Raw genomic sequence first — 72,089 nt, forward strand, 5'->3', positions numbered from 1 at the left:
TAAGGCTATTGACTACCTCCTTGCCTGTGCTTAGATGTCACTTCATCAGAGTCCTTTTCTGATTACCATATACATATCATCCTCCTTCTTATCCCTGTTTTTTTTTTTTTTGAGATGGAGTCTCACTCTGTTGTCCAGGCTGGAGTGCAGTGGCATAATCTCCACTCACTGCAACCTCCACCTGCCTGGTTCAATCAATTTTCCTACCTCAGTCTCCCAAGTAGCTGGGATTAAAGGCGCACACCACCACACCTGCTGATTTTGTATTTTTAGTAGAGACGGAGTTTCCCCATGTTGGCCAGGCTGGTCTTGAACTCCTGTCCTCAGGTGATCTGCCCTCCTCAGCTTCCCAAAGTGCTGGGATTACAGGCATAAGCCACTGTGCCCAGCCCCTTGTTTTTTTTGTTGTTGTTGTTTGTTTGTTTTTGTTGTTCTTTATAGCACTTATCACCACCTCATGTATTATGTAGTTATTCATGATGTGTCTCTTCCCATCAGAATATACACAAGAGAACAGGGACCTTGCTTAGTTCGTTTCTATATCTCCACTGTCTTACTACTGCCTGGCATTTAGTAGGTGCTCAATAAAATCTTTGTTTTAGAAAATGATTTATAAATAATATGTGCATATTGAATATTGTTTCCTCTTTTAACAAATCTTTAATAATAATAAATTAAAAGCAGCAAGATTGCTTTGCACCAGGCACAATGATAAACGCTTTAAATAGAGCACATGATTCACTTTCATTTATAGAGCCCACATGCTGTCTGTCAGGCGCTGAGGGTGCCAGCCCTGCAGGAGCTTCGGGGGCGGAGCAGAAGCCTCTGCTAAGAGAGCATGCGTAGGCGGCGCGCTGGTAGAGCTGGGGACCTGCCAGCCTGGGAGGCGGAGGACGGGTCCCATCTCTTAGGACCGCCTACAGCGCATGCTCTGCAGGATCAACTGGCTAGCTGGCAAGCGGCCGCGCTGGGCTGGGGCGGAGTCTCCGCGGCACTTCCCGGTGGCTGGCTGCTCTGATTGGCTGAACAAATAGCCCGAGGGTGGTGGGCACCCGCCCGCCGAACACGGCCGACCAGGCCCCCTGCAGGTACCCTATCCGCACCCCGGCCCCTGAGAGCTGGCACTGCGACTCGAGACAGCGGCCCGGCTGGACAGCTCCAGGTGAGAGTGCCGGCCCCGCGGCGCTGCCAGGTGCGGGTGCGGCTTGGAAGCTGGTGCCTCCACCAAGGGGAGGGTCGCGCCCTGAGGCTCTGCCGGCCGGCAGGACCCTCTGCGTTTGAACCCGGCGAGTCTTGCCTGGGGTGTCTGCGGGTGCTTTTTCTGCGGGCGTTGGCTCAAGGCATCTGCCAATCAGAGAGCTGAAGTTGCCCACTCTTCCCTGGGCGCTGTTCACTTTCCTGGACAGGCGCGGTCGCCGGTCAGTGAAGTTGCCCAGTGCTCCTGGACCGTGAGGACAGCAGGGATGTCTGAGTCCTCTCTATCCTCGTGCTCTCCTCCCATTAGCTCCTCCAGGCATCCCATCCTACCTCTCTTGTTAGCCAACGGCGTGGTCGAAAGCAGACTTGGGTATCAATCCTGGTTAAAGTCCCAGCGATATTGCTTTTTAAACAGCTGACACTTTGCTTCCAGTACTTAAGCTGGGTGAACCTCAGATTCCTGAAAAATGGAATTAATGGTACTGCCATAGGGTCGTTGGAGGAGTAATTGACATAGTAGATCAGATGCGCTCCCTGCGGTGGCTGGCGCCTCGCTAGAGCTTAAATGTGAGTCGTAATAATTGTTGTTAGTAGAAAGCTAAATGGCATGCTGCGTTGGGGCCTTTTCTTCTGCCACTGAACTGTTGGGCGGCTCCTATCTTTTTTCAGAATTTGTACTATGCGTCCAATATATACATGGCACTTCGCTTGGTTCTGGGGGTGCAAAGCTGAGTCAGACTCAGGCTGTGCCTGTGGCCTTGGGCTGGGGTGAAATAAGGGCAGACAAGTATCTAATTGCATTGTTACGAAGTCTAGAGAACTGAGATAAAGGTGTTAATACAGCCCAGAAAAGCACACTGAATTCAGGCTGGAGGGGTTTTTTTTTCCCCCTCCTTGGAGATTTTCACAGTTATCTCCTTTGTAAGAATTGCTTGGCTTTGTATGTTGAGAAAAACATACTAAGTATTAGTGTTGTGTTGGAAGGAAAACTTAACTGGGTGAGATTTTCAGCTGAGTAGATTTAGCTGTTACTCTCATGGACCTTCCTCTAGGCAGCTGGTGCAGGTTCTGTAGGAAAACTGCTGAATGAAAGCAGCTACTGCAGATGCTACTGTTTTAAATTGTGGTAATTCCTTTGATTTTTTCCCTTTCAGTTTACTCCTTGTTCTCTGGTAATAATAGACTTTTGGGAGGTTGCGTTTATGATAAAAAAATAGCCTGTGGCTGTACAATCCTTCCTATCATAAAGAAGTACAAAGTTGTAAGTAGAAGCAGTAGCCTTGCTTTGCCAGTGCACACTGAAGGGGATAACGTTTGCTCCTGTTTAGAATTTCGGAGTTTACGGCCGGGCGCGGTGGCTCACGCCTGTAATCCTAGCACTTTTGGAGGCCGAGGCCAGCGGATCACGAGGCCAGGAGATCAAGACCATCCTGGCCTACACGGTGAAACCCCGTCTTTACTAAAAATACAAAAACAAAATTAGCCGGGCGTGGTGGAGGGCCCCTGTAGTTCCAGCTACTCGGGAGGCTGAGGCAGGAGAATGGCGTGAACCCACGAGGCGGAGCTTGCAGTGAGCCAAGATCTCGCTACTGCACTCCAGCCTGGGCGACAAAGCCAGACTCTGTCTGGAAAAAAAAAAAAAAAGAAAAGAAAAGAAAAAAAGAATTTCAGAGTTCACTACTTCTTGAAAAAAAAATAATCCCAGGAGGAATTCCATCAACAGAAGGGAGTCAGTTCACTTTTGCAATCTCCTGAGAATCAATTTCTTAAGACTTGTGGAATATTCAGTTTAAACACAAGACTAAAAACGAACAGCTGTATTGGAGTATTATTGACATACGATAGCATGGCATATTTCAATTGTACAATTGTATAAGTTTTTACATGTGTACACACGTGTGAAACCATTGGTACATTCAATATTATGAACCTGTACATCACCCCCAAAAGATTCTTTGTGCATACTCCTTTGTAATCCTTTCTTACTGCCCCTTCTCTCCCCAGGAAACCACTGATCTGCTTTCTATGAATATAGATTAGACAGCATTTTGTGGAGTTTTATATGAAGGGAATCAGACAGTACTTTTGTTTTTCTTTATTTTGATCTGGCTTCTTTCAGCATAATTAGTTTGAGATTCATCTATATCGTTTTGTGTTCATTCTCTTTTATAGCTGACTAGTAGGTATATACCATAATTTATCCAATCATCCATTTAAAGCATTTGGGTTTTTCCAGTTTTTGGCTATTACACCCAAAGCTGCTATAAACATTTATGTACAAGTCTTTGTATGGGCATACATGCCTGCATCTTTTTAAGTGATTCTATTTATTTTTTGAAAATGTAGAAGTTCTGGACTATAGTCATATGTTTTTCTCTAACCATTTGTGTTTTCTTAGGAGAGGCATTTAACTTTGCCTTCAGCATCCTCAAGGTCTTTGCTGTGATTTTGAGTCATCACTGCCAGAAACCAAGATGGTCTTTGTTGATTTGATGGTTAGAGAATTTCAGAAGGAGAGAAACGGGTCAAATTTTTCCTTTCTTTTTCTTTTGAAGGCTCTATTTTCTTTCGTTTCATTTTTTTCCCCCATGAATGACAAATTTAATTGCTGACATATAATTGGGGCAAGAACAGAAGTGGTTAAATAAGTAGGAGGAAAAGCTAATAGTGGCTGAACTTAAACATGTCTAAATCACAGGTGGAGGGCAAGAGGTAGGAAATAAGCAAGCTCAGAAATTTTGTAGCTCTTTCTTTTTCTCAAACTATCCCCTTCTAAGTTTTACCTTTTGTTATTTCTCCATGAACAATTTGTTTTTAACTTTGGGGTTAGGAGGTATGTGGGTATGCTGGACTCCAAAGGTCGTATATTAACTGGAGGTGGTGGGTGGGAGGTTTCTTAGTTAGAAATAATTCCTCTGGGAGGCGGAGGCGGGCAGATCACCAGGTCAGGAGTTTGAGACCAGCTTTGCCAATATAGTGAAACCCGTCTCTACTAAAAATACAAAAATTAGCTGGGCATGGTGGCCCGCTCCTGTAGTCCCAGCTGCTCTGGAGGCTGAGGCAGCAGAACCACTTGAACCCGGGAGGTGGAGGTTGTGGTGAGCGGAGATCACGCCACTGCACTCCAGCCTGGGTAACAGAGCGAGACTCAGTCTCAAAAAAAAAAAAAAAAAAAAAAAAAAAAAAAAAAAAAAAAATTCCTGGCCGGGCACGGTGGCTCATGCCTGTAATCCCAGCACTTTGAGAATCTGAGGTGGGTGAATCACGAAGTCAGGAGTTCGAGACCAGTTTGGCCAATGTGGTGAAACCCTGTCTCTACTAAAAATACAAGAATTAGCCTGGCGTGGTGGTGTGCACCTGTTGTCCCAGCTACTCGGGAGGCTGAAGCAGAAGAATTGCTTGAACCCAGGAGGTAGAGGTTGCAGTGAGCTGAGATGGCACCACTGCACTCCAGCCTGGGTGACAGAGTAAGACTCTGTCTCAAAAAAATAAAAATAAAAATAAAAATAAATAAAAAAAATAAATGAAATAAAAAATTCCTTATTTTCTCCTTTCAGATATGGCTGGAGTCATTTGTTTCATATTTTCCTGTCACCTTTTACTTGCCCTAAATCTGGTTCAGAACTTTTTGTGGGAGCATTAATTTACCAGAATATTTTTGTGTAGTAAAATAGGAGCAAATAATAATAGACTGTTTTATTATACAGAATGAAAATGCGGTTCTTGGGGTTGGTGGTCTGTTTGGTTCTCTGGACCCTGCATTCTGAGGCGTCCGGAGGGAAACTGACAGCTGTGAATCCTGAAACAAACATGAATGTGGTAAGTTTCTCAAAGTTATGTACTTTTAAAATGCATCTGTGACAAATGTTATTTTCTCAGATCCAGTTATGTGAGCTACATGAAGCCATACTCATACATTCATCTCTTTACAACTCCTTTGCTTTTCAATTTCTCTGAATCTTTTTTTTTTTTTTTGAGACGGAGTCTTACTCTGTCACCCGCCCACCCAGGCTGGAGTGCAGTGGTGCCATCTTGGCTCATTGCAATCTCCACCTCAGGGGCTCAAGCGATTCTCAAGCCTCAGCCTCCCGAGTAGCTGGAACTACAGGCATGTGCCACCACGCCTGGCTACCTTATTTTGTATTTTAGTAGAGACAGGGTTTCACCTGAGTTCAAGACCCAGGGTGGTCTTGAACTCCTAAGCTCAGGTGATCTGCCTGCCTCGGCCTTCCAAAGTGCTGGGATTACAGGCGTGAGCCACCACAATTTGCCCAATTTCTCTGAATCCTAGGTTCAGTTTGCTAGCTTTTTCTCATCAGGTAATCCGTAGTTAACAAACCTCAGTTTAATGTTATATATACTTCTTAATAAGCTAAATTATGATATTTATTAATTCATTTCATTTTTAAGTCTCAATAAGTTTGTTTAAACTATAAAAAAGTATTTAAACTTTGCAAGAACTTTACCGCTATTGAGTGATGGTTTTAGAATACATTGAACAAAGATTGTGATTAAGAACGTCCAGGGAACATATTTCTATACAGAAGTCAAAGTATCTGAGCAAAATTTTGTTAGAACAAATATGCAAAAATAACCTGTCGACTAATTAAAACATCTGAAAGTTATTAATCTTAAGTAAACAACAAATTCTGGAAATACTTCATTTAGGCACAAAATATCAGAAAAGTACAAATTATTAAAGAAAACAGCAACTTTAAAATAGACGTTGCAGTGACCCAGCCGAAGAATCTGGCAAGCTTAGGGACTCAGAGAGAAATTCACAGTGAGCCAGGAGAGTATGACCTGATAGCAGGGTCTTAGAGTTAAGTTTTACTTCTTAGCTCAAAGCTTTTCTTTTGCCTCCCAACTTTTCCAACTTTTAAAAGAATTTTTTTAATAAGAATGATAAAATTAAATTCTTTCAAGTACTTACATAAGAGAGGGTATGTGCACTTATTTACATTAAATCCTCTGGATACTTGAATTATCAATATCCCACTGAGCTCCTGATTAACAATTGTCCCATGAATCTTTTCCTATAGAGAAGTGAATGTGACCATAATTCCCTATTTTGTTCAACTTTTCTTCCATCCCACCTTGACATTCTATGTAATCTTTTTAGTCCATTGATAAAAACAGGTTAATATTTTTTATGCTTTATTGGCCAGCAGGGGATCTCTCAAAACAAAGAAAGTATTTTATACATTGACAGTTCTAGCTGGCATATTTAGAAAAGAAAGAAATGAGCATTTATTTGTGCCTGGTAGGCAGGATGGAAACAAAGAGGCCCAAGCTGTGGTAAAGTTAGACACATTTGGTATAAACATGCTAGAATGATGAAACTGAAGTTTAATCAAACATCTGTAGGTAGAACCCAAGCATGAAACAAGGGAGGATTTACTGTTGTGATGGGCCACTAGATTTAGCAGGCTAAAATTTCAATGACAAATGCTTTCTTAAAGCCTGGAGGACATAGTTTATCTGCTCCTTTGCTTGTTAATGTGGGAGACTGTTTCAGATTCTGTTCACCCAATTTCCATTGTCCTTTTTCTCTACAGAGTGAAATTATCTCTTACTGGGGATTCCCTAGTGAGGAATACCTGGTTGAGACAGAAGATGGATATATTCTGTGCCTTAACCGAATTCCTCATGGGAGGAAGAACCATTCTGACAAAGGTATGGGAACGCTTTTAAAAGTAAAAGCCAGAATTTGGCTGGGTTTTGTGTTAGTAACCAAGTTCAGATTTAACTTAAAAACATTGAAATGGGACTGTTTTTAGACCAGAGCACTAGCTGTGTTGCAGTTTTGCAAGGCACAGACAAATAATTTTCTTTTAAAGAAGTAAGGACAAGGGTCATCCAATTTTTTGTTCAAAGGTCAGATTCATTTGAGGATATGCTGAAATCTCTGTGGCTTTGTTTTTTGAAGGAAGCATCTCGTTTAATGAACTGTTTTGAGCATTAAGTCAATGACTTTTGCTATGTAAAAATTATTTAATTTTTTTGAATTCACATAATCTAAAAATCAGAGAATTAGAAGACATGCAGTAAAATGCCTCCATTCTCGCTCACTCCCTACTTCCTGCTTTTTTGTGTGTCTTTCTAAAATAACTTCATTTTAAAATCTTTTTATTTCCAAAAATCTCATTAGAAACAAGTACAAACACAGATTCTTATTTTTCTCTTGCCTCCATTTTAATGCAAAAGATGGCACTATTTTCTTCTTTGAATTTTTTACTTAGCACTTGGAGATCTTTCCATACAGCACATAAAGCACATCTTCCAGAGGTGCATGGTATTTCACTATATGGCTGTATCATGATTTATTTACCAAGTGTCCTATTAATGAGCATTTGTGCTATTTTCAGTCTTCTGTTAACAAATATTGCTGCTCTAAATAAGCCTTTGTGTATGCAAGTTTATGTATACAATACATGTCCAGAAATAGAATTTTTGGATCACAGGATATATGCATTTGTGATTTTGATATATATTGCCATGCTGATTTTCATGTGCACGTGTCCTGATGATAACTATCACTATGAATATATGAAAGTTCTTGTAGCTTTGGCTTAAAAAGTATATATGTACATGTATATGTATATCTTTTTTCTCTCATTTTATAACTCAAGCAAAACTGCAGTTTGCAGTGTGGATAAAGGAATTTCTAGACAGACTGATTGAAATTATTAAGCAGGTATCAGAAGACGGATCTAATCTTTATTCAATTAACTCTCCAGATGTAGCTTATTTATTTATTTTTTTTTTTGAGACGGATTTTCGCTCTTGTTGCCCAGGTTGGAATGCAATGGTGCAATCTTGGCTCACTGCAACCTCCACTTCCCGGGTTCAAGTAAGATGTAGCTTATTCTGTAACATTTTTTTTGTTTCTGGAGACTTTTCTTGGGGAAATTAAAGTTTAGATTAAGGTAGTTAGGTAGCTATTCTTTAACTTAAGTGTTATACGGGCAGCAGAGCCATCTTTGCCTCAATTCCTGCCCAAATTGTTATTCAAAGCAAATTTAAAAACCCTCTGTGTTAATGTGAGCATTGTATTATTATTTGCTTTGTTTTTTCTTAATTTATCCTAATTTAGCTTTTTTCTTCCATGTGTTCTAGCTATAATAACATTTTAATAATGTTTAGGTGGCCATGACAACCATTATTTTTGAAATTTGATTTCTAACTCTTGAGATTTTTATGGTTTACAGATATATGCCATTAAGCTTCCTTTTTATACATATGTTATAAAATGAGTGATAATTTATAGTGAGATCTTTTAGTTTTTCCTGTGCTCAAAACACTCAAAACATATTTTATGCTAGAGCAAGCATATAATCTTGGTTTCCTTCCTTTTTTCTGCCAAAGAATAACCTCTGTATACTGATTTCAGACACTATATAAAGAAAAATGTTTTGTATTATTTTTCTTAAAATTATAGTTGATTAATTAGTAATGAGTGAATCACTGTTAAACGATGGTAAGAATTTCAATAAAACATGCTGAGAGCTCTCCTCCTATATCCACCTTCAGACTTCTTTCTCCATACAGTGGTTAAAACACTCAGAGTCACATGCTCTACCTGTGTGTATCACACTGTTGGAGGGGAAGGTGCAGTGCCCTGGAATATGAAGAAAGTGAGCATGAGTCTTGATATGCTCCCAGGTAATAGAAAGGAGACTTATGGGACCTTGGTGCTAGACCTGGGTCTGCTCCTGACTTCTTGTGTGCTTTTGTTTTTCATTTTTTTAAACCTCTGTGGGATATATTATATATATTTTATTTTATTTTTGGCAGGAGGGTTGGGGATTGGGAGAGTGGAGAGTCTAGGTCTTTAGAATGGGGGAATATAGACCGAAAGTACTTACTCTAAGCTAAATCTGTTCATAGCATTTGATCCTTATGTTCTTTCTGTATTCTGAAGAGGCCCTCCCTGTAGGGGATCACTGATATGAATGTCATACCTGCTGTGAGCTAACCTCAATGGGGAGTTTTCAAGGAAGTCTACGGTGAACAACTCAGTTCTCTAAAGGAATTGTGATTTTCCTAAGAACTGCATGGGTACTTTTCTGATGGTTTGCATTTCCACAGTCTAAAACAGAGCATAGACAGAGGCTCTTTACTGTCCTCCACTCGTATTCAAGAGCGAGGTTGTTGCCACTGGTGTTATTTCGGCTGTTTAAAGACAAATAGATAAAAAGAATGGAAAAGGCCTTTCACACCCAAAGTGAAACACGTCCTCTTCTCATGCATCCCACTTCCCCTCCTGACTTCCTCCTCTATTATTAATAGCACCAGCATCCTAATGACCTAGCCTGGAATCTGCAGAATCATTCTTGACCACGGGTCCTTTCTAGGCCACCCACATTAAATTGCTTCAGTTCATATTTTTCTTCTGTTTCCCTGATCACCATGCTACATTAGGCTCTTGTTACCACTTAACTGGGTGCCTGAAATAAGTGCAGCAGCTGAGAGAGCCTTGAGCCATTTCCCTTTTCAAGGCTCCTCGTATGTTAACAAAAAGAATTTCCAAACAGGATTTTGAAAATTCAGTTTGCTTATATAGTTTAAGAAATTAATGCTTTTAATACACACAAAAATACTGCTATACATTCATACTATTTCCAAGTAATTAAAAAATATATTAAAACATTATTCATTTTTTGGTACCACATTCCTTGTGGAACCTGAGTCTACAGCTGAATGGTGAGCATCTTTCAGTCCTGTTGCCGTAGGCCTCTTTGACTCACTGTGTAGCCTCACTTGGAGATGGGATTTTTTTTTATTAACACAGGGCTTGGCCACATGGCTTCTCTGCCCATATTTGCTTAAAAGCTTTACCTAACTGCTCTTTTCTCTGCCAGCCTTCCTGTTCTCGTTCATCCTACATGGTTTTGCAGGATTAAGTTTCTTAAAACTCAGCTGTAATTATGTGAAATTGCCATTCAGAAAGCTTCAGGAGTCTCAGAAATGAAGATATACGCTGTTCCTTAAATATTCCGTCCTAGCTGGTATTTGTACTTTTTACCTCCATTCTGTATGGTAGTAGCCCTTGGCTACTTGTGCAGTATGTGCGTGTTGTTTCCCATCATTAAGCAACCTTCTTCGAAAGTGTTGAGCAACCCTTTGCTCCTGAAGGGAACTGAGATTCAGAAATTAATCCTTCACAGGGAAGTGGCTCTGTTTTCATCTGCTCAGCCTTATTTCAGAAAGTCATAGGGAGTTAGCACTAGAGGGATCTCAGATTCCTGCCTGGGCTAGGGATTTTTGTCTTTTTTAACACACTTCACTGGTGGGTTCCAAGGTAGAATTCTTGGTTTTGGCAACCTGTGTTCTAGACTAACACCCTCATTTTGTTGGATAAGATAGCCAGGTTCAAATAGGGAAAGGAATTTGCCGCAGGTCGGAGGGTCATAACTAGGCCTGTCTAACTACAGATTCAGTGATCTTTGAACTGGAGAATGTGGCCTTACATAATAAATATTAACCAATTGATCCCGTGATACGCACAATATATATTTTATTTGACTAAAATAAGGAAATACCCACTGGTCTTGCATTAAATACGTAAAACAGCAACAACAAGGCAGATTTACTTCTTGCCTGACTAGGATATTGGCCAATCATCAAAACACCAAGAGTGGCACATTTGTATCTGAAAGTTATGCATCAGATTGCCAAGTGCTCTAGACTGTGAAAGCCTGGAATGACTGCCTTCAGCATCCAGAAACAGGCTTTTCAACTGTGGCCTCAGCAAAGATTCCCCAGGGGTTGCCCATTGAGATATTAAGAGTCATACCTGAAAATTCACAGCATGGCTTGTGAGTTAAGTCTTTAGAAGGAGACTATCAACTTATATTTTGCTTTGATTGTTTATTTTAGAATTCTGATTGATTTCTAGATTTTTCTTTCTTTATAGAAAAATCCTTCACTTCTAAAGAAACTATTTTTTGAATCACTGCAGTGCTCTAACAGGCTACACATAGGCCTTGGTGATCGGGGATGTAATTCCTCACCCCTGATGGTGCCGAACAGATGCGGGTTCATTAATCAATGCCTGAGCCTGGTGACTTGGGCTGAACTCAGGCTCATGTAGCACTCTGATGGTGCGTTGAGTAGGGGATTGCATTCAGAAACTTTGCCTAATGGAGCAGCATAAGTGAGGTCAGCTGTACAGTTTGTCTCATAGGCCCAGGATGGGATCAGAGCAGAGAGCCGAGTGGAAAGGAAGACAGTACTCTGCCCTGTCCCCTTCCCTCCTCTTCCTCCTGGTTACCGCTGTGACCTGTCCTCTGTCTTCAACCTAATTTTCACATCTTCAGGGAGGATTTCCTCAGCCTTTCACAACAGATCAGGCACCTGGCTACATATTCTCATAGTTCTCTGTGTTTTTCTCCATTACAATTAAGACAATAAACAATATATTATTATGTAGATGATGATGTGTGTGACCTCTGTCATCCCCACCAGACTCTGGGGGGGTGAAGACTTTTCTGATTCTCTTTAAATGGTAAATTGCTTTAACTCCAGGCTGCAGTCTACCCAAGTATGCTCCTGCAACCCTCCTGTGACACTGCAATTTAATAGTGTCCCCTGCTCAAGGCCACACTGCATTAAGGATTTCCTACTCCTGGACTCCTAGGAGTCCACGAACACAACTTGAAAGCTTCCTGTGGTGGGTAAAACTTGAAGCTGTATTGCCTCGTGATTAAGGTGAACATGTGAAGAGCCACCAGTCATGGGTGTAAGTTCTGGCTCTACTATTTAACTAGCTGTGTGACTTGCCAATTTTCTTTACCTCTCGAAGTTTTGACTTATTCAGTTATTAAACAGGAAGAATAATACTGGCTCCTTCATAGACTGTTGTGAAAATTTGATAAGGCCTGTGAAATATATTATAATAAGTGCAGGTGATACAGTTTCTTTTAAGACATTTATTTATCTAAAATATTTAAATGAATAAATAAATATTTTAAAAGTCTCGTCCTGTCTCCCAGGCTAGAGTGCAGTGGTACGATCATAGCTTACTGCAGCCTCAAATGATCCTCCCTCAGCCTCCCAAAGGGCTGGGATAACAGACATGAACCATGGTGCCCAGCCTCTGTTTTTAATTTTGAAATATCAACGTGGATTTGATGGTGGTCTTTGATATTGACTTCTTCAGGATTAAGCCCTCCATGACAGGGATATATTCTAAATTGTATGGAAAGGAGGAAGATGCCTTTGTTTACAGTGGACAGAAGTAAGAAAAGTAAGAAATGTCATAGAACTATGTCTGGGGGGTCAGGTGACACGCACTGTGTCATCTCTAGCCCTGCGTCCCCTGAAAGTGCCTTCTTCTGTGGACCCTCTGCTCCTTCTGTTGAGGGAGCATTTTGGATGAGAGCTGGATAATTTCCCAAAATTCGGTCAACTCTGAAACTCTGGAACTCAAGTTGCTGTGCTGCAAAGCTGTCTGAGGACAGGCCGTGGTGACAGAGAGGGTCAGGGAAGACAGAAAGGCAATTTGGCATGGAGATGATGGGCACGTTTGTCACATGACCTGGGTTTGATTCCCAGCTCCATCATATACTAATTGTGTGTCCTGGGTCAAATGATTTATTCTCTCTAAGACTCAGAGGCGCCAAAGGAGGAAGAATGATGTAAATGGCCCAGCACCATCCTGGGTGTATGGAAAACTCTAATTATGACAATGTCCTGGAAAGTTCTGCAGTGAACAAGACAGACCATATTACTGCTTTCATGTTGCCTGGTGATCAGAGTGACTATTGCTAGTGGTGGGGAAAACAGCTTTCTGAGGCATGGAACGGTTTTCTTCCCTGCTCTGTGATGCAGGGCGCTCTTGTTGTGTTCACCCTTGCAGGCCACCTGCTCCCTAGCAGGGTGACAGTGAAGTGTGAGTGCCGTGGACTGCACAGTGAAAGGCCATGTGACTCTCTGAATGTGTCCTGTGGACTGGTCAAGCACTGTGCTCTGTGTGAATCATCAGGTGAACTTTCATACAATTCTAGGGTGTAAGAACTCCTATTACCTCCTGTTTTACAGATGAGGAAACCAAGGTTTATAGGGGTTAATTAACTTGCCCAAGATAAAGCAGCTGATGGGTAGTGAAGGTGGGAGTCACACAGCCCGTGACTGTTCCTGCCCACTTGGTCCTCTTCTCAGGCCTCAGAACAGCTATGATGTCCCTGATAAAGTCACACTATGGAAAGTATCTGACTTAGATGTCCTGTATCTTCTAGATGTCCTGCTTCTGCCTACTACACCAACTCAGAGAGCTGTTAGGTGACTTATCTGAGATAATGCATGTAAAGCGCTTAAGTGCTTAGCATGGTGCCTGACACATAGTCAACATTTAGTACACTCTTGCTGTTACTATGATTATATTAGCTGGACCAAAGAATACCACTTCACTTTATCCTTCTTCATAGCGGTTATGTTCTAATAATATTTTATTACTTACAGTTGACTCTTTAACAACATGGGGGTTAGGGGTGCTGGCCTCCAGAGCTATTGAAAACTGCATATAACTTTTGCATTCCTCAAAATTTAACTAATAACCTAGTTGACCAGAGGGCTTACCTATAATGTACATAGCCGATTAACATATATTTTATATATTATATGTATTATATACTATATTCTTACCATAAGTAAACTAGAGAAAGAAAATGTTATAAGGAAATCATAAAGAAAAGAAAATGTATTTACTATTCATTAAGTGGAAGTGGATCATCATAAAGGTCTTCATTCTCATGTTGGAACAGGCTAAGGAAGAGGAGGAAGAGGAAGAGTTGGTCTTGCTGTCCTATAGCAGAGGTGGAAGAGGGGGAGGAAGTGGAAGGGGAGACAGGAGAAGTAGGCACATTCAGGGTAACTTCATAAAAATACATTGTAATTTCTGACCTTTTTTCATTTCCCTAGAAATGTTTCTATAGAATAGCAATTCTTCCATCATTCGCTTTAGTTTCAGTGCCTGTGTCGTAGAAGCATCAGTGTTGTAAAGGAAGTCTTGAATAATTGCAGTTGCCACCCTTCTCCTGAATTGTCTAATATCAGTTTGTTTTCTGGTACTGTATCTCCCATGTCTTCTTTCCCATAGTCTGGTGCTGTTTTAGAAAGCACTCATCTCCATCAAGTTATCTTCTGTAAATTCCTCTGGTGTGCCTTTTAGCTCTTGACTTTATTTAAGATGCATATCTTGAAACTCTTTACCTGCTCCCACCCTCCACCTTTTTGTCATATCCACAATCTTTTTCTTGATTTCCTTGATTGGCTAAGTCATGGATATGGATTCTGTGAAGTCATGCACAACATCTGGACACAATTTCTCCAGCAAGAATTTATTGTTTCAGGCTTGATAACTTTAACAGCTTTTTCTGTAACAGCAGTGGCATCTTCAGTGGTGTAATTCTTCCAGACCTTCATGATGTTCTCTCTGTTGGGATTCTCTTCCATAACATTGTCCATCGTTTCCATAGTGTATGTGTGTAATGAGCCTTAAAGGACTTTATGACCTCCTGATTTAGAGACTGAATTAAAGATGTGTTTGGGGGCAAGTAGACCACTTCGATGCCTTTGGTATTGAATTCATGGGGTTCTGTGTGGCCGGAGGCATTGTCCAATATCAAAAGAACTTTGAAAGACATTCCCTTACTGGCAAGGTGCTTCCTGACTTCAGGAAAAAAAGCATCAATGGAACCAATCTGGAAAAATAGTTCTCATTGTCCAGACCTTCTTATTGTACAGCCAAAAGACTGACAGCTGATGTCTATATTTTCCCTTCAAGGCTCAGGGATTAGCAGATTTATAGATAAGGGCAGACCTGACCATCAACCCTACTGCATTTGCACAGAACAGTAGAGTTAGCCTATCCCTTCCTGTCTTAAATCCTGGTGCTTGCTTCTCTTCCTTACTAATAAATGTCCTTTGTGGGATTTGTTTTTTTTCAGAATGGGACACTTTCATCTGCATTAAAAACCTGTTCAGGCAGACACGTTTTCCTCCAGGAACTTATATGTGGCCTCTTGGCTGGCAGAAGCTGCTGCTTCTGTTATCTTAGCATATTTTTAAAGTTTTTAAAATTTTTAATTCTTAAAATTAATTAATTTTTGGCTTTTTAGAGATGACATCTTGCTCTGTCACCCAGCTGGAGTGCAGTGGCACCATTATAGCTCACTGTAACCTCAAACTCCTAGGCTCAAGCAGTCTTCTTACTTCAGCCTTCTAAGTAACTAGGACTACAAACACGTGCCAAACATACTCGGCTAATTTTTAAAGCAATTTTTGATAGAGATGGGATCTCACTGTGTTTTCCAGGCTGGTTTCGAACTCCTGGCCTCAAGAGATCCTCCCACTTTGGCCTCCCAAAGTGCTGGGATTACAAACATGAGCCACCGTGCCTGGTCTGTCTTGGCATTTTAAAAGCCAAACAAACCTCTTTGTAAAATTATCAAAACATCTTTTATTGGCATTAAATTCTCCAACTTTAGATTCTTCGCCTTCTTTTTTCTTTAAGTTGTCACATAATGACTTTGCTTTTTCTTGACTCTTAGAGTCTAGAATCTATTCTTGCTTTATCTTGAATATAAGAGTCTAGAATCATATTAGGGCAATTCCGCACCCACATCAAAGCTGCATTTTCAATATGAGATCAAAGGTATTTCAGAAAAAGTGCAAGGTTTTGGCACTTGCTGTCATAGCTACAATGACAAATGGCTTCACAAACTTTATTTCCCTTTTTTTTTTTTTTTAACAGTTGTCGTTATATGTCATTTATCTTGAAATGAAGATAATTGAAGCTGCAGACCTTAATCTATGACACATATCAAGCAATCCAACTTTTTCTTGTCTGGATTTTTCTCTGCTTTTTGGGAGCACTCCCAGATCACTATTAGTTCTTTGTATGGGTCCCATACAAAGAACTCAACGTTTATGATATTGCACTAAACATGATGAAAAACATATGAGAACTGCAAGAGATCACTGTTTACTGCAATATGCATTTACTGGAGAGACGAACTGCTCACGTGGAGATGATTAGTGTCACAGGAAATTTAAGCAGATATTTACAACACTCACCACAAGAGCAACAGGAGGTGGCTACAAAATTATTACAGTAGTACACAATATATTCTAGTTAATTTTATGCAGTTATGATTTAATACCGCATCTTTACATTTGTTTACATTTCTCTTAACTGTCAATGGCACCATGTATGGTCTGTAAGTGTGTGTCTAAGTTTTGAAAATGTTAACTTTGGCCGGGCGTGGTGGCTCAAGCCTGTAATCCTAGCACTTTGGGAGGCCAAGACGGGCGGATCACGAGGTCAGGAGATCGAGACCATCCTGGCTAACATGGTGAAACCCCGTCTCTACTAAAAAATACAAAAAACTAGCCGGGCGAGGTGGCGGGCGCTTGTAGTCCCAGCTACTCGGGAGGCTGAGACAGGAGAATGGCGTGAACCCGGGAGGCGGAGCTTGCAGTGAGCTGAGATCTGGCCACTGCACTCCAGCCTGGGCTACAGAGTGAGACTCCGTTTCAAAAAAAAAAAAAAAAAAAAAAAAGAAAATGTTAACTTTTTATACTTCGTGTATATTTATGGTAATAAATGAAAAATAGGCCAATATCTAAATATATTTTATACATTCATGACATACCTAAACTTTTAGTAACTTGTTATTTCTAGACTAGAGTTGGTCTGTTTTTCTCAAATTGTTGCAAATCTCCAACAAATTTTTCAATGTTTATTGAAAAAGAATTCATGTATGAGTGGACCTGTGCAGTTCAAACCTGTATTGTTTAAGGACCAACTGCATAAATTTATTATGTTACTATCAGGGACCATTATTTATTCAGCTCTACTATGTATTAACTACTTCATCATTCTCACTTTAGAAAAGAACACCTATACTTCAGAGAGAGTTGAGCAAATCGTACGAAATTTTGTAGCAGTAAGAACTGAGGTCTGCTTCATGCTAATGCCCCGGTGTCTGACCTCCTCCTTTGTTCTCTGTTTTGGTTCTGCCCTGGACCTCAGCTGGTTTCTCACATGTGTTTTGGAGTGTGACAGGGTCCTGTCCGGACTCAGCATCCTGGCAGAGAAGGCCAGTGCCTTGGGAGGCAGGAGGAACTTCCCCACTCACCCGGTCATCTTCCTCCTGCGGAACTGTGGGCTCAGCACATTCAGTTTCGGAGCCTGAGTAATCCCCTCCTGGCTTCCACCCACACTGGGAAGGCAGCGTCATGGTGGACTGGCACTGGGCTGCTTCTTTGTCAGTTTTGTCCTATAGGGCCATGATGAACTCACTTGCCATCTCCAGGCTGAGAAATGGTCCTTTAGTCTTTTCCCTTAATCCCCAGCCCTCCTAGAGCCACCCATAGGGCACAGTTGGGGAAGGCAGCCCTTGATCTGTCATGCTGGTTTGTCACTCAGACAAACAGGGCTTCAGGGTGCCTGAGTGCATTGAGCAGGTTGGGCCTTGGAGCAGCTGCCTGAGCAGGCGAGGCTGAGTGGGTGCCTCTCCTTTCGTTCCCTATCCCCTCCATCTACTAGAGATTACTTTCTTCAAGCACTTTGTCCATATCCTCTCAAAAAGAGCTTCCTGCCTTCAGCCAGAAACCCTCAGTGTGTTCTAGAGACTTCTCTCTTGTTAACCTTCTGTCCCTAGCAAAGCGGTGAAAAGCATGGCCTGTGGTGTCAGACACACCTTGTTAGACTCCAACTCCCCCGCTTCCTAGCTCTCGTTCAGCCTTAGGCAAGTTACTTGACTTCTCTGCCACAATTCCCTGTTCTGTTCAATGGCAGTAGTGCCAACTTCAAAGGATTTTCAGTGCAGTACCTACAGCATATAAGCGTGCAGTCGGCGCTAGCTATCATTTCAATCAGCTATTCTCAGCAAGGTGAAGTGAAATCTGAAATAGTTCCCTGGAAGATGTGAGCGGCAATAGGTTTTACCTTCCCAGAGAGAAACATCCTTTGCCAGTAAATCCTTAAATCCTTGTTCGGTGGTGGGATGGGAAAGAACCACGTTGTACCTTCCTTTCTTCCCCCTGCTGGGAGCAGGTGAGAGAAGCTGGTAGACAGTTGGCTGGGCCTGCTTCCAGCGTCCAGTCAATATCATTCCCTTTTGTATTCACCCAGTGCCAGAGGGAAGGGGCAAGCAGTTTAGCAGCCATTTTTAAAGGTTTTCCATGCTAGGATTTGATACTATTTTCTTTGTTGAGGATCCATGATGCCTAATGGAACTGCCGTCTCTGGAAGCTCAGTAAGTTATGTCCTCTGCATCTCCCTCCTCAGAAGAGACTTTTTTGTTCTCAGATGAAAGGAAACTGGCCCAGCCTGGAAGGAGGTGCATCCCATGAAGTCCTTCCTGTTCCCTGTGTTCCCAGGTCAGACAAGGCACTTTTTTCAGACAACAACTTTTCCTAGTTGTTCCCCAGCCTGGCTGCGCATCAGAATCAGGCAGGGAACCTTTCGTGTGCACACTGGTCCCACCTGGCCAAGGCCTGGGTGGGATGTCAGCTCTCTGTTCGTCTGGCTCCTATGTTTTCTCTAGAACCCTTTGTGGAAACATCTGTCTCTTACTTAGAATCCAGGTCAAATATTTGTCCCTCTGGCCAAGTGACTTTCTCCTTCTGGGCCTTCCTGAGTGGTGTTCTAGCCTTCTTCTTCCTGGGCTAGACAGTCATTGTGTGTCTGTCTCCCTAGAGGATGCAGCTCCCTGTGGGAGGGAGCGGGGTTACCCATCTTTGCATTCCTAGCATCTATTAGGTTGGGGCAAAAGTAATTGCGGTTTTTGCCTTACTTTTTTATGTCTTGGGGGTGGGGGCTAATGGAATCCCTCTCTGTCACCTAGGCTAGAGTCCAGTGGTGCGATCTTGGCTGACCACAACCTCCACCTCTTGGGTTCCAAAAATTCTCCTGCCTCAGCCTCCTGAGTAGCTGGGATTACAGGCACCCACCACTAGGGTTTTGCCATGTTGGCTAGGCAGGCCTCAAACTCTTAACCTCTGGTGATCCGCCCGCCTTGGCCTCCCAAAGTGCTGGGATTACAGGCGAGTCACCACGCCCGGGACTGCCATTGCTTTTTAGGGGCAAAAACCACAATGACTTTTGCAACAACCTAATAGCAGTGGCTGCTACTCAGTAGGCACCACTAAAGGTTTACACAAAACGTAATGTGTGTTTTCAGATCACCTCTTGATATTTTACCTTCTAGTGTACTGCTTAAGATACAGCAGATTTCCATTAAAAACTTTTCACCTGAATGTGGAGGACACAGCTGAGTGGCCTCCATTGCTCTAAAGCCATGCCATTTGTCAGACATTTACCTTTCTTCATCAGTCGCTTTCCTCATCTGCCAGCATTTCCCATGAGGAAACAGTGTGGTCTGCAGTACCCTTTGCAGTGCTTGGCCCGGATTCTCCAGATTTGAAAACATTTAGCTTGTAAAGAATAGATTCACTGTTTCCTTCCCATCTGGTGCCTCTTTTGTGTCTGTTGTTAATTGAGCTTTTGTATTCAGCTTGAAGTAGGGGATGGACAAACCCAAACAAACAAAAAAGGACAATTAGAAAAATAGTGGCTTTGACTTGTTCTTTAGAAGGCTCTCCTTCAAAGGATAAAGTAATTCCCTGAGAAAAGTGTTGTGCAGGTGTGAATTAGGTCTGGTGGAACAAGGGTATTTACAGATGTTCTTAGAAGCTGCTCAGCCGCCCTAGGCATGGTCTCCTGGGTAGCGTGTGCTCCAGCTGTCCACATGCCATTCCTTGCTTCACACTCACCTCCCAGGAAAACTGCAGTAGTTCCTCATTGCCCTTGGGAATCCAGGAGTTATTTATTGGGGATGTTTAAAGACTTTCCTGATATGTCTTCAACTTGTCAACTTCCACATTTCCCCATTCAAAGCTCCTGGAGGTTAGAGAGGGAAGTACAGGGACTTCAGGGAAATTTTGAACATTCCCATCGAGAGAAGGTGGGGAGCTGAGTCCTGGTCCCATGCACTGGCCAACATCTCCCCTCCCAGCCTCTGTCCTGGCCTGGCTGCCACACATCACCCTCCTCCTCCTCTCGCAATTATCCTTGCCCCAGGGCCCTCTCTGGTTTCAAACCATTCCTGCCTTTCTCTGGACACTCTCCCCTGAGGAGTGGACTAGGCAGCCCCGGGTTTTCCGTGTTAACTACAGAGGCACAGACTGGAACAAGTGCCAAGGAATTAGGCCACCTACCGAGCCTTCCTCTTGCCTCACTCTGACTCTCCATCCTGAGGGAAGACGATTGCAGTTGTTTTTGTTGGAAATGACCTGACCTGTGGGAGCATCCCGTTCCTGGCCTTTGAAAGTCAAGTCGCCTTCCTCATGGCCTAGTCCCCGATCACTCTTGGTGGGTGAAAAGTGTCTCAACATACCTAAGGAGCTGTGGCATGAGCAGGAAAGCCCCTCTTTCTAGAAAGTGTTGGGCGCCATCAGTAGGGCAGAGCCACTGCATCGTACAGCTCCCGGTCACCATTCTCACTGCATTGTACAGTTACCATGAGATGCTGCTGCTGCCTGCAGTTACACATTTTTCAACTATAATTTAGTGATGAATTAATTTTGGTAATTATTATTGTCACACTGATGTTTATAATTTTGAATTTTTAATGATCATTTTACATATTTTCCCAGCTGGATTATCATCTTCTTCATTGAAGCCAAGAAGCCTGTACATAAGACGCTGTATCTACCACAGTGCCTTCCACATACACTTTTCATAGTAAATTTAGTCTTGTTACTATCACATTAGAATGAACCTTTGAAGGCAAAAATGAGCACATAAAGCAGCCCTAATATTGTCCTATTTGCTTTCTATTTTCTCCCCATGGGTAGAAGTTCATCTACATGGCCCTGGCATTTCTATTTTGTCATTAGAAAATCACAGCAGCCAGACATGATGGCTCACTTCTGTAATCCCCGCACTTTGAGAGGCCAAGGCAAGAGAATCACTTGAGGCCAGGAGTTTGAGACCAGCCTGGGCAACATAGTAAGACCTCACCTCTATGAAAATTTTTTTAAAAAATTGGCTGGATGTTGTGGTACATGCCTGTAATCCCAGTTCTTCAGGGACCTGAGGTGGGAGGATCACGTGAGTCCAGGAGTTTGAGGCTGCAGTGAGCAGTCATGCCACTGCACTCCCGTCTAGGTGATAAGACAAGACCTTGTCTCTTTAAAAAAAAAAAAAAAAGTTATGGGAATCATTTTATACTCTTGGCCTGGGGTCCTGCTATTTTAACAACATGAGGGTACAGCATCCCTAGGTTGTACAACTCCAGGGAGTACCATGTATATTTTCAGGTATGTGAGCAGTGCCTTCCAGAGTGGTCCACAGAAGCTGCCTTGCAGCAGAACTGTCATTTAAAAACAATTTGCTAGTTACCAAATCTATATTAGGACATTAGCAGAAGTGAACATTTGTCAATTCACTTATAGTCTTATCATCCGGACAAATCATTCTTCTCATTTTTCCTTGGTATTTTTCACTCCTCTTTGGTGTACATTATTTTTGCATAGCTATAATTCAGAGTAGTCTATAATTTTGTATTTTGCTTTTTTTTTCCTTTTGCAAGGTATGTTATAAGCTTTTCTATGCTGTCACTGTCCTTGTCATGGTCGATAGATAATTATCGTACCAAGTGGATTTCAATGAATTATTTGACCACTTGACAATTAGCTTATTTCCAGTTTTTCACTATTGTAAAGAATGAGCAGAGGGCAAAGGAAGCTCTCATTTGTTTACTGTGACCCATGTGTCAGTCACTATGCTGGGTACTTACCTCACTTATTCCTCTTAATAATTATTTTTGGAACTGAGACGCAGGCTGGTTAAGCAACTTAATTCTATGAGTTGATGTATAGTCAACTCTTACTGTGTGTCAGACACTTTGCTACCTACTTTTCATATAATATCTCATATCTCACTATGTCCTATAAAATGTGTATTATCATTTCTACTCTTCAGGAAGTGATACTAATTTTAGGAGAAGTTTCCCCAAGGTGTCACATCAGAACTTGGAGAGGACAGAGTTGAGCCTAGGTTTGTCTGAGCTGTCTAAAACTCATGGTCAGACTGGGCGTGGTGGCTCACACCTGGATGTAATCCCAGCACTTTGGGAAGCTGAGGTGGGTGGATTGCTTGAGTCAGGAGTTCGAGAACAGCCTGGGAACATGGTGAAACACTGTCTCTACAAAAAACACAAAAATTAGCTGGGTGTGGTGGTGCATGCCCGAAATCCCAGCTACTCAGGAGGTTGAGATGGAAGGATCACTTGAGCCCAGGAGGTGGAGGTTGCTGTGAGGGGAGATCATGCCACTGCACTCCATCCTGGGCCACAGAGCAAGACCCTATCTCAATCAATCAATCAATCAATCAATCAAATGAGTGAATAAAACTCATGGTCAGTATAATGTCAGCTCCACGGGGGTATTTGTTTTTCCTCTTGTTTTTGTTCTCTGCTGTGTTCTCAGTGCTGAGAAGAATGCCTGGCACATAGTTGGTACTCAGTAAAGGCTTGTTTTTGTTTTGTTTTGTTTTGTTTTTTTAAAGACAGAGTCTCGCTTTGTCGCCCAGGCTGGAGTGCAGTGGCTGGATCTCAGCTCACTGCAAGCTCCGCCTCCCAGGTTCACGCCATTCTCCTGCCTCAGCCTCCCAAGTAGCTGGGACTACAGGCGCCCACCACCGCACCCGGCTAGTTTTTTGTATTTTTAGTAGAGACGGGGTTTCACCGTGTTAGCCAGGATGGTCTCGATCTCCTGACCTCGTGATCCGCCCGTCTCGGCCTCCCAAAGTGCTGGGATTACAGGCTTGAGCCACTGCGCCCGGCAAGGCTTGTTTTGAATAACTGAATGGTCTCAGCAATAGGTAAGCAGCTTGAGGTCAGGTTTCTTTGGCTCCTACATCTTTGTTTTTTTTCTGCTGTATCACTGTCTCAGGTACAGGTGAGTAGAAAATAAATTCTTACAGGCAGACACAGACACATATATTTATGAATTTGTGTGTGTGAGCCTTTTTATCTATTTAACTTTTATTCAGCTTTAAAAATTTTTATTAAATTTTATTTTTTAAAGCAGTTTTAAGTTCACAGCAAAATTGAGTGGAAGGTACAGAGATTTCCCATATACCCTCTGGTCCCCACACTCCCCTGTTATGAACATCCCCTGCAGAGTGGAATTGTAATTGTTACAGCTGATGAACCTACATTCACACAAAGTCCATAGTTTATATTAGGGTTCACTTTTTTTTTTTTTTTTTTTTGAGACTCAGTCTCGCTCTGTCCCCTAGGCTGGAGTACAGTGGTGCAATCTTGGCTCACTGCAACCTCTGCGTCCCAGGTTCAAGCAATTCTCCTGCCTCAGCATCCTGAATAGCTGGGATTACAGGCATGCACCACCACACCCAGCTATCTTTTTTGTATTTTTAGTAGAGACAGGATTTTGCCATGTTGGCCAGGCTAGTCTCAAACTACTGACCTCAAGTGATCCACCCGCCTCAGCCTCCCAAAGTGTTGGGATTACAGGCGTGAGCCACCACACCCGGCCATTACAGTTCACTCTTGATGTTGTATATTCTATAGTTTTGGACAAATGTATGATGGCCATGTATCTACCACTATAGTATCATACAGAGTAGTCTCACTGACCTAAAAAATCCTCTTTGCTGTGTCTATGAATGCCTTCCTCCCTCCTAACCCCTGGCAACCAGGATCTTTTTTACTGTCGCTATAGTTTTGTCTTTTCCAGCATGTCATATAGAATGCAGCCTTTACAGATCTTAGTAATATGTATTTAAGGTTTCTCTACGTCTTTTCATGACTTGATAGCTCAATTCCTTTTAGGGCTGAGTAACACTCCATTGTCTGGATGTAGCACAGTTTAGTTACCCATTCATTTACTGCAGCACATCTTGGTTGCTTTGAAATTTTGGCAATTATGAGTAAAGCTACTATAGACATCTATATGCAGGTTTTTGTGTAGATGTAAGTTTTCAACTCCTTTGGGTAAAATACCAGGGAACGTGATTACTGGATTATATGGTAAGAGTATGTTTAGTTTTGTAAGAAACTGCCAAGCTTTTCCAATGTGGTGCTACCAGTTTGCGTTTCCACCAACAATGAATGAGACTTCCTATTCCTCCCCATCCTGTTCAGCAGTTGGTGTTTTCAGTGTTTTTGGATGTTGCTCATTTTGATACATGTATAGTGGTGTCTCATTATGTGTGATCTTTTTCTTTCTTTTGGTTTATTTTGTTAGGAATTATTGTGAGAAATGCAATTATGAAAGCAAATTGTAAAAACATTTTACAAGTTCTTAAAAATATATTATATTGATTTTTGTTTTTGCTGCTTATATAAGTGTGTCTTATTAGTGGACATGCAAAAAATGGTCCAGTTTCACTGCTACCTTGCCAGTGCTGTTTTAAAAAAATTCTTTACTAATGTTATATGGGAGTACATCAACACCTCAGTCTTTCAATTTATTTCTAGTTCATTATTTGCTTATGGATCTTTTACGAATGTTCTATTTAGCAAGATGTCATATTTGTTTTGAAGCTTGGTGCTACTGCCTCCTAAACGATGAATGTTTTTCAGGTCCCAAACCGGTTGTCTTCCTGCAACATGGCTTGCTGGCGGATTCTAGTAACTGGGTCACAAACCTTGCCAACAGCAGCCTGGGCTTCATTCTTGCTGATGCTGGTTTTGACGTGTGGATGGGCAACAGCAGAGGAAATACCTGGTCTCGGAAACATAAGACACTCTCAGTTTCTCAGGATGAATTCTGGGCTTTCAGGTATGTTTGAATTGATAATGGCATGGATGTATTTCCTTAGTACTCTTAAAGCAGGCAACAGGATTCCAGCAGAAGAGGCAGATAGGTGGGTACCTCTGAAGTTGTAGGAGAGGGAAAGTTGGTGTCTTTTGAAAGGTTTTAAACGTTGCTAGGAATTTAATGACTAGCAGTTAGGTAAATTTTAAGCAAATGATTACATTAAGATTTACATTTAGTTAGGAATTCTTAAGTTATTTTGGCATTTCTGGTGGTGTGGGTGCTGCTGGGTAAATGTTGCTCCATAACTTTCCTGCTGTCTCCATAAATATGTAATCCAGATGTTCACTTTTCTTCTTTCCAGAAATTCTCCTTTCCTCCCTCTTACTTCTGGCTCTACCAGTTAATTGCTATATGACATTGGACATCTTACATAAGTCTCCTGTGTCTTGGTTTCCTCATTTGTAAAATGGAGCATAAGAAACACCTACCTCATAAGGTCACTGGGGGCTTAAAGGAGAGGATGCAGAGAAGGAGCCTCCACAGAACCTGGCACATTGTATGAACTTGCTAGGGGTTGGCTCTTCTCCTGCCATGGCAACATGCGCACGCATATACCTATATGCACACTTGGGTTTTGGTCTATGTTCTGGTACCAGGTATCAGAGAAAGTCAGCAGCACTATAGCAGCCTCCAGGCTGGCTTCCCATTTTTAAAACCAGAGGCACCCCTGAGGACGTGAAACACAAGAATGAGAGTTTTTACCAAAAGGCATATACAAGAATAGGTTTATGGTCACGCTATTTGTAACAGTGAAAAACAGGAAACTACCCAAATGCATGTCGGCAGTGAATGGATAAAATGTTGTATATTTTTATAGTAGAATAAGAATGAACAACTTACAATTATATGCAGCAAAAAATGGATGAAGCCAGATACAGAAGAATACACGTGGTATAATTCTACTTACAGAAATATTTAAAAACAGGTGAAACTAATTTCTGGTGTGAAAAATGAGGACAATAGTTACCTTTGGTAGACACAACTGGAAGAGAGCCCAAGGGGGCTTCTGCAGTCCTGCTGGTGTTGTTTCCTGGACTCACTGCTCGTTTTCCCAGCTGTGTTTAGTTTGTGATAACTCATCAAACTGCATACTCAGTATGGGTGTGCTCTTCTATTTTATGTACTATTTCAATGAAAGAGTTCCTTTCTTGGATTACAGTTACGATGAGATGGCAAAATATGACCTACCAGCTTCCATTAACTTCATTCTGAATAAAACTGGCCAAGAACAAGTGTATTATGTGGGTCATTCTCAAGGCACCACAATAGGTATGTATGTAAATAAAACTAGAAGTTGGTATAAATTCTTCATTACAGAGTTTGTACTTTTCTTAAAAGTGATATATAAAAAGATGTTAGTTCAAATTCCATTTGTTTTTAAATGCCAAGCAGAAATTGAATAAGATAAGGAATTTTGGTAACATTTAGTCTTCTGTGAAAATTCATGGTATATGGTTCTCTTGAAATTGAAGAAATTAATGTAAGCCACAATATATTATATGTTTTCCTAGATAAAGCAAGACAGGGATGGGAGAGGGTAGAAAACAAGTAGTTTCTAAATTCAGAGGCTTATATAAAGAAAACAAGAAAATATACAGCCTCCTGAAGTTAAGTGGAATATAACTAACTACAGGTACATTTGGTTTACAAAAGATTTTGAAAAGTTATATGATTTTAATTTATGCTGATTATATAAGTAATGCATATTCACTGTAGAAAAGCAGAACTGAAGATTTAGCAAAATTAAAGAAAACAAAAATTGCCCATAATTCTAGCAAGCAAGAGTCTTTGTAATTAGGGGCTAGGAACCTGTCCTATAATTTATTTAATCTCCCTTTTAATGTTTACTATGACTAACACCTTAGTGTTCCCGTCACATGCGTTCCTTAGAACATATTCCTAGAAGGAGCCTTACTATATGAAAGATATGAATGTTTTTAAGGGTCTCAAAACATGTGGTTATATTGCCAGAAAAAGATGGAGTTAGGCATTTTTCTTTATTTATAGTTCTTCTTTCATGACTTGCCTGCTTGAGCCCTTTGCCCCACTGCTTCCTGAAGTGACATTCTGGGACCAGGTGGCAAGACGTCAGAGAGGGTTGTATTAATTCGTTTTCATGCTGCTAATAAAGACATACCAGAGACTGCTTAATATATAAAGAAAAGGAGGTTTAACGGACTCACAGTTTAATGGATTGTGAGCTAGGGAAGCCTTACAATCATGGCAGAAGAGCAAGGGCAGACAAGAGAGTGAGAGCCAAGCGAAAAGGGGTTTCCCCTTATAAAACCATCAAATCTCCGCTGGGCGCGGTGGCTCACACCTGTAATCCTAGCACTTTGGGAGGCTGAGGCGGGCGGATCATGAGGTCTGGAGATCGAGACCATCCTGGCTAACACAGTGAAACCCCGTCTCTACTAAAAATACAAAAAATTAACCAGGTGTGGTGGCGGGCGCCTGTAGTATCAGCTACTTGGGAGGCTGAGGCAGGAGAATGGCATGAACCCAGGAGGCAGAGCTTGCAGTGAGCCGAGATCCTGCCACTGCACTCCAGCCTGGGCGACAGAGCCAGACTCCGTCTGAAAACAAAAAACAAAAAAAACCAAAAAAACCCCATCAAATCTCTTGAGACTTACTACCACAAGAACAGTACTGGGGAAACCGCCTCCATGGTTCAATTATCTCCCACCAGGTCCCTCCCACAACACATGGGAATTATGGGAACTACAATTAGAGATGAGATTTGGTTGGGGACACAGTCAAACCACAGCAAGGGTTAAAATATATTTTAAAGCTAGGGGATTCTAAATGTGTGAGTTCCTTTGAAATCATTGGTGGTTTATTTGAACGTGGTGTCTGTTAATTGTTCGTTGGAGGAGGGGCATGGGGGGCATAAAGGTGATGGGGTGAGGCTCTTGGAAATACAGCCTGTTATTTACATTGTAAAAGGAACTGGGAAGATTTTCTGGTTCCCCCAGCCTGGATTTCTTACAGTGCTTATCTAGGTTGAGATTTGGAACAAGCATTAACAAATGCTTGATTGACTAGTTTAACCAAATTCAGTGTTAGGGCACACGGAAGTTCAGAGGGCGCCATGTCAAGTGTTTTGCCTCCTGCTAGTGGTGGTGCTTGCGTGGGTCTCAGGCCGCCACGAGAGGGTGGGCCTTTGTGTTTCCTGAGAAGGAAATCCCAGAAGATGGAATTCCTGTTTTCTTCCCTTTGTTCTCACAGGTTTTATAGCATTTTCACAGATCCCTGAGCTGGCCAAAAGGATTAAAATGTTTTTTGCCCTGGCTCCTGTGGTTTCAGTCGACTTCTGTACTAGCCCTATGGCCAAATTAGGGCGATTACCAGATCTTCTCATTAAGGTACTTGGACCCCTCCCATCCCTCTCCTCTCCCCACGTATTTCCTCCGAGATCTGAAGAACTGGAAAGTGGAGGGAGAATCTACCTTCTTGCCCTGCATTTTGATATCCGTTTACCCCTCCTTCCAGACCCGGGGGCTGCGGAGGCCTGTCGTTTCCTGCACACTGGTGCCACGTGTACTCATGGTTGGCATGTGTCAGTACAGCTCTGCCCACCTCACAGGGAGCGCAAGGAGAGTCTGGGAGAAAATAATTTAAGCATTGGTGGTGTTGCCCTTTATCCCATGAGGGGAGCCTGTGCACAGAGGATGTAGGAGATGGCAGGTAGGAAATGTTCCCAAAAGCCCATCCCTAGCTACACTGAGGGTGACCTAACAACGCTATCATTATTGTATTTTATAATATGGCTCCTAAACACAGCCAGTAGCTTCCTCAGGGCTCTGCCCTAAAGCTGTGGCACCCAAACCTCTGTTCAAGGAGGAAATAGATTTCATGAAAAAGAGTTTTAAGCTAGGTAAGAGCAGATGGTCTATTATGCATGCAGTATGTGTCTTTTATGAAATATATGTTTACACACACACATATGAAATCCTGTATAGAAATATATACATGAAATCAGGTATAACATCTCTCATGGACCATTTAGAAGAGTTTAATAGGAAAGATGGAAACTCAAGGCAGTCCTCCTGCCTTGGCCTCCCAAAGTGCTGGGATTACAGGCATGAGTCACCATGCCCGGCCAATAAAAAAATTTTTAAAAACAAAATAAAACAAGAAACAAGTGGTGGGCTGGATTTGGCCTGCTGGCCAATAGCATTGAATTAGATGGACACACCTCTGGCAGACATTACTGATCAATCATAGTCTTGACTGTTTCTTAGAAGTAACCACTGATCCATCAGTCACATGAAAACTACTTGGGATGGCCCTGGGAGGGGTGATCATTAAGGCCCTTTCCCATTGGAGAAGTCTGCTGTAAACTTATTTTTCTCCCTCCATCTCTTCATTTGGAGAATTTCAATACACCTCTGTAGTGTGTGAATTTTGCTTTGGTAAACTTCTGCAAAAGCATCCTGGTTTGATGTCCACTGGCTGCCATTCTTTCCTGAGACCATTCGTGGAGACACTGGGTACTTGTCTCTGCTTCTGAGGTGAATCATGGAGACCTATGCACCAGCATGAAATGCTGAGATGTTCTTGGGTTTCTTTTTATTTTGTAGGACTTATTTGGAGACAAAGAATTTCTTCCCCAGAGTGCGTTTTTGAAGTGGCTGGGTACCCACGTTTGCACTCATGTCATACTGAAGGAGCTCTGTGGAAATCTCTGTTTTCTTCTGTGTGGATTTAATGAGAGAAATTTAAATATGGTATGCATGTTTATAGTAAGACCTGATTTTCTTTCATCTGTGAATGTGCTTATTTGTGTTGAATGATGTGGGAGAGGCAGGAATGACCTCATCAGAACTCTGAAGGGTCTTTCATTTGAGAGGCACAAGCATGAACTTTGGCCAATGCCTAGAATATGGTACCACCTGCTGCTATCCTCAGGCTGGCTGTGGTCACCTTCTTATGTTGTACCTGGATGGAGTCTATTGAATGAGGAGATCTGTCACAAATTAAGTTGTAATATTTATATTTACTCTAGTGATTTGTTTCTTTTAGAAATTATTATAAGTGGTAGACATAAAGATGGGAACAGTAGACACTGGGGACTCCAAAAGGAAGGAGGGAGAGGGAGGAAGGAGGGAGAGTGACAAGGGCTGAAGAACTTCCTATTGAGTACTATAGCCAATATTGAGTACTGTGGTTATGGGATCAATAGAAGCCCGCATCTCAACATCATGCAAGCTACCCTTGTAACAAACCTGCACATGTACCCCCCGAAAAAAATTACTCTAAGTATTTAAATTTGGAATGGCCATTTATATACACATATGTGTATGCTTGCAGTGTGTGTGTATTTATAAAAATACATTTTATAAAATGTAAACCCATTTTATTTTATAGAATGTAAATCCTTGGCCAATACTATGCTCGTGTTTCTGAATGTATTTATTTGTTAGTTTGTCATGTGACATTTTGAAAAAAAGGGTTAAAATCCTGGAATAAAGGCCCTAAGGAATTTAAGTGCCATTTTCCTTTTGTCTGGTAATTAAAGCAAGGTGTGATTGTTATATGAAATTTGGGAAATTCATGAAAGCATGAAGAAGAAAATGAACATGCCTTGTAAACGCAACCCACACAGTCCCGTGCTTACCATATTGTTGCACCTCCTTCTTAAGGACTCCGTGTGTGGTTGTATGTATTTTTATAGGACAGATTTTTAGTCAAATAATTTTTTTCTATCTCTGATCTCATGTACTTGAGATTATGGCTCTAGTTTTTAGTGCTTTGAAGGGCAAAATACAATGTTTATTATCAATGTCACCTTAATGCTGTTTTCATTCTTCATTTCAATGTATTTATTTTGCAGTCTAGAGTGGATGTATATACAACACATTCTCCCGCTGGAACTTCTGTGCAAAACATGTTACACTGGAGCCAGGTAGGCATTCCGGGAGTGCATTTGGGGCTCATGTAAAATCAACATCAGAAAGGTCTGGGCATGAAAACCCTTCCCAAATAGAAAGACAACCTGCTTACACATCTGATCCGGTTTTCTTCCGCAGAGTCCTGGGTTTTTGTCATCGTGCTTGTGTTGCTTTTGATATCTGTAGTGGGGCACACTGTGTTATACGTGGGTCACAAACAGCTACTGGGGTTGACATTTTTCTTTTCCCTCCTCTCCCTTCCTCAAATCTCAGGTTAATATATTCTCTCCCTTTCCTTCTCCCTGCCTTTCTTTTCCTCCCCGTTTCCTCCCCTCCATCTTTTTCTCATTGAGTCCTAGATTTGTTTTATTTGTGTGTTGCTTCATAAAGAGTGATTTTAAAGCTGTTTCGAAGATAGAAACTGCTGTTGCAACATTAACCCCTGATCGCAATATGCTTAGAACAGCAGTGAATAAACTGGAGCTAAACCAATGATAGATGTGAATGGGGGCCCCTGACTTTTGAAATACAGTTTTGATTATTTTATCACTTAAATAAGTCATGTTCATTCTAGAAAATTTAGAAACTACATGTAGAAAAAAATTATCTTAAAATAAAAATAGAATCATTCTATAACCCTAGACAGAGAGGAAATGCATATCCATAGATATTGAATGTCTCTGCATTCTATTCTATACCTCTTTTCAAAGCGATGCTGTTAAAGACATGGATAGAAATAGTAGATGTAGAAATAGATTGATTTTTCTTCTGCTTACTGTTTTATAGCTTGCTTTTGTTTTTTTCACCTGACAATATGTCAGGGACTTCTTTCTACCTCAGGACATAATTTTGTGCCATTTATTTTTCAGCTAACTTCATTTTCAATATGAAACAACTCACCATTTAAGCCCTAAACCAAGATACTGTAGGTGTCTTGAATAGTAATTTCAAAAAACACCTGGCAGTCACTGCTTGCATCAGAATCACCAAATTGCTTTAGAAAGTACACCCTTTAATAAATCATTGCTTTAAAAAAGTATTGGGAGTTGGGATTATAGTGGAACTCTTAGATTGGCTACCCTCCAGGCTTATAAAACAAAGACTCCTGTGTCCCAGTCATTTGGACTAGAGAATCTGTACTTTTATTTTTTGGTTTATTTTATTTTTTTGTCTGTCGCCAGGCTGGAGTGTAGTGGTGCGATCTCGGCTCACTGCAACCTCCACCTCCTAGGTTCATGTTTCTCCTGCCTCAGCCTCCCGAGTAGTTTTATTATTTTTAAAAAAAAAATTTTATTGAGGTATAAGTGACATACAGTATTTAAAGTATACAATTTGATATATTTCAGTGTTTGTGTACACCTGTGAAACCATCACCATAATCGACACAGGAAATATATCATCATCCTTAAAGGTCCCTCCTGCCCCTTTGTGACACCTCCCCCATCCCTCCCCTCCATCCCACTGATCTGCTTCCTGTCGCTGTAGCTTAGTTTGCATTTTCTAGAGCTTGTAGGAGAACAGTCATGCAGTTTATACTTGTTTTTGTCCAGCTTCTTCCACTCAGAATACTTGTTTTGAAATTTACCTATGTTGTGTATGTCAGTATTCATTCCTTTTTATTTCTGAGGATCTGTATTTTTAAAAAATCTGCCTGGTAGATTATTTTGCTCAACCAGGTTTTCGGCACATCCTGATACTTTCATCTCCTTCTTCAGTTGCCCCAGGAACTCTGACAGTGCCATAGTTCTCCTCTCCCTGGGGCTCATCTCTAAGAACTAGGAAGAGCCTGTCCTCAGGCTCTTGGCCCTTTATAGTAACTAGAAGGCTGAGAGTTAAATGTCAGTCCCTCAGGGGCAGTTTGTTGTGGCCTAAAAGAGGGGCATCTGGAACGCAATAGTTCATGACATGCTGAACAGCCCATGCTTACCACTTAAGGAATGCCCCCAAACCTTCAAAAATCCTCAAATTCACAGAGATTGAGGATTTCGGTTCTTGGTTCAGGTCTCTGCTTTTCTCCTTGGTCACATTTATGCTTATAGTCACTTGTTTTCTTCATATACCCTGTCACTAGAATCCCCTACATTTTTGAGGATGCCTAGAACCTCTTACCTAATGGACATTTTCCTAAAAGGCCCAATGTCTGTCACCTCAGCAGTTTTTGCACCCCCAGAGATGATGGAGGGTGACTGAGCTGCCTGGAGGCAGATCCTGAGCTTTCCCACCAGCTTAGTGACTGCCAGCAGCCCACGCGCAGTACACACCAGGCCTCAGCAAAGGACAAATGGCCACCAGACCTGGGATGTCAGAGGCCCTTGGGAATGTTGAAACCAAGGCTGTCCTAGACCAACCCTATTTTATATTACAGACCTGTGTTGCTTCGCCCTTCTGTGTCTTGGGCCACCACTGAGCATGGGGCTTGCAGTAGAGACGTTGGATTGGCTGTCATCCAGGCTACTGCTCTTGTTCCAGCCCTCTTATCCAGCAGCTAGCCAGGGTCAAAGGCTGCAGGCTGAGGGCCGGGCACTGCTCTGTGCCCCATTTGTGACCTGGTGACTTTAGATTCTAGCTACCGTGGAACATACCTCCAGAATATTTGCAAAGCCCAGATTTGCTGTAGAAGGCAGCCTGGTCCTTTGCTCTTCTGCCCACTGTACCATCTTTTGTCAATAAAATGGTTGGTTGCTTTGTGCAGCCGTTGTGTCAGATCTTCCCTTTGGCCCTCCCTCCTCTGGGCTGTTGACTAGGGGCTGCCACTGGTGCAGGCTGCAGGCTCCAAGAGGCAGCGCAGGAAAAGGCTTCTGTGGAAGGTGACCAGGCCTGGATGCCGGGCAGGCTGGGGCTAGAATTCAGATGTGGCATTAGAGGGCTCTTGTGGTATGAGTTTGGGGTTGACCTTAAAGGCCATTTTGTTTACAGTACATTCAGAAGTTTTTGTTTAAATAATTAGTATTAACTTGTTAATAAATTCCATATCTCGTTCTTTAGTGGGCTTTTAAATTTAGTGTACTCATCTTTCCATTCTCCTTATAAACCTGATGAGTATCACAGCTCCCCAGAGCCAAGACTTGATATTACTGCTCACTTTCTCCCTGGCCCTGCCCAGAGCCCGGGTACTCTTGCCTGTTTGAAGAAGGCCATCCCAACATAGCTTTCCAGTGTTGTTCTGAACTACCTAAGGTGCTACTAAAAATACAGGTTCTTGGGCCTGTCTGAGACCTATGGAGACTCTGAATTCCTAGGACTGTGACCCTGGGATCTGTGTTTGAATAAGTACCTTAGATGATTATGATGTGCTCTTGTTTTTTTTTTTTTCTTTAAAGGGAAAAAGCATACTTTTGGTAGGCTTTTAAAGAACACTGTAAAAAGGATATTTGTTATCATTTTGTTATATATGTAATACGTTTTATGAAATTTTAGAAAATATGTGAGTGAAAGAAAAATGACTTGTACATCTAGCACCCAGGAATAGCCACTATTAATATTTTGGTATAATCTTACAATTTTGTAATATAATCATTTCCATTACAAAAATCAGATCATACTACATCTGCTTTTAAGTAAATATTCATTTAATGAAATGTCATTATATTTGTTAGATACAAGCTTAGTTGTTGTATTAGAGACCCTAAAATACACCTGATAAATAAAGAGTTTCTTTCTTTCTCATAATAAAGTTTAGAGAGCGGTGGCCCAGACTGATGACAGTGGGGGGTTTGGCTATGTTCCATGAGGCCGTGCAGGGACCCAATTCCCTCCAGACTATATCTCTGCCATCCTTGGCGTGCTGTTCTCTTCTGCCCGGTTGCACCTGGGTCACCTCCATGTCTCTTCCAACTCACGGGAAGGCAGGGGAGAGGGAGCTCAGGGCAAGTGACTGTGTGTGAAGGAGACAGCTCAGAAGTGAGTGTTATGGCCATAGACTGGCTGCTCGCAGGAGGATGAGGATGTGGTTTCTATTCTGGCAGCCATGTGCTTAGGGAAAGCTTTGGGGATTGTTACTGAAAGGAAGAAGGCAAGAATGGGCATGGGGACAGTCTCTGTCCCAATTAAAAATGCCTTTCCAGGTCAGTAACTAAATTTTCAAAATATTTGTCATAAAGGGCAGTTTTCTGTTGCTTGAATTTTATTATCATTTTTTTACAGCAATAGTTGTTTTGCAGTCGTAAGTCATCTGTCCTTATATGTTAGTCAGAGTATTTTCTTAGGATGATACATTCATAGTAGTAGACTTAGTAGGGAGAGGGTAGGCATAGCTTTAACACTTCTGATACATATTGTACTTTAGAAAAGTTGAACCTGTTTACATTTTTGTTACCATTCAAAACCTAAATATAATTTTTTAAATTTCATTTTAAAACCATTTATCCTAACACTATTGTTTCCTCCTGATCATTATCTACATATACTCTGTGATATGATTATCACAGAAGTATAACCTTAGTGTATATTCAGTTTCATTTTCTTTTTCCACTTAGTATTGTTTATGAGATTATTTATGAGGCATTTTCTGTTTCTATTTTATTTATATTTAGGACAGTGGCATACTCCTTGTATATATTTATGTAACATATTTACCCAAATATCTATTATTGGGCTTTAGTTTATTTCCAGGTTTTTGTTACTGTAAATCATCTTAATACTTTTCTTTTGAAATACCCTTTCAAGTGGATAGCTTGATGTCCTAAGTGACTCTGAGCACAAAGTCAAAGTTAGAACTTCAGTCTGAGCTATAGGCAAGTTTCAGCTTTGTATTCTGTGCTCTCGCTGGTGCTTCATATACATGCTGAAGGACATGTGACAAAGTGGTGAACTGCTGTCTGTGTTCAGTGGCAGAATAGTTTGCATCAATATATTTTCACTGACAAAGATGGGGAACAGATGTACCAACAGGTGCTGTGAATCCAAATTTTGTTTTGCTTGTTAAATATGCCACAGGTATTTAATATCTGTCATTTGCAATGGCAAAAACAGATGCCAAACATTTGTCCTGTAACAATCCCCTGTAGTGTATCATCTCACTCTGTCTTTTATTACATCAAACAGTAGAATTGTATGTAGTTGATAAGAACAGACTTCACATAAATCAAAAGCAGTTTTGACAAAGAATGTCTGGGCATTTCTTTTTACCAGGCGCCACCTTGTGACCAAAACTTACTATTTCCTTTTTTTTGTTTTGTTTTGTTTTGTTTTGTTTTGTTTTGTTTTTTTGAGACGGAGTCTCGCTCTGTGGCCCAGGCTGGAGTGCAGTGGCCGGATCTCGGCTCACTGCAAGCTCCGCCTCCCGGGTTCACGCCATTCTCCTGCCTCAGCCTCCCAAGTAGCTGGGACTACAGGCGCCGCCACCACGCCCGGCTAGTTTTTTGTATTTTTAGTAGAGACGGGGTTTCACCGTGTTAGCCAGGATGGTCTCGATCTCCTGATCTCGTGATCCACCCGTCTCGGCCTCCCAAAGTGCTGGGATTACAGACGTGAGCCACCGCGTCCAGCAAAACTTACTATTTCCAATTCATCAGGCTTGCCAATTTTTGAGTTTAATTCTTGACATACATTTAATTTGAGAATGTAGAGGAAATATGGATTTGCACTATTTTGATTTTTAAAAATAAATGACTTTTTGCTAATATTTTGTATTATACTGTTTTAAATATGAATTAATGTAAATTTCAATACAATTTCAATTTCATGGCTCTAGTATCCCTAACTAGTTAGAGTTGTGCTGGCATGCAGTACTACTTGGTGATTATACTGGTACCAATACTCAAGAAAAAGTGTTTAATCAATACGATCATTAAAATTTGACTAAGTAATATAACTAGACAAGTAGAATGGGTACATAGAAAATATACAGTTGTCCCTCAAGTATCTTTGGGGACTGGCTCCAGACATCACCCCCAAACCAAAATTCAGAGATACTCAAGTCCCTTATATAAAATGGTGTAGTATTTGCATATAGCCTATGCACATCCTTTCATGTGCTTTAAATTATCTCTAGATTACTTATGATGCTTAATACAATGTAAATGCTATGTAAGTAGGTGTTATACTGTGTTTTAAAGTTTGTATTTTTTATTGTTTTATTCCAAATATTTTCAATCTGCAAAATATCACTTGGTTGAGTCCATAGATGGAAAACTGTGGATATGGAGGGCCAATGGTATATTACAATTATTTTATCTATATATATATATCCATCTGTTTCTCTCTCTATATATATACATATATGTGTATGTAGATATGTATCTGTCTACCTATATTTCTCAAGTAAAATCACTAACTCTTTGAAAAAGCTTAGGATGCAAATTTCAGCAGAAAATGTCAGCCTAAAGTTCCCCTAGCAGGAGCAACTGTTGATTTAGTATATTTGACAGCATACGTGCATAGCTGCTTTCTTGTGTCAGGTGGTAGCTGCTTAACAACCATACAATGAGAAATTGAGTCATTCAGTCAAGCAGAGCAAAACCATGCCATTTCAGTTAAAATAATGCCTTGGAAATCAAGAGTAAATCTGGATATTGGTATAAAGTTGATTTCCGAGGTCGTGGCTAGCTCCAGCAACCTAGGATGTTATCTCTAACTTTGGTGTCAGATAATTCTTTCCTAAATTATCTTCTTTTTAGGCTGTTAAATTCCAAAAGTTTCAAGCTTTTGACTGGGGAAGCAGTGCCAAGAATTATTTTCATTACAACCAGGTAAAGTTTTTAGTCTTTTCATTAAAGGGGGCCCTGAAAACTCATCAAGAAAGCCAGCCTGGCCTATCAGGATTCTGGCTAGGCTCGGGTGCTGTGGGAAATGTTTGGGGGGAGTTGACTAGTGTTTGTTTTTCATCAGTCCATTCAGAACAATCCTAGCTTTGTAGCTGATATTGTGGGCTGGGCCTCCTCTCTGTCTTGTCCCCAGCTCTAAATAAGAATCATCACTGTTATGCATTATTCAGAGTAATCACGAACACAGCCTGTAGAGTCAGATAGTACTAGGTCTGTTATCTGGTAGCTGTGGGGCCTTGGCCAGATTACATTGCTTAAGCCTCTTCTTCCCTGTACTAATAAAATTAGCATTTTTGAGCACGCTAAATACACGGAAGTGTGAGACACTTTGCTCTGTTTTTAAAATTTAATTCCCAGAACATCTCTGTGACATAAACATGATTATCTCTGACATAAACATGAGGACAATGAGGCTTAGAGAATTTCTGTGACTTGTCTTACACCCAAAGGGAGGAAGTAGGAGGGCATGACTCCAAACTCTTTCCAGCCACTTGGTTCTGTTGCCTTGCGTCTACTACCTATGGAGTACAACACCTTCCTTGCCGGGGATTAAACATTCATTTTGGTGACCAGCCTAGGGTAGCAGCTCCACAGCTAGTGGCGATTATAATTAGCATTCTTTCATTTGGGGTTAGATTTCTTTTTTTGTGCTGGTAATGGTAACTTGAAAAGATACTCAAAGGGATTTTAAAAATTTAGTTTGTTATTCTTAGTCAAACTTATTAGACAATGTTTAATGGAGATTGTGCTTATTGTGATTTTGAAAATTAAAACAACAACAACGAGGCTTTCTGTGGTTCCTTTTCATTGTAGAGTTACCCTCCCACATACAATGTGAAGGACATGCTTGTGCCGACTGCAGTCTGGAGTGGGGGTCATGACTGGCTTGCGGATGTCTACGACATCAATATCTTACTGACTCAGATCACCAACTTGGTGTTCCATGAGAGCATTCCGGAGTGGGAGCATCTTGACTTCATCTGGGGCCTGGATGCCCCTTGGAGGCTTTATAATAAAATTATTAATCTAATGAGGAAATATCAGTGAAAGCTGAATGTGAGCTGTGTACCACCAAGTCAATGATTATGTCATGTGAAAATGTTTTTGCTTAATTTCTGTAAAACATTCGTTTTTCTTTCCCAGGCCTTTTGTATTTTTATATCCAAGAAAATGATAACTTTGAAGATGCCCAGTTCTCTCTAGTTACAATTAGACACATACTAGCTATTTTTTCTTTGATTAGGACTGGAATAGGAAGCCAGTGTCTCAACCATAGTATTGTCTCTTTAAGTCTTTTAAATATCATTGATGTATGAAAAGGTCATTATATCCATTCTATTTTAAAAATTTAAAATATACTATATTGACTTTTTGCCCTTCATAGGACAAAGTAATACAAGTGTTGGAATTTTAAAATTGTGTTATTGGTAAATCTGTCACTGACTTGAGCTAGGTATAAAATTATGCAGTTTTCATGTCCTTGCCTTAAAGAGTGCTCTAGTCTAATGGTCTTGTAGTTAGAGATCTAAATGACATATTATTATGTTTTCCTGCAGTAGGTGCATAGTCAAATCCAGAAATATCACAGCTGTGCCAGTAATAAGGATTCTACAATTAATTTTATGAAACCTAACTGTGACAGCTGTGATTTGACACATGTTTTAATTGCTCAGGTTAAATGAAATAGTTTTCTGGAGTCTTCAAAAACAAATTGCACTGATAAAAAACCAAAAAACTATGTTTTAAATGCTTGAAGACCGATACACTCAACCATCTATGTTCATGAACTCTTAATTTCATGGCAGGCCATAATTCTACTTATCTGAGAAGCAAATTCCTGTGGAGACTATACCACTATTTTTTCTGAGATTAATGTACTCTTGGAGCCAGCTACTGTCATTACTGATCACATCTGTGTGAAACCAAAGCCCCGTGGTTGCCCATGAGAAGTGTCCTAGTTCATTTTCACCCAAATGAAGTGTGAACGTGATGTTTTCAGATGAAAGCTCAGCTCAGGGATTCATTTTGTGTCTTAGTTTTATATGTGTCCTTATTTTAAATACGCCTGCTTCACGTCTCTATGTTGGGAAGTCCATATTTGTCTGCTTTTCTTGCAGCATCGTTTCCTTACAATAATGTCCAGTGGACAAAATGACAATTAATGTTTTTCTGATACAGTTACTTTGGCTGCAGTAACAATACAGTGCTTGTTATTGGCTAATACAGGCAGGCAGAATACTACTTTGTAACTTTTAAAGTCTTACTTAAACTTTTCAATAAAATTGAGTGAGCCTTATAGGCCCAAAGAATTGTGTGTATGTTTTTTCTCTTTTATTTAATAGCCGTCTGATTCTCCCCTTTCTCCGGTGGCAGGACTTGGAACTGTTCTCTAAGTTAATGTGTTTACTCTGGGAAATGAAGGGCTACCAAGTAACTAGTGATTTTTAAAAATCATTTTTTTGTTTGCCACAAGAGGGCACTCTTGGCTTTGCTTGCAAATCTTCCCACGCTCCTTTTCCTCACTACTTTTTCTAAGATTTTCTCCAGCGTTCTTCCTCTAGGGAAGGTAGAGGACTTTGTTGCTTTATGAGCGGGTTGGTAATTTGATGGCCAGCCATGGTAGTATTATTTCTGTTCAGGAGTATAATTAACTATTGCCTAGTGGATAACATCTGGCAAACCTTCTCAAGGAATAGCTGCCCCTCAAATGTAAACTGAAAATGAAAATTTGCCTAATAGGTAAATGAGTGATCAGAACTTCAGATGTGGTTGGGGGATGGATGGCAGGAAAAGGTTTTAACTCAAGCCTCACACATATATAGGACTGAAATTTAGACTAGTGACATCCCCAAATAATGATTATTTTGTGTTTGTGGGTATTAAAGGTGTTAATCTGTTAAATGTAAACATTAAAAATATACTGTAATTTGATCTCTTGTCATTTAGTTTTTAATGTATTAAGAGATTTTCAAAAGATAAGTCACCCTGATATGTTGTGACACTAAAAGTCACCTTTGAATAGTAATTCTGATTTTTAAAAGTTACTCAACCAGTACTTCATTATGTTGTGCTAGGTGCAGATTTCAAGTTCAATTCCAAATTAAGTAAGCAAAACTCTTTCTCTGTCAAATTGTCTTAGCATTACTAAAAATAATACTTTTCGTAAGGCTTTGATATTTGCAATAACCCCTTTGACGGGTGAGGCGAGTATTTGTTTCTCTACAGGCAAGGGAATGCCTTTTTAATGGGGATGATTTTATATGCCTTAAACGTTTCAGAGAGGTTGGTGAGAGTTTCACCAGTATGAGTGAGTAGAAGCGCCCACTTATATGTGACATGTAAGTGGATCAAAATATGAAGTGTTTAAAACCAAATATGCACAAGTATTTGGACTAATAGGAGCATCAAGGGAGTGTCTGGAGGAAGCTGACATCCCCACATTCTTCATCAGCATCTCCTATTGTTTTTGGCATGACTAATTAATGTTTTCTGAGTCTTTTGTAAGGTGTCACACAAAAGCAGCTTCAATGACCCCTTCCAACACCAAACTCCTCCTGAAGAGATACTTACCTTGGAACCAACACTGGCCCTTTTCTGCTCAGTTTGGCTGTAACTTGCTTTTTAACCCTAGTTAGTCTTGTCTTGACTTTTCCAAGACTGCATTTTTAATCTTTAGTCCTTAAAATGAAGGATTAGATTTTGATATTCGAGATCATTCCACCTCTACGAGTCTTCCCTGTTACATAACACTATACATCTCTAATATCCAGGAACAGTTTTGGTCAGACAGATGCCCACATGGCTTTACCTAATTTGAGAAAGAAAAAGAAATCATAAAGGTCATTTTAAAAAAGGCATGATGTGATTGGTAACAGGCTTTGCTACCTACATGTTCTATTTGCTGGGGGAAGGGGAGCGGTATCCACAGGCTTTTGGTAAGTTGGTGCCATATAACTTTGAGATTGTGATTAGTGTGCACAGAGTTGATTGTTGTACTCTCAGAAAAGTGACTTGACTCCTGTGATAAGCAGAAAATAAAGGATTCCTGTCCTCCAACCCTGCCAGAGAAACCATGCCAATACAAAAATGATACGCAGGAAGCCATGATCAACTGGAGAAGAGATGGCATGGCCAAAGTCCTAATGCTACCTGTCAGACAACACCCCTTTTTGCGGAAAACTATCAATTGGACAAGAAATGGTGTGGGCAAAGTTCTAATCAGAAAACACACCGTTTTAGGGAAGATCATCTTTATAGGTGAGTAGATCCAAACTACATCAAGCGGTACTCCAGAAAAATTAAAAAAAAAAAGATTTTATTTTTTAGCCTCAACTTACAGCTAATATCCTTTAAAATGAATCTTGAGTCCACAAATATCTTTTGAACACTCATTATATAAAAGACGCAATGCTTGGCACTGTGAGAAGTCCTAGAAGATACACCCGGTGCTCTAAAAAGACCTATTCATCTAGCAAGCTATTACATGCTTGTGCAAATGAAAACTGTTCAAAGGTGCAAGTGTGCCAAATTCAAGAAATGATACCATCTTAGTCAGCACTTGATAGTGTTCAATTTTATTTTGGTCCATTAAGTGATACTGTTTTTGGTTACCTGATATATTGTTCAGCATTCCACATGATATAGAGTGGAGAACTAATACGACTGTAATTCATCAATTCCCCTGGGATGTTTGCATTTGTATGTTAGACAAAAATTTCTGTCCTGGTCAGCTGCAAGTGCAGAGATGGCAGAGAAGCTTAGTTGCAATTCTTCAAAATGCCACAAAGTCAGCGGGCAGAGTCTGGACAAAGCAGGCTGAAGCCAGAGCTCTCAAGTTTTACTGCCCACAGCTTTCTGTAATCAGTACATGGACACTATTCTAACAGCAATAGATGATGGATGCACCAAAGCAGAAAATGAATGGGTTGGTTGGGGCTGGGGGCTCAAAGGAGACAGTCTTGACAGCAAATCTAGCAGCTAAATCCAAATTAAGCAAACCTGCCAATCCCACTCACTTAAAAAAAAAATCTGCAAGAGCAACCAAAGCACCCAAGCATGATAACTGAGACCACAAGAAAAGGACAATGTGTGCTGAAAGGAAATTTGAGGGCTAACTTCTGTTGAGGGTAAATTTGAGCGATATTTTACTTATGAGCAGAAACCCAATTGTAAGGCTGAGAAAGTGAGCTCTAATGGTCTCTTTGGAGCAGTGAGAAGGACGCTCTTCTCTGAAACACTGCATCAAGGACAAGACCACATCTAGCAGGAATGAGAAAGAAAAGTTTCTGGGTTGCCCTAAAAGTGAACTGAAAACAGAACTGGAGAAGGGAGAGGTTGGGGGGGTGGTGGTGCGGTGGAGGTGGACAGCCTAGCAAGGACAGGTTGTTTAATTGGAAGAAACCAGGGGCCTACATTATACCTATTTTCTGCTATCATAGAGAAATCAAAGCAGCAGCATCAGAAAAATTCAACCTCGTTCCCTTTTTGCATTGGCTGTCAAGAAACTCAACGCTGCTTCTGGACCTTTATCTCATCAATAGCAAATATGTCAGCAGAATATAATAACATTTTCATGGCACACTGGGTTAAATAAAAAGGCTACTGTAGGGCTGGAGGCTACTACTGAGGGCTCCTGGGAATGAGCATCTAAGGAATGTCAGTATTCCATCAGTGGCAGTTAGTGGACACACACCGGTTAGGAGATTCTGAATTACAAATTGGCCTATTATATGCATCTATATCCTATATATTATATATTATGAATTGGCCTATTATATATATCATATGTATGCATATATACCATCTATTATCATAGTTTTAGGTCCATATATTGGTCCATATTTTTGTAGTATTTGTTCTTTCCTCATAATAGATTGCTTTGTATCTTTTATTTCTCTTTACATAACCTTACTTGATTTTAATTTCAAACTTCTCAGTTATTCTTTAGGTAACACGTGGAGTACAAATTTAAAATACCATGCATATTACTTCGTGTGTTTTTTGTGTGCTAGGGCCTATGATTTTACTCCTGTAAACCCACAGCAGTGATAATAATCCTACTTCTCGGCAGGGTGAGGAAGCCAGCTCTTTTGAGGATTGGATAAAATCTATTCAAATAAAACATTCAGCCAATCTGTGGCACCTAGTAAGTGGGTTTTACACGGTAGACATTATTTTTCCATTTAATACTCTCAATTTCCCTTTGTGGGGAATCGGGGAGAATAAGAAAATGCAAGCTTCAAGGAGTGAAGGGCTGGACCCAACCACATAGATACAAGACACTAAGCAAGAATCAGGAGTGCTCCTCGGCTTCAAAGCTGGTGTCCAAAACATCTATCCTCTAAGGCACTCTTGTGTCGTGTCATGTGTCAGACTCCGCGTTGAACGCGACGATTTTTGTGCTGTTCCCAGGGTCTCCCAAGAGCTCTCCTTGTACCGACCTCCTTATGCTGGGTGGTCCTTGGCCCAAGGACCCCAGTTGGGTGGCGGAGAAACGCAGGGGATAGAGACGAGCCCCTAGCCCGGCTCTGTGGGCCCGGAGTGGACTCAAAGAAGGAAGGCGGAGGGCGAGGGCCAGTTGGCCCCGCAAAGCCAACAAGGGGAAGGGCGGGGTAGTGGCGACATCACCTGGTCCTTCAACAGCCTCCTGGGAGGCTTCAGTAACGCACATCTCTTTCCCTTGATGAACAACGCAGGTGGTTTGCTGAATTAAGTGTTCCCACCCCAAATTGAGATACAACGGCTTTTTAGCCTGATTGGCGCAGACTGGGCGTTAAATCCAGCATTTGGGCGTTAAATCCAGCATTTCCCCGGCAAAGCGGAGCCTGGCTGCCGCGAAGCCCTCTTTCCGCTGTGTGGTGCCTCCCGGCTCCGATCGCTGGCCTAGCGCCCCGGGACGCGCCGCCGAGGGTAGCTCAGCGGCCGGGCTGCGGCCCCTCCAGGAGAGCCTGCGTGCGGGGTCTCTCCAGCTTGCTGCCCGCCGGCCAGGAAAACTCTGCGGAGAAGCTGGAGCTGGCGGAGGTTCCCATCTGGCCACCCGTCCCGTCTGATTTCCTGAGCTGACCGCCACCGCCGGCGGTCGGGAACCAGCGGTTCCCTGTGCGAAGGGCTTGTTTCCCGATCGCCGCTGGACAGACCGCAACCGGGTTCGCATACAGAAAACACCGGAGCTACAGACTGCATGTCGTTTTAAAGTTTTTAAAAATGCGATTATGCTTGCGTCTTTATGAAAGCACATGGATACAGTTATACGTGTGCATTAAAAAAATACAAACTATTCCGCACTGATTGCAAAGGAGCGCTTTCTGGTGGCAATGGAAACGGTCTAGTTTGGGACCTGTGATGACACACGTGAACTGAGTTGCCAAACTCATAGAAACTCCACACGGTAGATCTGTACATGAACACATTATCGTGTGTTAATTGTAGTCAACTGAAAAATCAGAACTTACGTGAAAAGTACTAAGTGCCATTGCATACACGCACATTTAAAACCCGATAAGATGCCGTTATAGATGAGCACATTTACAGCAATCAAGCGCCACTCTGCCGGGCTGCTTTCTTATTCAAGCTTCGTATCGCCGGGAAAGGCATGGAAAGGCAGCTGACATCACTTGGGGCGGGGCCGCGAGTCCTGTGAAAAGTTGGTGGGAAGAGAGCAGCAGCCGCAGCTGCCTGCACAGCCTCGTCATGAGCTACCAGAACTCCTCCGACCCCCAGGTCCTTTGCAGCTCCGAGCAGCTGTTCCTGCAGCCCCTGTGGGACCACCTGAGGAGCTGGGAGGCCCTCATACAGTCGCCCTTCTTCCCGGTCATCTTCTCCATCACCACATACGTGGCCTTTTGCCTGCCCTTCGTGGTCCTGGACATCCTGTGCTCCTGGGTGCCCGCCCTGCGGCGCTACAAGATCCACCCCGACTTCTCGCCGTCCGCGAGGCAGCTGCTACCCTGCCTGGGGCAGACCCTCTACCAGCATGTGATGTTTGTGTTCCCCGTGACGCTGCTGCATTGGGCCAGCAGGCCAGCCCTCCTGCCCCACGAAGCCCCCGAGCTGCTCCTGCTGCTGCACCACATCGTGTTCTGCCTGCTACTCTTCGACACGGAGTTCTTCGTGTGGCACCTGCTGCACCACAAGGTGCCCTGGCTGTACCGCACCTTCCACAAGGTGCACCACCAGAACCCGTCCTCGTTCGCGCTGGCCACGCAGTATATGAGCGTCTGGGAACTGTTTTCTTTGGGCTTCTTCGACATGATGAACGTCACGCTGCTCGGGTGCCATCCGCTCACCTCCCTGACCTTCCACGTGGTCAACATCTGGCTGTCCGTGGAGGACCACTCCGGCTACAACTTCCCTTGGTCCACTCACAGACTGGTGCCGTTCGGGTGGTACGGGGGTGTGGTGCACCACGACCTGCATCACTCTCACTTTAACTGCAACTTCGCTCCGTACTTTACACACTGGGACAAAATATTGGGAACGCTGCGGACTGCATCTGTCACAGCGCGGTGATGTGGCTGCGGTGGGTGCCCCTAAGACGTGGGACTGCTGTGCCTTTCACACTTGAATCAAGAGAAACGCCTGAGCTATAGATATTTTTTACGGCAACTAACTTATTAACCGATGAAAACCACAGATAAAACCTGATGTATTTTTGTAATGTGACAAAGTAATTTACATACTGTTTGTGTATCAATACAATTTTGTGTTCTTGGTATTCTTAGTCTAGCTCACCGCAATAGCCTTGAATCCTGGATATGAATTAGACATTCATCACTGGCATATTTAGAGTATCTCTAAAAGGACTTGTTTGTAGAATAAGGAATTTTCTATGTTTCAAAGTGTTCTAAAACCTGGCTTAAAGAACGTATTTTTATGGGTGGTGTTGACTTCTGACTCTAAAAACAATCAAACATGTTTCTGCTGGACAGTGACCAAGATTATAGTACCTTTTTATATTTTTTATAGAACTGTATATTTATTTGGAAAGAAATGTTATTCGTGCTTTAAAAAAGAAAAAAAAAAAGAACATGAATCAAATAAGTATTGACTCCCATTTCACTGGCATTTTGACTGACAAAAAGGGAAGAGGGAGTGGGCATACCAAATGTGCTTCTAGGCCTCCATCAGCCTTACCATGGAAAGAGAGGAATCTGGGTGTAGGGTGTTCTGTCAGGGGTTGTTGGAGAAAAGGAGGCAGGAGAAGGGGGCCTGTTTGTCCTTGTGCTCTAGCAATTTCACGGAGGAAAAAAATGCTAATGCTCCTAATGCGTTTCAGCTGATTTCTGCATAACAGGCAAGTGATAGGATTACTCTGTAAAGTTTCATAAAGAGATTAACACTAAGCAATCAATCATTTTATTATTTGTAAGAAAGGACTGGGGAAGGAACAGAATCGGAGGTGTGCCTTGTTTTGCAGAACTGGTGAGTCAATTGCATACACTAGAGCAGCTGATAGATGCAGAAGGCTATTCTGAGGAGGCTCCTGTTTCGTGAAGCCATCCGTAGCTACTGCAAATGAGCCTCAAAGCATTGCTTCTGAAATCTGGAATTTTTGTATATTCAGTTTTCTTAATTAAAACACACATGCGGCAGGTACAGCCCTTTCTAAAAGAAAGATAAAGTGAAATTTGGCCCTGGATCCCTGGTTCCTCATCTGGAAAAGGAGGAGGTGTCCCAGATGTTCTTGCAGATGACAGTAAATATTCTTATTACTAACCACACATCCATCACCCATCATGCGCCCCATCTAACTCCTGCCTATTCATTTTAATTTTGTTTTTGGAATATAGTTTATATAGTGTAAAGTTAAAAATCAAGACAATTTCGACAAAATATAAAGAATGGCAGCTTTGTGTGTAATTCTTGGCTCATTATTTTTGAATCAAACTGGCATGTTTAAAGGTAAAACATCCATTTAGAGACCTGGTCTCCACAGTCTGCCAAATGAGACTCCCAAGAAATATGGTTAGGACCTCCAAATATGTGGCAGAATGCCCCAGCGTGTGGAGCCTCACAGCCAGTTTTCACATGTTCCCTTCAACGTGTGTATTCCTTTAGCTTCTTGACTGAAGTTACCCCTCCTCTGTCTGTATCAGGACCAGACTGGGATTTAAAGATGGTATTGATTTATAAAAGTGAAATCCATGAAAAGAGGAAGTGTGATGTGAGGAGAAAATGCTACATTGACGGTAGAATATTATTATCATGATGAACGTGGCGCCTGGAGTAAGAAGAGAAGAATAAACAGGCAGGTGTGGAGTCTATGGTGCAACTATTAGTTGTAAGCAGCTGTAGGCCCGCAAAAGCTGTCCTGTAAATCATGGATAATGACAATTTATTACAGCTTATCCTCAGAGAATTGTAAAAATGTATCATGTTGCATCACTGCATAAGGGAATTTTAGGTTTGGGTCAAATTATACACATGGAAAGTGCACAATTTGGATTTAGAAACACTTTCTCACAATCGAATGTCTTAACAGTTTTTAATGCCTTGGAAGGTAGAACTGGGGAAGTGGAGAGGGTGAGCAGTTTTTCAGATAGCTTGAGAACCTGTTAATAAAAATAGTAAAGAAAAAGTTCATATGCACGTGAGCTTTCACACAATTTCTCACTTGCTCCTTTCAACAACACCATAGGGATGTAGAACAATAACAATTATTATTCTCATCATCATCCTATGTTATGGATAGAGGATTGGTACCCACACAGGTTAAGTACATTTTTCCAGGTTACAAAATACGAGGAGTGGGAGCCAGTTCTACTAAACTTAGGTCTGGTAGTGTATACTGTGCATCTCTTCTGATAATATAACTGCCAGAGAGCTGCAAACCCTGCAACACCAACAAATGGCCTCCCTCTGTTCCTCTTTTGTTACTACCCCTAAAACAATGTCACCCTGGCCCACTACTTCACTTCCACAAGGCTGCCAAAGCCTGTGCCTGGGTACGGGAGAAAGCCAGGGGAGGTAGATCAAGGCCAGTCTAAGCAGGCACTGGGAGAGCAGGAGGCAGGTCAATGACTGTGTTTTCTGCATCCTTCATTGCACCTGTGCTACAAACGCAACTACTGCAGCCAGATTACCTGGGTGGTAATCTGGGTTCTGGGACTTACCAGCTGAGTGACTTTGGATAAGTTGCTTAACCTCTCTGTGCCTTAGCTTCCTTTTCTATTGATCATAGACCGTCCCTTGCTGAGTTGTTGTGAGGGACTTTTGAGTTACTAGACGCAAAGTGCTAGATGAATCCAAAATCCTGGCTGTGGTCGTGTTTGCAGTGACTGATGCTTTCCAATGTGAGTGCTAGGACTGCAGTTCAGAATGCTAAAAGCTTTTGTTCACAAACGTGCTTGTGCTCTCTCATCTTCGAGGAATCAAATAAAGCCAAGTTGTTGGTTCTGCTTCCATCACAAGGTACTTCTCCCATCATCCTTTCAAGGCAAAAGTTTTAGAAAGAGACAGAAATCTATGTTTGTTTGATTCTACTTCCTTACCTCTGAATCATTCTACTCCCACTCCTCCGGAAACTTTTGCTCTGGGTTGCCTACTAATTTCCTAATTATCAAATCCAGTGACATTTTCCCCCTTGGGTTTCCATTTCCTTGACTTTCTTTCTTCTTCTTCTTCTTCTTTTTTTTCTTTCTTTTTTCTTTTCTTTTTTTGAGGAATTTGATTTTTAAACCAGCTCAACTTAGAATGTGGTTCTTGCTTGGCTTTAGTGAGGTTTCTCTCAACTCCTTTCCATTTTCATTCTCCAGCTGTTTCTTCTCTCTTCAATGGCTCCTCTTTCGCCACAATAGAGAGGCAAGCCTCAAAGTGCTTCTCATTTTACTAAAATATACCTGTATTGTTTATAATTAATATCCTCCCTACCATCTCCTAATATACTCTATAAATGTCCTACTGCATTGCATTCTAGTAGATACACACAATGTATGTATGCATGTATATTCACATACACCGTGTATATGTGCATATGCATGTAACATGTAAAAGTGCTATATATGTACACACTCTACACAAAAACTCTATGCCTATATGCTATTATGTGTACACATAGATGTATTTATACCCTGTGTACATATGCTGTATATATGCACACATGTATAATCACACTATATACTATATATGTATACACATTATATGTACACACACTATATATGTAAACATGTACAAACTTGCTGTCTTTGTACTAGATGTGTACACACACACACTATGTCTCCTCTTCTCTCTCTCTTCACATACATAAACGTAAACACACAACTATTTTTGCCCTATCTACCATTTATCTCTGCCTCTAGTACTATGCCTAGTTCTTAATAAACATTGGTTCAGTGTTGCATGAATCCTGGAAGAACTAGAAACACACCTTTGCCATTAATCGTGCATTTCTCAAACATTCCTTCTTGTTCTTCTCCATCTTCCATCACTAGTCAATCCCAGATTTCTAACTCAGGCCATGATCACCACTCATAATCTCTGTTCTAGAGGAGGTCACACTCTACTGGGAGAGTCAGGCAAGTGAATGCATTTAATCTAATGTGGCCAGTGCTGTAATGGAGGATGTTAACAGGTTGTTAAAGGAGTTCAAAAAGAGATGGGACATTTGAGCTAAATCATGAAGGATTTTTGTGTCTTCACTAAGCAGGGTAAAGGCATACCTAGCAGAAGAAACAGCAGTTGCAAAATTAGAGAGAGATGAAAGAATTTGACATTCTTGAAACATGGCAGGAAGCTCTGAGCACTGAATGAACAAGGAAGAAATGTGTCTGACACTCAAGGCATATGTCTAACAAGGCAGTTAGGGCCTGGGATTGGGTCCCAGCAACAAACATTTGCTGTCTTGCCTCTTCACGAGCCGTTGAAACTCACCTGCTTATGTCCCAGGGTTTTTGAGAGATGTAAAATTGCTTTGAAACAAACGTTAGAGCTTCTTGTTATCTGTTGATTTATAATGAATAGACAGATAAATGCATTGAAACCTGAACTTGGGCAATTGAGGGACTAGGAAGGGTGGTCCACAGATTTCAAGCAAGGAAGTGATATTAGATCTGGTTCAAGAAGTTAACTGGCAGCAGGGAACAGCGGCAGTGATTCCAGTTAGGCGACTGTTGCAAGTTCTGCCTGGATTCCAATCCTGGCTCCACTGTTTATAAACTTTTTGACCCTGAACAAGTTACTTACTGTCTCTTGCTGAGTATTACGAATGCAGTTATGGGACACCACTTAGAAAATGCTGCAATTAATATTCTTTGCTAATCATTTGCATAAACCTAATATAAATAGCTCTGCCGACCTGTAGCAACTTGAGTGAAGTGTTTATTTCCAATTTTGCTAAGATCTACCCTGCCACATATTTTTGTGGGTACTTAGTGTGAATATTTTTTTAATATCTGTGAACTCTGAAAAGTTTTGTTTAAAAAATGTTTTAAAAAGCATTCACACAATGGAATATGACTCAGCAATAAACAGAAAAAGATGATTAATACATGCAGCAATAAGGTTGTGTCCTAATTATGCTGAGTAAAAGAAGCCAGACAAAAAAGATTATTTACTATATAGTTCAATTCATATAAAATGCCAGAAAATGCAAATGAATTAATGGGGACAGAAAGTAGACCAGTAGTTGTTTGGTGAAGGGAAGGGCAGCAAACATGAATTACCTAATGGTTCTGAGAAAACATAGTAATGAGGGATATGTTCACTATCTTGATTGTGGGGATGGTTTTACAGGTGTTCACAAATGCCAATAATTACCAAATAGTATACTTTAAATATGTGTGGTATATAGTACGTCAATTAGACCAAATGTTGATGGTGATGACAATTTAATCTAGGACCTCCTGTTCTGAGTTTTAGCTTTGAAGCTAGTTTACCATGAACACACACACATACACACTCATACACACACACACACACACACACACACACATATATACATACACAGAGTCTATAATCCATCCTTTGCTCATCCTTTCTCCTGACTTACTGGAGAAAGCCTCTCAGGAAGAAGAAGGCATGCATGTCTGGGAGCCTGCAAAACCCAGACCCCTTTCTTTAATAACTTCCTCAACCCCCATTATGCACATGCACAAACACAGATTGGGTCCCTGTATCTATTGTTATATTATATGATCCCCACATCATGGCCACAGCTTTCTGTACCATAGTTGGAAATCTGATCCACCTAGGAAGAATTAGGCTGTTTTCCAGGCATTTAGGATATGTAAACCAGCAGATCCAGGTGACCATTTTGGGGCTGCCATTTGTACTGTGAGAATAATGATGCCAAGAAAGCCCATCTGTACATAGAATGAAAGGAGGATGAGCAGATTTTCAGGGAGGGGGAAATGAGAGACACATACCCCTAGAAGGAGAGGAAAGGGGAATGGCAGTTCTGGGAGAAGACCACTGACCTGGTTTCTGGAAGAAGCTCTATAGGCCCAGGTTCTCGACCCTAAACCTGCTACACTTTTTGCCTTTGGGTTCCGTGACTTTCTAATAGATTCCTCTTCTCGGGCTGGTTAAATACCTTTCTGGTTCTTGTATGTAAAGAGGACATTGGTTAAAACCTAAGGGTTCTGTGGTGTCCTTTTGCCTTTAGATTGTAGGAGGAAGCCCTTTAGCGCAAACCACTATAGGAGGTTTTTTGTGGTTGACATCAGTGGACAATGAATAGCCACATCCTAATTCACAGGCAGAGTCTGTGGTGCCCCACAGGCCAGGAAGGGAAACTGACTATGTGTGGTTGTTAGGGGCCAATGTGAAGAACAAAATGAGTGTTCTGACATGATTTAGTACCAGCCAACCCCATCTTGACCTTCTATTACCCAAGGTGAGCAAGTGCTATTTTATAGCAATTGGAGTACAGAGTTTATTCCAAATGTTTGCCAAAGACATCTCAAGTCTCATAAAAAAGACTTTGAACCTAAGCCTAATTGGAAGCCCAAACTTTACCTCAATCCTATCCTTCCTATAGAGGGCATATCCTTATTTCCTAACAGGCCTCTTATGGGTAATGGGTCCTATAGTGCCACACTGTGTTCCCCAAGGGTTTGAGGTCCCAGCTGATGCTAGCAGCTTTCTAACACACATCTTGACTTCCTCTGTTGGGCTAACTTTCCATTTGACACATCTTGATGCCGCTTGGTATTTTTCCTGTCTCTGCGTGTTTGTTTCCAGTTGTGTCTCTTTTGCTGCCTTGTTCTTTTGTTTTGTTCTTGGCTGACATTTATCAAATGCTTACTAGGTATGAGATTCTCTCAACTCATTTTATGTCTAGTAACTCATTTAATTCCTAACAGCAACCCATGAATGACACAGAGACATTCAGAAACTCACCTCGTATCTTTTAGCTAGTAAGTGGCCGAGCCATGGTACACACCAGGCACATCCTTCTGGAACCTGCCTTTATCACTAGTCATCACTGGACTCTGCCATCCCCTCAGGAGCTCAGTTTTTCTTTGTCTCGTCTTCTTCTCATGATCTCATAGAAAAATGAGCCAAAGTTTGCTTAGAAGAGTTTTGTCTTTGAGAACTTGTTCCTTTTTCTGCAAGGAAAAGGTGAGTTGCTACAAGCGCAGATTATATTTTCATAACAAGAAGCTAGACTGTGAATCAATCCATTCAAAGGGATATGTCCTTAGGCAGCTTTTTCCATATAACCCACTACTGTACTTGCTCATGGGGATTTTATGAGATTGGATGGAAGGACTAGTGTTCATTAATGAAAGAAAAAAGTGGACCATAAATGAAAAAAGTTTGCAAAACACAATTTGTATACAGTGCAGGTATAACATGCATTTTTCTGGTGAGATGGGTTGGAGACCTCCTGAAGGGCAATGAAGAGGTATAGGAAAGGGACTGCAGAGGGGGGTTTCAGATCTGGTAGCTGAGCAGCCAGCCAGTTGTGCATCCAGCCAGGAGATGTGGTCTGGTTGTCCAAGGTTGGGGCTTCTTTCTGGTTTGACCCTCCTAGTGGGCTGCTCTGATTGAGGGCTTTGACTACGTTACCAGCACAGAGCCCAGCACATCAGTCTACTCAAGACTACTCTACGTTGCCTCCCTGGCGTAATGCTCAGCACTTCAATTTAACCAACAGCTTAATGAGCACTTACAGTGCAATAATAAATAATCATGATAACTGTAACAAGAATAATGATAATAATGGCTATTATATAACAATTGCTGACTATGGCTCTGGTGTTGTGCTAAATGCTTTGCACGTATGATTCCTTTTTATCCTTAAAGCAACCTTCTTTGCCTTTTTTTTTTTAGATGGAATCTTACTCTGTCAACCAGGCTGGAGTGTAGTGTCATGATCTTGGCTCACTGAAACCTCTACCTTCTGGGTTCAAGCAATTCTCCTGCCTCAGCCTCCTAAGTAGCTGGGATTACAGACATGCACCACTACGCCTGACTAATTTTTTTATTTTTAGTAGAGATGGGGTTTCACCATATTGGCCAGGGTGGTCTTGAACTCCTGATCTCAGGTGATCTGCCTGCCTTGGCCTCCCAAAGTGCTGGGATTACAGGCATGAGCCACCGTGCCCGGCCAAAACAACCTCATTTTCAAAGCTAACAATATGCTTGGTTAAGTAATACCTTTATTAACTCATCTCAAAGATCCACCCCAGATGATAAACAAATACATAAATTAATTTCAGATTATGTTAATACTATGAAAAACAATGAACTGGTTTGATATGATGGAGAGGACCTGGGAGGTGGGGATGGTTACTGCAGAAGGGGGATAAGGGAATGCATCTTTGAGAAAGTGATGTTTAAGAGGAGACCTGAATGACAAGAGGGAGCCAGCCAGGTGAAGTACGTTGTGTGTTCATTCCTATTTCACAGACAAGAAGGAAAATTTAAAGTAATTGCCTAAGATCAAATAGCTGTATGGTAAAAGCCAGAGTTGGGGCCCAGGTTGGTCCTATAATTTTGCTCCAGTCTCTTCCAATGTGTCCACTCAGCATGTCATGCTCTCTTTCAGCTGCCATTGTTTCACCTGTCCAAGGGTTCTTCATTGTTTCTAGCTCTTGCCATTCAAATTCCTTTCCTGTTATCTATTTCTCTCTGACCTCTGATTTTCCAGGTTCAAGCTCATTAGCCCGTTGTTAAGGCAGGTTTTAGCCTTAGATAAAGATTATCTTCTAAAGTGGTATCCGGCCTCTGTAGTAACTGTGGGCTAGGGTTGTATATGCCTTGTACAGAGGCAGTGTGTCTGTAGGATGCCCTTGGGGCTGAAGAGTTTCCATTCCATCCCAGATCCCAGCCTGCAGAATAAAGATAACTAAACTCTGACAGGTTGGGATATGGAATGGAGTGGACGTAAATGGGATATGTAGTGCAAATAAAGTGTGTATGCAGATAACGACATTTTACTCTTCCTTTTCGATCTAGATGCCTCCCCCCCCCCTTTTCTTGCTTTCTTGCTCTGGCTAGAATCTACAGTAAAAATTGAATAGAAGTAACATAAGAGAGGATATCCTTGCCTTGTTCTTAATCTTAGAGAAAAAACACTCATTGTTGCACTGTTATGTATGAAATTATCTCTAAATTTTTTGTACATGCCCTCCATCAGATTGAAGAATTCCCTTTTTATTCCTAGCTTTCTGAGAGTTTCAAATAAAAAATGGATATAATGTTAAAAATACCATTTTCTTATTATCCTTGTAGTATCTGTAGAATGTATATTTATCTCACCTCCCCATACCTAACATAGATAAGTTGTGTCTTTTTTCCCTCATCACTTTAAATAGAGGCTTATCAATTTTACTGGTCTTCTCAAAGAACGTGCTTTTGCTTTCATTTACTTTTTATATTGTTTTTCTTTTTATATTTCACTTATTTCTATTTTCATCTATAGTATTTCCTGTATTTAGCTTACTTTGAGTTGAATTTGCTCTTCTTTCTGTAGGTTCTTAAAACATGAACTGGGTTGATGTGTGGAGAAGAACTGGGAGGTTAGGGAGAGTTCCTGCCCAAAGGGTAAGGGGGAAGTCCTCTTCCAGGAAGTGCTATTTAAGAGGAGAGTGAAAGTTGATGTCATTGCTTTAATATTTTCTTTTCTAGTGATATAGATATTTTAATGCTATAAAGTTTCCTACAAGTACTGCTTTGGCTGTAACCTAAAAATTTTGTTACGTTGTGTTTTCATTTTAATATAATTCAAAATAATTTCTAATTTCACTTTTATTTTTTGTCCCATAACCATGTCAAGTATATTATTTAGTTTCCAACATTTGGAGAGCTTCCAAATATCTTTCTGTTACTGATTTCTAATTTAATTCCATTTTGTTCAGAGACCATACTTTGCATGTTTTTTTAAAAAAATGAGATACAATTTACATAACATAAAATTCACCATTTCAATTACTTTAACGTGCCCAACTCAGTAGATGTTAGTATATTCACAAAGTTGTGTAACTGTCACCACTATCGAATTCTAGAGGATTTTTATCACTCCCACCCAAAAATCCATACTCCTTACCAGTTACTCCTCATTCACTGCTCCTGATAGTTTCCAGTAGGGAACACTAATCTACCTTCTATCTCTATGGCTTTATTTTTTCTGCCATTTTATTAAAAATATTATAATTTAAATATTATAGCTATTTTGATGGGGCAATAGTATCTCATTGTGATTTTGATTTGCATTTTCTAATGACTAATGATGTTGAGCATCTATTTATTTTTTTTTTTAATTTTTTTTTTTGAGACAGAGTTTTGCTCTGTTGTCCAGGCTGGAGTGCAATGCTGTGATTTTGGCTTACTGCAACCTCCGCCTCACAGGTTCAAGTGATTCTCCTGCCTCAGCCTCCCAAGTAGTTGGGGATTACAGGTGCTCCAAACCACATCTGTCTAATTTTTGTATTTTTAGTAAAGACAGGGTTTCACCAGGTTGGCCAGCCTGGTATTGAACTCCTGACCTCAGAGGATCCACCCGCCTAGGCCTCCCAAAGTGCTGGAATTACAGGCATGAACCACTGCCTATTTATGTTCTTACTGATAAAATAGTGTGGAACTTCAAATATAATGTTGAATAGAAGTGATGAGATTAGACATCCTTGTCTTATTATTAGGGAGAGCACTTACAGTCTTTCACCATGGAGTGTGATGTTATCTGTGGGGTTTTTATGCTCCTTATCATGGTGAAGAAGGTCCCTCTGTTCCTAATTTGTTGTGTGTTTTTGACAAGAAAGAGTGTTTGATTTTTGCTAAATGCTTTCTCTGTATATATGGAGATAATCGTGTAGGATTTTTCCCTTTTATTCTATCAATTTAATCTGATTGAGGTTGAAGCACAATGGAATAAATTCCACTTTGTCATGATGCATAATCATCCTTTTAATATGCTGCTGGATTTGGTTACTTAGTATTTTGTGGTGTATGTTTACATTTATGCTTATAAGGGATTTTGACTTGCAGTTTTCTGTATTGACTTTGGTATCAGGGTAATTATGCTGTCTTTCTAGATTGAGTTAGAACATGTTCTCTCTTCATCTATGTTTTGGAGTAGTTTGAGAAGGTTTGGTGTTAATTATTTTTTGAATGTTTGATAGAATTCACAAGTGAAGCAATTAGAACCTGGACTTTTCTTTATTGGGGTATTTTGATTACTAATTCATTATCTTTAATTGTTAAAGTTTTATTCAGATTTTCTATTTCTTCTTGAGTTAGTTTTGATAGTTTGTATGATTCTAGAACATCGTTCATTTCATCTAGGTCATCTAATTTGTTGTCATAAAATTGTTCATTGTATTCTCCTATAATCATTTTTATTTCTGTAAGGTTGGCTGTAATATCTTCATTTTTATTTCTTATTTTACTTATTTTAGTCTTCTCTTTTTTACTGATCAACAGAGCTCAAGATTTTTCAATTTTATTAATATTTTCAAAGATTCATCTTTTGGTTTCATCAGTTTCTATTTTTTTTTTGTTCTTTTTAAATTCTCTATTTCATTTATCTCTATTCTAATTTTTATTACTTCTTGTCTTCTGCTGGCTTTGAGTTTTGTTTGCTCCTCTTTTTCTTGTTTTTGAAGGTGTAAAGTTCTTGATTTGAAGTCTTTCTCCTTTTATTTTATTTTTTATTTTTTTATTTTTGGAGACCAAGTCTTTTTCTGTCACCCCGGCTGGAGTGCAGCGACACGATCTCAGCTTACTGCAACCTCCACCTCCTGGGTTCAAGCAATTCTCCTGCCTCAGCTTCCCAAGTAGCTGGGACTACAGGTGCACACTACCACGCCTGGCTAGTCCTTCTATTTTTAAAATGTAGAAACTTACAGGTATAATTTTCCCTATGAGCACTCTTGCTGCCTCTGATAACTTTGGCATGTCATGTTTCCATTTTTTTTTCCATCTCAATTAATTTTCTAGTTCCCATGTGGTTTTTTCTTTGACCTATTGGTAATTTATAAACATTATTTAATTTCCACATATTTGTGAATTTTTAAATTTTTTTGTTATTGGTTTCTAATTTAATTCTTTTGTGGGGAGAAAATATATTTCACATAACTTTATTCCTTGGAAGGTAGAGGGAGGGAAAAAGACATTCCATGCGAATGTACACCAAAAGCGAGCAGAAGTAGCTCTTCTTATATCAGACAAAACAAATTTCAAAGCAACAGCAGTTTAAAAAGACAAAGAGAGACATTATATAATGATAAAAGGCCTTGTCCAACACGAAAATATCACAATCCTAAATATATATGCACCTAACACTGGAGCTCCCAAATTTATAAAACAATTACTACTAGACCTAAGAAATGAGATTGACAGCAACCTAGTAACAGTGGGGGACTTTAATACTCTACTGAGAGCACTAGACAGGTCATCAATACAAAAAGTCAACAAAGAAACAATGGATTTAAACTACACCCTGAAACAAATGGGCTTAACAGATATTTACAGAACATTCTACCCAACAACTGAAGAATATATATTCTATCCATCAGTGCATGGAACTTTCTCCAAGATAGACCATATGATAGGTCACAAAACAAGCCTCAATAAATTTAAGAAAATTGAAATTACATCAAATACTCTCTCAGATCACAGTGGAATAAAACTGAAAATCAACTCCAGAAGGAACCTCCAAAACCATGCTAATACATGGAAATTAAATAACCTGTTCCTGAATGATCATTGGGTCAACAATGAAACCAAGATAGAAATTAAAAAATTCTTCCAACTGAACAATAATAGTGACAAAACCTATCAAAACCTCTGGGATACAGCAAAGCAGTGCTAAGAGGAATGTTCATAGCCTTACGTACCTACATCAAAAAGTCTGAAAGAGCACAAATAGACAATCTAAGGTCACACCACAAGGAACTAGAGAAACAAAAACAAACCAAACTCAAACCCAGCAGAAGAAAGGAAATAACCAACACCAGAACAGAACTAAATGAAACTGAAACAAACAAACAAATACAAAAGATAAATGAAACAAAAAGCTGGTTCTTTGAAAAGATAACTAAAATTGATAGACCATTAGCAAGGTTAACCAAGAAAAGAAGAGAGAAGATCCAAGTAAGCTCAATTAGAAATGAAACGGGAAATATTACAACTGACACCACAGAAATACAAAAGATCATTTAAGGCTACTATGAACAACTTTATGCACCTAAACTAAAAAACTTAGAGGTGATGGATAAATTCTTGGAAAGATACAATCCTCCTAGCTTAAATCAGGAAGAGTTAGAAACCTTGAACAAACCAACAACTAGCAGCGAGATTGAAATGATAATAAAAAAATTACCAACAAAAAAAGTTCAGGACCAGATAGATTCACAGCTAAATTCTACTAGACATTCAACGATGAATTGCTACCAATCCTATTGACACTACTCCACAAGATAGAGAAAGGAGGAATTCTCCCTAAATTATTCTATGAAGCCAGTATCACCCTAATGCCTAAGGACATAACAAAAAAAGAAAACTACAGACCAATATCCCTGATGAGCATGATGCAAAAATTCTTAACAAAATGCTATCTAACTGAATCCAACAGCATATCAAAAAGATAATCCACCATGATCAAGTGGGTTTCATACCAGAGATGCAGGGATGGTTTAACGTACACAAGTCAATCATTGTGATATACCACATAAACAGAATTAAAAACAAAAATCACATGATCATCTCAATAGAGGCAGAAAAAGCATTCGACAAAATCTAGCATCCTTTTCTCTAGAGGGACAGAACTAATATATATGTTAATTTAAATATAAACTCCCATTTATATATATACACACACCTATATATACATATACACATATATGTACTTTATATACATATATACAAAGATAAGTAAAATTGATAGACCATTAGCAAGATTAACCAAGAAAAGAAGAGAGAAGATCCAAATAAGCTCAATTAGAAAAGAAACAGGAGACATTACAAGATATTACAAGGGGAGAAAGATGTAGGCTGAGAGGCTAAGCCAGTCTAGTTTTTTCACATTCTTCTGCCTGCTTTTTATTCTGGCCGTGCTGGCAGCTGATTAGATTGTGCCCACCCAGATTAAGGTTAGATCTGCTTTTCCCAGCCCACTGACTCAAATGTGAATCTCCTTTGGCAATACCCTCAAAGACACATCCAAGATCAATACGTTGTATCCTTCAATCCAATCAAGTTGATGCTCAGTATTAACCATCACAGTTTATGACTGAAATCCTCAGCAAAATCGGCATACAAGGGACATCCCTCAATGTAATAAATGCCATCTATGACAAACCAACAGCCAACATAATACTGAATGGGAAAAAGTTAAAATCATTCCTTCTGAGAACAGGAACAAGACAAGGATGCCCACTCTCACCACTTCTATTCAACATCATACTGGAAGTCCTAGCCAGAGCAATCAGACAAGAGAAAGAAATCAGGGGTATCCAAATCAGTAAAGAGGAAGTCAAATTGTCACTGTTTGCTGATTATATGATTGTATACCTAGAAAACCCTGAAGACTCCTCCAAAAAGCTCCTTGAACCAATAAACAAATTCAGTAAAGTTTCAGGATACAAAATTAATATACAAATCAGTACAAATCAGTAGCTCTGCTATACACCAAGAGCAACCAAGCTGAGAATCAAATCAAGTACTCAACCCCTTTTACAATAGCTGCAAAAGAATAAAATACTTAGGAATATACCTAACCAAGGAGGTGGAAGACCTCTACAAGGAAAACTACAAAACACTGCTGAAAGAAATCACAGATGACACAAACAAATGGAAACACATCCCATACTCATTGATGGGTAGAATTGATATTGTGAAAATGATCATACTGCCAAAAGCGAGCTACAAATTCAATGCAATTCCCATCAAAATACCACTGTCATTCTTCACAGAACTAGAAAAAACAATACCAAAATTCATATGGAAGCACAAAAGATGTTGCATAACCAAAGCAAGATTCAGCAAAAAGAACAAATCTGGATGCCGAGACCAGCTCGGTCGGGGAAACCCTAACCCAGTGCTAGAGGAATTAAAGACACAAACACAGAAATACAGAGGTGTGAGGTGGGGAATCAGGGGTCTCACAGCCTTCAGAGCTGAGAGCCCCAAACAGAGATTTACCCACATATTTATTAACAGCAAACCAGTCATTAGCATTGTTTCTATAGATATTAAATTAACTAAAAGTATCCCTGATGGGAAACGAAGGGATGGGCTGAATTAACTGCAGCAGGAACATGCCCTTAAGACACAGATTGCTCATGCTAATTGTTTGTGGCTTAAGAATGTCTTTAAGCATCTTCCACCCTGGGCAGGCCAGGTGTTCCTTGCCCTCATTCCTGTAAACCCACAACCCACCAGCTTGGGCGTTAGGACCATTAAGAATATGTTATAGTGCTGCAGAGATTTTATTTATGGCTAGTTTTGGGGCCAGTTTATGGCCAGACTTGGGGGGGCTTTCTCCCAACATCCGGAGGCATCACATTACCCAACTTCAAACTATACTATAAGGGCATAGTCACCAAACAGCATGGTACTGGCATAAAAATAGGCACATAGGCCAATGGAACAAAATAAGAGAATCCAGAAATAAACGCAAATATTTACAGCCAACTGATCTTTGACAAAGCAAGCAAAAACAAAGTGGGGAAAGGACACCCTACTCAACAAATAGTGCTGAGATAATTGGCAAGCCACATGTAGGGAATGAAACTGGATCCTCATCTCTCACCTTAAAAAAAATCAACTCAAAATGGATCAAGGACTTAAATTTGAGGCCTGAAACTATAAACATTCTAGAGGAAAACATGGAAAAACCCTTTTAGACATTGGCTTAGGCAAAGATTTCATGATGAAGAACCCAAAAACAAATGCAATAAAAGCAAAGATAAATAGGTGCAACTTAATTAAACTAAAGAGCTTCTGCATGGCCAAAGGAACAGTCATCAGAGTCAATGGACAACCCACAACCCACAGAGTGGGAGAAAATATTCATAATCTATACATCCGACAAAGGACTAATATCCAGAATCTACAAGGAACCCAAACAAATTAGCAAGAAAAAAACAAACAATCCCATCAAAAAGTGGGCTAAGCACATAAATAGACAATTCTCAAAAGAAGATATATAAATGGCCAACAAACATGAAAACATGCTCAGCATCAGGAATGATCAGTGAAAAGCAAGTCAAAACCATAATGCAATACCACCTGACTTCTGCAAGGATGGCCATAATCAAAAAAAAAAAAAAAAAAAAAAAGATGCTGGCATGGATGAGGTGAAAAAGGAACACTTCTGCATTGCTGGTGGGAATGTAGACTAGTACAACAAAGAACTAAAAGTAGAACTACCATTTGATTCAGCAGTCCCACTACTGGTTATCTGCCCAGAGGACAAGAAGTCATACAGAAAAGATACTTGCACATGCATGTTTATAGCAGTACAGTTGCAAAAATGTGGAACAAGCCCAAATGCCCATCAATCAATTAGTGGATAAAGAAACTGTGATATATATATGTGTGTGTGTATATCTATATCTATATCTATATCTAGATATATATATATCTAGATATATATCTAGATATAGATATAGATATAGATATATTTAATGGAACACTACTAAGCCAGAAAAAGGAATGAGTTAATGACATTCACAGCAACTTGGATGGAATTGGAGACTGTTATTCTAAGTAAAGTAACTCAGGAATGGAAAACCCAGCATTGTATGTTCTCACTCATAATTGGGTGCTAAGCTATGGGGATGCAAAGGCATAACACTGATACAAGGGACTTTGGGGACTCTGGGAGGGGGAAAGTGTGGGAAGGGGGTGAGGGATAAAAGACTACAAATTGGGTTCAGTGTATACTGTTCAGGTGATGGGTGCATCAAAATCTCATAAATCACCACTAAGGAACTTAGTCATATAACCAAATACCACCTTTTCCCCCCAAAACCTATGGAAATAATTTTTTTAAAAAAGGTAATAAACCCTGCAACATATTAAAAAAGTCTTCTATTTCCTTGCTGATCTTCCATCTAATTATTCTGTCCATTATCTAAAGTGGGGTTTTGAAGTTATTGCTAAACTGTTTCTCCCTTCAATTCTGTCAGTTTTTGCTTCACACGTTTTGGGGATCTGTGCTAGGTGCATATGTGTGTTGAAAAGCTGTATCTTCTTGATGAATTCAATCTTTTATCACAATACAGTCATTTTTGTCTCTTATAAAAATATTTGTGGATTTTTTTTTTTTTTTTTTGAGACAGCTTCTCCTAAGCTTTTCCTTTCAATTCTTTCCTCCCAAGGTTTTGGTTAGTTAATTGCTTGCCCAATTGCTATCTATTGCCCAAGCAGCAGCACTGGGTAAGTTCAAATTAGATTAGATAAAGGCAGGTTTTTTGGGCTTATCCTCCAGGTGGACACCAAACTGGTCATAACAAATGACCAAAGTTCTTTGGAAACGAAGTGCATTCTGCTCCTGGCAGTACCAGTACCTGTAATAGGAATGAAGAATGTTATCTTTAAGGCAACTGTTGAGATGGGAAGTGGGGCATGAAGCCAGGGTAAATTAAAAAGACAAAAAGTTCTCTGTTCTTATTGAGAGTCAGCCAAATTTTATTCATTAAGCATTTTCCTGGTTCTTGCACGCTTTTGTTTAGTTTCCAATGTTCCAATGAAAGTTGATTTTGATAGTTTTTGATAGTTTTTCTGGTACCTTTAAGAAGGGATAATTTTTTCAAGTTTCTTACCCTCCATTTCAACTCCTACTTTGTATGTTTTGAATAATTTAAAATTTCTGAAGGCTGTTTGTGGTTGAGAATATGATCTATCTTGGAAAATGTTTCACATGTGCCTGTATGAGTCAGCTTGGGCTGCCATAACAAAATACTACAGACTGGCTGGCTTAAACAACAGACATTTATTTCTCATAGTTCTGGAGGCTATGAGGTGCTGGACAATTCAGTTTCTGGTGAGGGTCCCCTTCCTGGCTTGCAGACAACCACCTTCTCAAGTGATGCTGAGAGGGCAAGCAATGGTCACTCTTTCTCTTCTTAGAAGAACACAAATTCCGTCATGGGAGCCCCACTCTCATGACCTCATCTAAACCTAATTATCTCCCAGAGGTCCCACCTCCAAATACTATCACACTGGGGGTTAGTGCTTCAATATTTAGGGCTCCAAAATAATTCTTTTTTTTGTAGTGGAAACAAACATTCAATCTATAATAATATTTGCAAAGAATATGCATTCTCTTCTTGGATGAAGTGTTCTATAGTTGTTAAGTACATCAAGTTGATTGAAGTGTATTCCACATTTCTTATATCCATATTTTCTTTCTACTTGTTCTATCAATTGTTGAAAGTGGGTTTTGGAAATCTCTGATTATAACTGTAGATGTGTCTATTTCTTCTTTTAGTTTTATCAATTTTTGCTTCATTTATTTTGAACTCTATGAGGTATATTTGTACATGAGGCATAACAAAATTTAGGATCATAATGCACTCCTGATTTACCAAGCAACTACTGTGTGACAAACATTCTTCTACTTGCTTTTTACATGTAAACTCCTTCACTGTTAAAGCTTATTCAGTAAATGGCATCTTATTTTTAAAGAGGAGAAAAAAACGGAGGCACAAAGTGGTGAAGAACCTCACACAAAGTTTTATATAGCAGAATAAAAACCCAAACATGAGGCTGCAGTGCTCTCAATTTTAACTAGTATGTTATTTTAGGTGTGGAGTGGGGATTTGAACTTAGAGTAAGGTCAAGCAGAGGAATATGATCAAATTGCAAGCTTCCCTGGAAACTGAGTCTTTGTTGTAGTAGTTGTTGAACTGGTTCAAATCATAGCATATCAAGTACATCTATTACTAGATGAAATCACAAAACATATTTTCTTGCAAAATAAAAGTAATTTAGCTTGGGGCCATCATTTAAATTTCACATATTTCTGTTTCTCTCTTGGTAGGTATGTGTGATCTTAGAGCTGATCTCTCTTTTCCTATCCCTGGGTTATACAAAAGCAGTCCCAAGGTGGCCGATGAGAAGAAAGGATATATCTTCAAAAAATTTTAGTCCTGTAAAAGCCATTGCCAAGGAAGCTCAGTAGTCAACCCCAGTTGGCCAATAGGGCTTTATTCAAATGCCTCCCACAACCTCCTCTGTTTCTTGCTAAATCATTTAGAGATAGGACACTGGACTTCTAATGAAAGTAAGAGATTTGAGTTTTAGCTTTTTCACCTACTAACTTTGTGACTATGAAAAAGTGACTTAACTAATCTGTACCATCAATCTACTATACTACCTACAAACAAAAAAGTTATTTTGATGCTAATACATAAAGCACTATTTAAATATGGGGCATTTTCCTTATTCTTATTTTTCTTCTTTTAAATAAAGGATGCCTGCTTCCTCCAGTATCTGCTTGGCAGTCTGTAAGTCATTACAAATAAATATTATTTAATAAGTTCCTTCCATTTATCAGGCACTTTCGTCTACATCACCTCATTAAGCCCTCATTAACCCATCAACCTTATAGAATCTTTTTCACAATTGCCAGAGGAGGAAATTGAGGTTCAGAGAGATTACATGACTTACCTATAACTACCCAGAGTGTATGTGGAAAACCAGGATACAAATTCAGTTTGTAAGTAAAGCCTTTTTTCCCCACCCATTCCCTTCTCTCCCCTCCCTCCAATAATATGCTCTCTGGGTCAGCCATGTACAGCCATACAGGTTGTACATTGAACAGCTCCAGGGAGTGTCATTTCTTTAGGTGGTAGTGTGAATGGCACCCCCTAGAGGTGTGGAGTGCTCAACTTGCAGAGCTGTATAAGGAGGCCCTGGAGCCTGTAATGTGTTTTGTTCAGAGTTAAGATTTTATTGACAACCATATCTTTACCCCAGTCTTCTTTCAATCATTCTAGAGTTGCTTTCAATGCTTTTATAAGTCTGAGTAAATCACCTAAAGGAATCTATCTGATCACACCACCTCTCACCATGTGGTGGGACTTTCTCAATGTTGTAGTAATTCATATGCCTGCATTTGTTCTATTATTTGAGTATTTGCTTTCCACATGTTTCTACCTGCCTGCCAGCTTCCAAAAATTACCGTGAAAGAAATTGGCTAGATTTGGCAGGAAGAGGCCAAAACAGGCAAAAAGTGAACTACTGCCTTTGAGTTTGTTTTGACAGGTTGCCTTAATGCACTTGTGAGTGTTTAAATCATTAAAAGACTTAGAGGCACTGTTCAAAGAAAGAAGCCCTTTTATGTCTTATTTTCCAGAAAATGCAGATTAGCACCACTCTGTGCTTTTGGCTGTGAGATATGACTTCATCCATATATGGGAGGAAGTATGAATTAAGGGATAAATTAGAGAACGTGAATATTTATCATTTGGGTATATTTCTTTCCTTTCTAGGACAGCTCCCTAAATGCTGTGGTATAGAGGCCCTTCCTACCAGCTAGGTTTTAATGAAGGTGTTTGTACTCAAGGGAGTGCAGGCAGCAGAAACATTTTTGGTGCAACTGAGAAGGGTCTAGGGTCTGGGTTGGGCCCAGTTAATGATTTGATTTAGTTACCTCAGTAGTAGTTACAGAAATATTATATTTCCCTTACCTTTGTAAAGGGTTTTATAGAATGCTTTCCAGTCAGGAATGTTTATATATATTATAATCTTGTGAGTTGGGATTGATAGACAGTTTTTCATCTAGCAAAAAAGTCATCTGGAGCCTGAAGCTGGAGATATCAAACAAGATGTCCAAGTTCACAAAACATTTTCACTTTCTCTCCAGGATCCCCATAGCAACTGTTGTATCCATTTGGAGGTCATGGAGATTTAAATCCTTTGCTTTCTCTAGTCCTAAACCCAAAGATGGATAACATTTAAAACCTCTCCAAATTATTACAGTGATTATAGACTAATTATAGTTGAGTGACCATTCCAGTAGAGTAAATCCATAACAGTGTAAGCAGCCTTATCCAGAAACAGCCCCTTCTACAATAACAGCCCTTCATCTCAACAGCAAGTGCCAACATAAACAGCAAGTGGGAGGAACTCCAATCATTGTCCATTAATAATTGCTTCAACAAGGACTACCTCAAGACCAAGCAGATATTCATACCCCAATGTAAACATAGGGTGTTTACATTGTTACCCTGGAATATAAATAGAGGTGTGATAGGAGCCCAATGTAAACTTTACATTGCACTCCTGTAAACTTTACATTGGCCTTCTATTGGCCTATGGAGTTACAGGTAGCTAGAATGAAGACAGCCCAGCCTGTTGGTTGTCATGCAGCCAGATTATGATGCTATTTTCATCCACTGGGATTTGGAAATAACCATCCTCTCCAGGAAACCTGTGTTTACAACCCCGATTGGTCTCCTCTACTACTCCTATCTTAAACTGTGGTCTCCCAGGAAGCACGGGTCTTCTGTGTCTAAATGTGTATGTTGATAGAAGCATACATATTTATACATGATTCATTGATGTCCAAGAGGCTGTCATTCTTTTTCAACATCTAGCTTCCTGTGAACAATTGAACAAACTTGAAGCTAGGCTCTTGATGTGAAAGGCAAACATTATTTTGGAAAATGGAAGTTGGTGTTGATTCACAGTTCAATCCAGAGTTAAGCAAAGAGATTGGCCTAGACCAAGAAAAACTGGAGCAGGTTGGAAGGAGAGAGATAATTCAGGACATGGGAAAATTAACGTTGGTAGTTTCAAGTATCATCTGTGTGGCTTGACATGGTTCCAAAAACTTCTTCTTCCAAGTAATATAATATAGGACAGTCTTTTCCCTGAAAGTTAAGATTTCTATTGTTTCCAGCTCACTTGAGGGCAAATACCTTTATAAAGCTTAGCTGGTGGGGAAAGAGGTTTTGCACGTAAGCACCAATTTGAGGCATATTTTCTCCAATTTGCCAGAAACACTGAAAGAAGGCAAGAAGGGGAGGGCTGAATACAGAGTTGGAAACTTTGTTGGAGATAAATATTTGAAAATGTGTCATTCTACACTGTTGTTTTATAAACTTTTTATCTTGTCTTAGCTGAAATCTTGTGTGGAAATGTAATAAAAATAAATATAGAAAAACAGAGCTGTTGTGGTTGAATGGGAAGTATTGAGTCTGCTTGACCTGCCACCCACACATCCCCACGGGAACATTGAGGCTCCTCAGAACTCTAAGGAACACAGTGAAAAACCAGTGAACTAGGAGATTTCTAGAATTTCTTTGTTTGGAATAAAGTGTTTGCTCTCCAGCCATTGCTGGAGTGGGGACCAGGAAGAAAGGATCTGATTCTAAACTCTTTGATGGGAAGCATCCATTTTCATTAATCTCTATGCTGTTGTTGACAAGTGCAAGATCCAGGTCTTGTCAGGGGCTGATTAATAGTTGTCGAATAAATGAATTCATCTTTAAAACTATGCATTTGAGTGACCAAAGGTATCTAGAACCAAGGGAGCACAGGAAAGTGAGTATATTAAAGAGAAAGAATGTGGGTTTGATGTTGCCTTGATGTCCTCATGATTTCCTTCCTACTTGGTCCTAATGAAAAATGAAACACATGACATTAATGCATCTTCCTGCTCAATATAGCTTGACATTGACAAATTATCAGGTCTAGTTCATATTGTGCCCTAGCAGTCAGGCTTAAAGAATCCATCAACTATAATTCTCAAATTTTAGAATGCATAGGAATCACTAGGAGAAACTGCAAAAACAAAAACAAAACCAAATCAGCACATACCCAGTAAGACTCATGGTCTGTAACTCCATAGGTTCTGCTTCAGTGGATCTAGGGTAAGGACCAAGAGTTCTTAAATAAATGGTTCACGGGCCACAATTCAGGAAATCTTGACTGCACTGGATGAAACGTGCAGGAGATGAAAAGTAACTGCTTGTTCTTTGAGGTGACAACTGCATTTCCAGATTGTGTGAATTCTCGGCAAACCAAAAACCCCAACATTAACAATGAGGGTGGCCCTAGAAGTACCCCCATCTCCCAAGAGTTTCTCAGAATGGTAGCTTCCACCTTGCAGGTTCCCAGCTCACATGCTGTGGTAGGGCTCACAGGGGTAGAGGCCTGGGAAGATGACTCCAATTGTAGCTGAAGCCTAGAGTTGACACATTTCTTTCCAAAGTTTGGAACAGCCTCCAAAAATACCAAGTAGTAGTCAGAATGAAGCCAAAATAATGTGGAAAGAGTGACAGAGCAACTTTCTCTGTAATCACATTCTTACAGAGAAAGCCATTCTTACAGAGAGTATATTCAAATCCATCAGTAGACAGAATGGCAAAATGAAATTCCTTTGTGATTACAATATTTCCTGGTTTCTAAATATTATGACTGTAAAGGCATACACGGTAAAAACAACCTACATTTGTATACAGTGTGTTAACAAAGGACTCTTTTAATCAGTCCACAAAGAAACCTTGAGAAGCGAGGTAAAGGCAGATTTGACTTTAGATTATCAAGTGTATTTTTAAACAAAGAAATCTCATTTTACATGGTTTTGGTTTTATAGTCAGTTCCAATGTCAAAAAGTTTTTCAATACATTGGAAAATGGTTAAAATGCTGTATAGCAGACAAAATCCTCTGAAGGTAGTTTCGAGACAGAGAGAGAGAGAGAGAGACCTCCCAGAATATTCTGAGCAACAGTGGCATCAGAATAGGAGGTGTAAATTAGTCCCATCAGGTGTCATTGAAATGGATCAGTTATGGTATGCTTGTTTGAGCAAAATAGGGAATAATCAGTCTTGATAGCCAAAATATTTGTAGATTGTTGCTGAAGTCTATCATCTCATCTATCCCTCAATACTGTCAGTTTGTACTCAGAGACAGCTGCATGTGAAACTGGCACATAGGTTGTAGCTGGTTGCAGCAGTACTCTTTGCAGACAGTGGGGGTGTAGGTGTGTGCACACTCTGATGAGGACTGAGTGATTCTTGCCCTTTTAAGAACACTTGGACTCGGGAAGGGGAACATCACACACCGGGGCCTATTATGGGGAGGGGTGAGTGGGGAGGGATTGCATTGGGAGTTATACCTGATGTAAATGACGAGTTGATGGGTGCTGACGAGTTGATGGGTGCAGCACACCAACATGGCACAAGTATACATATGTAACAAACCTACACATTATGCACATGTACCCTAGAACTTAAAGTATAATAATAATAAAAAAAAGAATGCTGACTAGCCTGTCATCCTGCAGCTGAATATGAGCCTCCTGATATAATGGAAAGCAACTAAGGAATAGGCTGATAGTTCCGTGGGAACAGGAAAATGGCAGGGAAGAGTCACAGGACAAGTTCTTTCTAAACGATTCTTGGTATTTGTATGAAATTTGGCCTTTACCTATACCTGTCTTCCAATTCTTATAATAAATATACTACAGATGAACAGCACATTGAACAAATCATTACATTAAGGAGTCACTAGGAAATCAATAATTTTTCTCATCAAAGAATTGCATTATATATTTTTCCCATTAAAATTACATTCAAATGCTTACAACATTTGTAGATACTTAAAAAAAGTAGAGAGTTGTAATATAGTCTAAAAAATATACAACAAAATTTTAAAAGAGGTAGTCTCTGGGTAATAAAGTTATAATGGTTTCTTTATGTGTTCTTTTCTTATATTTTCAATTTTTCAAAAAACACAAGCATATATTACTTATATATTAAAAGAAATACAGATGTTGTATAAAGACAATTTAATAATAACTGCTAATAATTGTCAACTTTATCTGCGTCAAGCTCTGTGCTCAGTACTCTACACATTGTTTATTTTTAACCCTCCCACAAAGACCTTTTGAGAGTAGAACTTGGTTTGTCCACATTTAACCAATTAAGGAACAGGTTTATCTAGGTTCAGTGACTTACCTAAGGTTGAATATGTGAAATATATGGCAAAGCCGAGATTTAAACTGTGAGATAAAGTAGCAAACGTAAGAAACCATGTTTGCTCATTTCTGCTCTCCAGCATAATTTCACACAGCCCCTGACTCTATGAGCAGCTCTATGGAAGAATGCTCTGAAGACAAAACAGGATAGAGCACCTGGCCCCTCATGTCTCTTTCCGAAGTCACTACATCCTTAAAAGATATATAACCCTAGTCCTTGCCTTTTCCTACACATAAGATAATTTCTGACAGAGTTAGTGACTATGCCTCTGTAATCTATAACCAGATATACTCTTGCACCTAAACTTTAGGTGATTATGCTTTAATGTAACTTCTGAACAAATTTGATGTAACTTCTGAACACATACTGAACTTCTACTACCTTTTTGTAAGCTGTGAGCTGGAATACTGTGTCAGAGCCATCTGACAGAACCTCTATGATGGGCACTTCCGGGGCTGTAGTTCTCAATTGATAGCCCTCAAGGCTTCCGAAAACAAACTTGAATGAATAAACACGTTAATTAATTAATTAATAAAACACATGCTAATTTTTTAAAACCTTGCTATTTTCTTTAGTCAACAGAGAATTCAGGTTTCTTGTGATCCTAGGGCTTTTGTCCTTGATTCTATTAATAGAATCAGAACACCTCTTCAACTTTTATTGTTGTCAAATCCTAATACCCTTTATAGGATATCTCTAAAATATCTCTACAACATGACAAATTCTGAATTATTTCAAGCACCAGAAATTTCCTTCACATTTTACCATCTTACTCCTCTTTTTTTAAACCTAGAATATCAGGAGATTAATCTTTTGAGCAAATGACAAGAAAAATGATTCTCAGATTCATTCTCATTTGTCAGGACTTTTTACGTGGTCTAAGAGGCTGGCTGAAAATTAATGAATGTGAGAAAATTAGTTATTTTCCCAAATTTTTTATTTTGAGTTTTCTTGTGAGTTACCTCTCCCTTTCTAAAAGGAGAGAACTCACATA

The 72,089-nt window shown here is 40.3% G+C and overlaps 2 protein-coding genes across 3 annotated transcripts; both read left to right on the plus strand.

Annotated features, from left to right (window-relative positions):
• The first annotated feature begins 1,016 nt into the window (after positions 1-1,016).
• On the plus strand, positions 1,017-40,026 carry LOC105480684 (lipase A, lysosomal acid type). 2 transcript variants are annotated; one of them, XM_071069531.1, is made up of 10 exons: positions 1,017-1,162; positions 4,905-5,016; positions 6,756-6,873; positions 24,822-25,020; positions 26,219-26,328; positions 28,288-28,424; positions 29,643-29,789; positions 30,896-30,967; positions 37,571-37,642; positions 38,531-40,026. In XM_071069531.1, the coding sequence occupies exons 2-10, from the start codon at positions 4,906-4,908 to the stop codon at positions 38,762-38,764; spliced, it is 1,200 nt and encodes a 399-aa protein (XP_070925632.1). In that variant the 5' UTR covers positions 1,017-1,162; position 4,905; the 3' UTR covers positions 38,765-40,026. The 2 variants fall into 2 exon arrangements, with proteins under 2 accessions (XP_070925632.1, XP_070925633.1); XM_071069532.1 differs by having other exon boundaries at positions 1,043-1,192.
• A 5,280-nt stretch (positions 40,027-45,306) lies between these two features.
• Positions 45,307-49,583, plus strand: LOC105480692 (cholesterol 25-hydroxylase). The gene has a single exon (XM_071069533.1). The coding sequence runs from the start codon at positions 45,407-45,409 to the stop codon at positions 46,223-46,225; it is 819 nt and encodes a 272-aa protein (XP_070925634.1). The 5' UTR covers positions 45,307-45,406; the 3' UTR covers positions 46,226-49,583.
• Positions 49,584-72,089: the final 22,506 nt, after the last annotated feature.

This window comes from Macaca nemestrina, chromosome 9 (assembly GCF_043159975.1).
Source record: "Macaca nemestrina isolate mMacNem1 chromosome 9, mMacNem.hap1, whole genome shotgun sequence".
In the NCBI taxonomy this organism is placed as follows: domain Eukaryota; kingdom Metazoa; phylum Chordata; class Mammalia; order Primates; family Cercopithecidae; genus Macaca; species Macaca nemestrina.

Coding starts and splice junctions, on each gene's coding strand:
- LOC105480684 (XM_071069531.1), top strand. CDS start 4,906: ATGAAAATGCGGTTCTTGGGGTTGGTGGTCTGTTTGGTTCTCTGGACC. Junction 6,874..24,821: donor GAAGAACCATTCTGACAAAG/GTATGGGAACGC, acceptor AATGTTTTTCAG/GTCCCAAACCGGTTGTCTTC. Junction 26,329..28,287: donor TTCTCAAGGCACCACAATAG/GTATGTATGTAA, acceptor TTGTTCTCACAG/GTTTTATAGCATTTTCACAG.
- LOC105480692 (XM_071069533.1), top strand. CDS start 45,407: ATGAGCTACCAGAACTCCTCCGACCCCCAGGTCCTTTGCAGCTCCGAG.